General features: G+C 35.1%; 6 protein-coding genes across 11 annotated transcripts; 3 read left to right on the top strand and 3 right to left on the bottom strand.

Moving 5' to 3' along the window:
* Nucleotides 1–2,341: 2,341 nt before the first annotated feature.
* Nucleotides 2,342–6,184, bottom strand: LOC143459491 (exonuclease mut-7 homolog). The gene is made up of 3 exons (XM_076956676.1): nt 6,051–6,184; nt 5,732–5,851; nt 2,342–5,632 (listed from the first exon to the last, which is right to left on the bottom strand). Exon 3 carries the CDS (start codon nt 5,535–5,537, stop codon nt 2,748–2,750), a length of 2,790 nt encoding a protein of 929 aa, XP_076812791.1. The 5' UTR covers nt 5,538–5,632; nt 5,732–5,851; nt 6,051–6,184; the 3' UTR covers nt 2,342–2,747.
* A 6,312-nt stretch (nt 6,185–12,496) lies between these two features.
* On the top strand, nt 12,497–21,852 carry LOC143461306 (histone deacetylase 11-like). 6 transcript variants are annotated; one of them, XM_076959183.1, is made up of 9 exons: nt 12,497–13,957; nt 14,288–14,429; nt 14,628–14,649; nt 16,847–16,947; nt 19,139–19,375; nt 19,576–19,612; nt 21,014–21,146; nt 21,243–21,408; nt 21,559–21,852. In XM_076959183.1, exons 2-9 carry the CDS (start codon nt 14,289–14,291, stop codon nt 21,712–21,714), a joined length of 993 nt encoding a protein of 330 aa, XP_076815298.1. In that variant the 5' UTR covers nt 12,497–13,957; nt 14,288; the 3' UTR covers nt 21,715–21,852. The 6 variants fall into 6 exon arrangements, with proteins under 6 accessions (XP_076815298.1, XP_076815296.1, XP_076815297.1 ...); XM_076959181.1 differs by having other exon boundaries at nt 12,497–14,429; XM_076959184.1 differs by lacking the exon at nt 14,628–14,649 and having other exon boundaries at nt 12,500–13,957.
* An 823-nt stretch (nt 21,853–22,675) lies between these two features.
* On the bottom strand, nt 22,676–30,583 carry LOC143461305 (RIB43A-like with coiled-coils protein 2). Its single transcript, XM_076959180.1, has 10 exons — nt 30,294–30,583; nt 26,920–27,001; nt 26,447–26,624; nt 26,224–26,296; nt 25,734–25,827; nt 25,320–25,438; nt 25,074–25,213; nt 23,211–23,298; nt 22,931–23,097; nt 22,676–22,853 (listed from the first exon to the last, which is right to left on the bottom strand). Exons 1-10 carry the CDS (start codon nt 30,408–30,410, stop codon nt 22,772–22,774), a joined length of 1,140 nt encoding a protein of 379 aa, XP_076815295.1. The 5' UTR covers nt 30,411–30,583; the 3' UTR covers nt 22,676–22,771.
* Nucleotides 30,584–32,613: 2,030 nt separating this feature from the next.
* Nucleotides 32,614–38,872, bottom strand: LOC143459331 (tyrosine-protein kinase JAK2-like). Its single transcript, XM_076956428.1, has one exon. It carries the CDS (start codon nt 37,470–37,472, stop codon nt 34,134–34,136), a length of 3,339 nt encoding a protein of 1,112 aa, XP_076812543.1. The 5' UTR covers nt 37,473–38,872; the 3' UTR covers nt 32,614–34,133.
* A 2,229-nt stretch (nt 38,873–41,101) lies between these two features.
* Nucleotides 41,102–47,847, top strand: LOC143458619 (b(0,+)-type amino acid transporter 1-like). Its single transcript, XM_076955431.1, has 7 exons — nt 41,102–42,561; nt 45,110–45,257; nt 45,391–45,557; nt 45,836–46,044; nt 46,149–46,336; nt 46,415–46,621; nt 46,715–47,847. Exons 1-7 carry the CDS (start codon nt 42,086–42,088, stop codon nt 46,961–46,963), a joined length of 1,644 nt encoding a protein of 547 aa, XP_076811546.1. The 5' UTR covers nt 41,102–42,085; the 3' UTR covers nt 46,964–47,847.
* A 2,569-nt stretch (nt 47,848–50,416) lies between these two features.
* On the top strand, nt 50,417–55,167 carry LOC143458624 (uncharacterized). Its single transcript, XM_076955438.1, has 4 exons — nt 50,417–50,457; nt 51,808–51,872; nt 52,965–53,029; nt 55,039–55,167. The coding sequence occupies exons 1-4, from the start codon at nt 50,432–50,434 to the stop codon at nt 55,114–55,116; spliced, it is 234 nt and encodes a 77-aa protein (XP_076811553.1). The 5' UTR covers nt 50,417–50,431; the 3' UTR covers nt 55,117–55,167.
* The last annotated feature ends 1,283 nt before the right edge of the window (nt 55,168–56,450 follow it).

A 56,450-nucleotide genomic window follows, 5' to 3' on the forward strand; every position in this document is an offset into this window, starting at 1 on the left:
TCTCAAGCGTATATGCGGAACATATTCGAGTTAAAAGACCTTGGCTTTGTCTCAAGCTCTAACTGTAATGAATATGACTGCGCAAACACACCATTACCGAATAAAACACAAACATACACCAGCAAGACTATGTCGTCATGTTGTCTGTTTGGTTTTTGATTCTAACCGTTTTGTGGATGGTTGAGACAGCTACCATATTAGCATTTTGAATAACGTGCAGCATCTAGAACGGAAGGTTCAGAACCGTTTACATCTTATTTATCCCTACAAAATGGACATAGCTTATATTTCTATTGTTTCAAAATTGCTTTTCTACAAGAATATAAATTCGATAAAAAATGTGCAAACCTTTACACAAAAACTAATTTAATTATTTTGTTGTTAATGGCAAAATATTAACGAAATAAACACTTCCAATTCATTCATTTATTGTTAGAGATGTTACATCCCTGAAATGTTATTAGTGATAAAACATAATACAAATTTGTAAATTTTTTCCTTGTACAAGTGAAATTTACCTTCAAGAGTGACTGATGTAAACTACTGATGTAAAATATTAACAGCAATTCTTTAACAAGTAAATGTACAGTATCTCATGAAAGAAATGTTTCAAGATACGGGAACGTGGTAGCTGAGATTAATAATAGTTCAATAGCATTGGTAAAAATATTGTTAAACGCGAAGTGTCATGACGCAACAAGGGAGACAAAATAGAATACCGGTACATGAACTGTTTCTATTTCCCAAGGGGTTTTCCCTGGTATTGGATCAAGGTAAAGTCCGTTCTGGATTCTCCATTATCACAGCCCATTTAAAATTAATGGGATAGTATTGTCAGTGCTGTAACCAAGTCATTTTGTTAAGACTCGAGTCAAGTCAAGTTATTTGGGAAGTTGACTTAAGTCAAGTCGAGTCAAATTACTAATTGGATCAAGTTAAGTTAAAATATAATGCAAGTCAAATCAAGTGATGCCATTGGCTATACCTTTTAACCGATCGTTCGCAACGAAATCAAATTTCTATAATTCAGTTGATCAATAAATTAACAACTAGGATTTTTTGACTTGCGTCAAATTACTTTCCGAGACTCGAGTCAAGTCAAGTAAATTAAAAACGTGACTCGAGTCATTACAACACTGAATACTGTAGTCATATCAGCTTATACGTCTTGATTTGAAATAACGCAAAGCTTTAAAAATTTGTAGGCGATGCCAAACAAACAAAATTCCTCTGACTATTGACGAATTTGTTGCCTGGTTTTCTAGTAATTCATTAACAGTGCTTGATGGATTCTTTTCAATTGACACTTGAAGATAATTGCCTGCATCGACCTATAACGTTGTCCAAAGATTTAATTAAACAAATTAAGCCAGTCTTACAACATATTTATACAACGTCCTGCAAACATAGCCTGAAGCAACCTATGGGACAGCGTTCTTCAGCAATGCTAAGCCCATTTTGCTGTTTTTAACGTCATGTCGCTAAATCGGAAGATGACTTGTTTATTTCAGTCTGCACACAAATTCTCTGATGTCAGGCTGTTTATCCCCTGACTGCGAACCCTTTGCACGATTTAGTATCAGCAATGGTTTTTTACGGAGAAAAACTGCGACCTTCATAAAATCCATAGACTGCATATTTTATGGTGGTATTGATTACTGTAACGCAGTGTTTCTCAAACTTTTTGCGATCGCGTACCACTCGTTCGTTTTTTTTGCTACACTGCGTACCACCTGGCTCCTGAATGACTTATTTTACTCAAATGTACCGGTATTTATTAGTTATTACCGTTATTACTATACCATAACACCAATGAATAGCAAGAAAACACAATTTAATTTGATAGAAGCAACTGTTTCTTCTGCACAAGCTTGTCTATCCGGGGCAACACATTACTCAAAGCACATCGAAAATCATGTTCAGCGGTACCACTTAAAAAGCTCTCGCGCCACTAGTGGTACGCGTACCACAGTTTGAGAACCACTGCTGTAACGTGTTCAGGCATCTACGCTCACTACTGCCACTTACCGACTAATGTTTTTCAGGAAAAAGTCGGAGCTAGGTATTTGATCCGGCGACCATGCTCCATATGCTTCTATACCAGTGATGTCCAACCTGCGGGCCACAGTTCGACCCGCTAGTCATTTTCACTCCGAATACTTTGATGACTGATATTGTTAAAGTAGTTAATTTCATCAACTTTTCTTGAAATTGAATAGTTTCTGCGGCCCATTGAATTATATCCAAGTGACAATGCGGCCAACTATAATAAAAGGTTGGACATCCCTGTTCTATACAGTGCACAACATTTTAATTAAAAAAATATGTACAATTTAAGGTGTTACAGAATTTTTGAAATTTATTGGCGGCATCCAAAATCATAATCGACATGCTGATGAAATTGTTTATTAATGTGTCTTTAACATGTGATGCTTGCACATTTGTACCTTGGATTTAACTACAACTTGGTTTTACAGCCATATTTCACCAGGAATAATCATGACAAACAAGAATACCAACACAAAAAGATCATAAAAAGTTTTAATTTCAAATTCATGTGTTCTTTACTTTTTCTCAGATGAATAAATTAAAAACAGTTTGGTAGATATTTTACATTCACGAGTAACGTCATGACAAAATTCAAGAACATATTAGTGTAAGTGATCATAATAATCAAACAGAAACTTAGCAGTAACCCCATCACATATAATACCCGGACGTCATCAAGGATTTATCACATAGAGCTTCTACCTTATAATATGCTGATATTTTTCCATTACATTTCCAAAGTGATTTCCTTCCCAATAAACCTTGCCACATTGTATGCAGCAAAAGAACTCGGCAACTTGTTTGCAGACAGGTTTTGGAACTTGCTGCCACAATATTGGTGTTACTATATCCTGTTTACCATTAACAGGTGTAAGAATTGTACCATTCTCCACATCAAGGGCTGAGTTATTAGATAGAGAAAGCGGGTTAATAAGGTACTGGGCCTTACTCTTTACTGCCATGCGAGGTTTTTCAGATGCAGTGGATGTCAACATATGTTTGGTAGTTGATTCTGTGCTATTATTGCTGTTATTCATTTGCTTAACAAGGGGCTGAGGTTGATCGTCACGTGTATGTGCAAACCAATGTTTTTCATACTTCTTATCACTATCGGGATCGTCCATAAACAGTATATCACCATCTTCTTCATCACTTTCATATATTTCTGGTGGAATTACTGTTGCAGTTTGCTCACGCAAAGACTCCCAAGGAACACACACAAATGGTCTACGAAGACCAACTCCTTGGATGGAGATTACTTTTAGCATTTCCTGACTGTGTACCAACAAGTATTGACCGCTGTTGCACATCTGGCATCTGCTGAAAATGTCCAACTGGGAAACTTTTACATTGAAATTATTAGTGACAAATGCAACCTGTTCTTTTGCTTTTAATGTGTTAGGAATATTTAAACATCTACTTTCTCCGACTTGGCCAACAAGATAGTCATAGGCAGACCCTGAAGAGAGAATCACTCGATTTTCTCTAGTGGCCACTTTCGCTGCAACATCATGAGCATCATGGTTGCTGAGTATGTAAGAGTCAATGCCACAACATCTCAATTGCCGACCCAATCCTTGCAACATGTTATCGCAAACAACACGAAAATCACTGGCTCTTATTTCAGGTTTAGTGACTCTTAAAAAGTTAGCAGCACAAGTCGTTGTTTTCATTTCTCTACCTCTTCCTCTTCCTCGAGGAGTTTCTTTGGTTGCTGGTTTTTGATAAATGATATTCTCCAAGTCTTTACTTGCTCCAAGCTTCTGAAGGTTTTCAGACAACTTTTCATATAACTCAAGCAAGCAATATGCATCCAAGGCAGCATACTTAATTTGTGAGGGACGGAGTGGTCGTCGTTCCCAATCAGATATCTGCTCACTTTTGTCCAGAGGATGTCCTAGAACCTGCTGCACAAGTTTACTCAATCCAGTTTGTTTCTTAAGATTCAATGAAGTTGTTGCTGAATGTACAGGGTCAACTAAAATGGAAGGGTATAACCGCACAGCATGGCGTGTAGCAACATGAAGGTCAACAATTCGGACACATGATTTTACCGCTTGTTCAATAAGAGGTAATGTCTCTGCTAGCTTGTTCAAATCTTCTCGTAGTCCAAATCCCACTTTAACGTGATTCCTAGAAATAAGTAAGTCTACAATAAAAGAGCAAAGTAAGTCTATATCTTTTTGTTCAATGAAATACTTCACGTCAACAAGATACACTGCATTTGTGACAGCCAACTGTAGTACGGCAACTCTTTGGGAAGAAATACTTCCACAAGAAAATGTCCATTCAGCATCAATGCCAACCAAAAAACTGTTTTTAATTGCTTTTTGACATGCATGCAAAGACGCACCGTCTTCTACAAGATGTATACAATTGGCTGATAATTTGAGTTTGTGAAACTGCTGCACGGGAGCTGCTTCAACTGAACTAAAATTAAGTTTGTTGGACAAACTACTTGATAAATTTATCAAAGTGGAAGCATTGGGTTGGGGTTCTGCACACCAGTCCTCATCATCATCAACAGCAACTAAAGTGGGAGCTTGATAAAGGTTGTAGAATTTCTCCCATTCTTCTGCCATGGAAAAGTCACTGTAACTATCCCTAATTAAATCAACAAGTTGCTGCTGCAGCCAGGTATCTTCTCCAATAGCTTTTTTAATCAATTCCTCAGTGTTTTCTAAAGAGGCTGCTTCCTCTACATAGTAACGATAAAGCACGTAGCGCAAAGAGTTCATTGAATGTCTCCTGCATAAATTTGGACAGAGTTCTTTAACATTAAGCTTGTTAAATTTCTTTATCCAGCGTGTGAGCACCTTATCTTGAAATGATGCTTGCAGTGCTTCACTCTTAGCGCTCATAATCTTGTGCTCAGAACAAAATAATACAATGTTGAATTCTGGGTTCATCCATTTATCTAAAAGAGCAATCATTTCATCTAGATCCTGAGAATTTCCTTCCAAATAAGGATCGAGCAAATTTAATTTGTTTTGCAAAAATGCAGGCACTGCCATCTCCAAAATACTAAATTCACTCTGAATATTCAATGCGGTTGTTATTGCCATGGCTGAATTTAGATTTCCTTTTGCACAACTTGCTCTTATGTGGTTTGTTACCAAATCCAGGTTGGGTTGGTCCACTGAAAATGATTTAATTAACTTCACTGCAAGATTGTTATGAGATACTGCTGCTAATTCCAGGACTTGCTCTTTGACATTAGAAGAAACCAAATATGGCTGACTTGAATGTGTGTTTCGATATGTCAAAAAACAATCCAGTATGTGGTTTGCAACCGATTTCGGTTTCTTTTTGTTTTTGGCAGCTTCTATAAGTTGCAGGCAAGCATCAGAGCATGATTCAGATTTTTCAAATATTCTACTAAGAATCTGGTTTAGGGTGCTTATACTTTGCTTTTCCCAAAGTTTATTTAAATTGGATGCAACAGACAGTATATCAAGCAGTGAGCCATTATCATCCCACATTGTCATAATTTTTAAGCACTCCTGGTGTAACTTTAATTACTTTTTTCCTTGTGCTTTTCAAATTCTCTAAAAATGTCCAAATTTGCTTTGATTTCTTGTTTCTAAATATTAAAATAAAACAAATTTAGTGTTTAGTAACAGTATGCAGTGACATGCAACAAGCGCTTTGAAAAATGTTTGACAAATTTCATGGTTTTAACCAGAAGCTCTTGTCTTTTCTTGTCCTCTTCCCTAGTAGCCTGTGAAATTGGTCGTCTGAAAAGTGATGGTGAATTTGCGAGATAAAACATAAGAATTGGAAATGAAACATATAATGCCATCTAGAAATTAATAAATAAATGTTATTATTTCATTTTAGAGCAATCGTGTTGACGTAGTATGTAATTATATTTAAGAAATCTTTTACTCCAAGATTCAACTTTATGTCATTGCTTGTTCGGCCCAACTTGTAGCTAAACCAATCACACATCTGGGATAATAAAATTAATAAATCAGTAGTTCTAACTACAGCTGACGTACCCGCACAGTTTCTAGACCAGGTCCACCCATTGTGAAATGTCGCTATTTGTGCAAAACAATACTATTGTATTGACAGTCCATCTATATGCATAAGTGCTCTTATTCATAAAACCCTAAAATAAAAGAAAAATTTACAGCCACCTACTACTGGTATGTTATCTTTATCCACTCATTCATCCATGATGTGTACCCTTTTTCCTTGGTTACTCTTGTCATAAAGACCAGTAACCTCAGACATTAAACATGGGCGATAGCAAACAGCAGGTATGGTATTGACTACCTAATGCCTAATTCCTCAGCAGATACTTATACACATGCATGGTTGAATTAGTTGATTATTTAAATTGCTAAGGGAAGGGTGATCACAAGTTTGAAATTGTTTTGGTAATCATTTTATCGCTAATCTTTGTATTCTTGACAGTTAGGCAACATTTAACGATACATACACTTCCCTGATCCATAGCTTTAATTTAAAATTTGTGCAAGAGACTTAAAACGCACTGGTTGCTTTTCTATGTTTTTAGGTTGTTGTGAACGAATGTTAAAAAACTCTTATGCAAAGCTGTAAAGCCACTGTAAAAAAGCATGGGCTCTGGCTCCAGAGCTATCAAGCATTTATCCACTAGCTCCAGCTTAGGAGCTATTAAGCATTTTGGCACTAGCTCCAGCTACAGCTCTAGAACTGTAAATCTTTTTCAATAGCTTTAGCTCCATTAATAATGATTCATAGCATTTGCCACAGTATGACTAGGGTTGGGACCCCGGGAAATCCCAATCCTGTTTCCCCAGGATTTTAACCATTTCTTCCAATCCCAATACCGAGATTTTCTGTTTTAAAATCCCGGGAATTCTGAGTTAACGTTTTATTAGTTCAATATTGCTTGATATGTGGATTAAATTGTTTAAATCAGTTTTACAGTAACTAGCAACTTGGGTTTGGCACAAAGTGTTGTGATAGTATTGCCATGCAACCTATTGGGTAACAATGGCTGAACAATCGCTTTTATTGCACGGGCTTGGGCCTTGTGCATCAGGTTTTAGCCAAACTGTATTCATATGCTTGCTACTGGTTCTGACTGAGTCCTAGCAAATGTTAATTAAATTGTCTAATTTTGAAGATGTATGTTCACAGAGAAAGTCCTAAGTCTGGTGAAACTTTTCATACTGCAGAACTAACGTAATGTAACTAAAAACTGTATGGAGCCCTGAAAATAATCAAACCTATGTCAGTTGAGGCCGAACATGCGTTCTCTGCCCTTGGTTATTTTAGCAATAAAATTAGAAATCGTCTTAATGATGACACTCTTAATGCACTGCTGTTTTTGCGTCAGTATTAAAATAAATAAACATGCTTTGTTTTGAGTATATGTGTACACTTTTTACTTTGTTATTCCCGAAAAGACCCGGGATTGTAGGGTAAAAATACCGGGAAATCCCGATACCGGGATTTCAAATTTAGTCTCGAAATCCCAACCCTAAGTACAACACAATGGCTTAATCTGCACAGCAGAGTCTACAATTCTGTTAATAATATGAAGCAGTGCTTTTCAACCTTTGAGACTGTACACACTAGTGCATATAGAAAAAATCTAGTGCGAATGAAATTCGTCTCTTTGATATTCAGTTATTCTTAAGCAATGCTGATTAGTTGTGCAAAGTTTGGTGTTTTCACGCTTGCCCTCGGGTCGAGCCAAGCTCATCCGTAATGTTGCGCAGTTATTACAAAGCAAATCCAGTTTTTTGAAAACAGCTTCCACGAATGAGACTGCCATCAAAAAAAGCGTGACAGAATATTGAAGCGGCAAAGAAAAAACAACAGTAAAGTAATGGAGCATGTTGATATCACATCATTGCAAGGCGATGGCTTATATCATTGCTTTATATTTAGTTAGATAGTAGTCGGGTGCTATTATGGATATGCAGAATGTGCGCTTTTCTTGTATTGACATAGAAATGGAAATTATGAGTGAGTGAGTAATTAACATTGCATCGTCCTAAAAACGATTTGCTTTATTAACTTTGTATCGTGTTGAAAACGATATTTTAAAATGTATACATTTATTTATATTTAATTTGACTTTACTGCCAACTTCCAACTCTCGATGTTTCTCTTTTATTCACAAATCGCTAACGAAATCTTAGGGACCGATGTTACTGGTGCAAGAGATCGTTTGACTTGAAGTAAACTGTATAGGCTATATATACATTCATGTACTCGCACTGCTATGAGGTAGATAAGATTGAGAACAAGAATTTTTTTGTTAATATTTGCAACTCTATTCTCGAACTGAGGAAAGTCTTTCCACAACTTAAACTCATCAATGTTTCCTCATCGCTCGACCCTCGGCTAACCGATCTTGTCTTCGTGCAAGTTCTGATAGACACACACATTTGTTACTATTTATTTAACTTGTTTTCATACCTTTTTAAAGGAAATTACAATTGTAGCGCAAAAATCGAATCCGGTTGGCATTTAGTAGTTTAACCTTGACGTAACCTGCACTTAAAGCAAAGTAAAACTGATTGATTGTATCTTTATTCAATTTCCGCTTCAAAAAAGCATCAATGTTAGATGTTCTCATAGTTATAGCAACTTCACGAATTTTACAGATAAATCTAACCACATCTTTTTCGTTGAGTCCACCACGAATAGCTAACTGCAGTGTATGCAATGCACATCACATATGAGCTGTACTCAAGATTTCTGACAAAGCACTATCTAACCCTTCATCTAATTCTACACCACTGCTGTCTTCGTCGACTTCAACTGTAAAATATTCATTTTATTGAACTCTCTTTTTCAACTTGCCATATTTGAAGAATTATCAGCCACAATAGCCAAAATCTGTGGCTTTTTATATCATATTCTTTAAAAACAGCTTCAAATTCACGGCTGTGTTGTGCTTGGGTATCACGCATTGCTAGAGTTTAAATGTCTAGCATGTTTTTGGAAACTGCCTATTTATTATAAGATAGCTAACCCTGTGTTTTGTGCAGCCAACCATTTTGAGGAAGACAAATTTTTCACTTAAATCTTCTTTCAATGCATTTTTCTTATCTATTGCTTCTGTTATAACCATCTTTCTAACTTCCTGCCCCTACAAAGACACTCTCAATTTTCCTACCAGCTCTTCATTCAATCATTTTGAAGAAAAGAAGGTCAAAGGAATTGGAATCCCATTTTCTACTACCATTTCAATGATATGATGTTTAAATTTATCTTTCATCACCGAAACCAACTTTTTCATCCGAAAAAAAAACTTTACAGCCACGCTTTGTTTTCTTTTACAAATTTCTTTCTAGACCGTCTGCTATTAGTTAGACCTGCGGTGTTACACTCAAACCACATTTAGGGTCGCATTGGAAAGTTCAGGTAAGATCTGGGCCACACTGATAAATCAAAGACAGATTGAAACAAGCCATTTTAAATAGATTGTCCTTATTCTCTTGCGCATTCCCGAGCATGGCTATATTGCTTTTGCCTAACGTCGGCACTGTGCTAATGGCATTCTTTTCCGTCTTTCATCGACAATGAAGTAGAAATTAGAAAACAGTATAGCTGAAAAGTTTTCATAAGAAAATTGCAATCATTGAACACCAGCCAAGCTCATTTTACATTAGGATTATGAAATTAATTGCCGTACAATACACCACATCATACTTTTGCGATTTATCTATCAATTATAAATTCATATTGGTTCTTGTAACATAACAATTAATGTACCATTTGTACGCAAACATGGTGTAACAATTCTAGCCGAGTTTCTGTTGTAAGTCATGCTCGAAGTCTCAGAGAACCACATGCAGTTTGACACCTCTGTGAATTCTACACCATTGCATAACAGCCTTGGTTTGCCATATTTGGCATGCGGACCAGGAGTCTGACATATGCGACTTGGACAATCCTGGCTATCCACTTCATTGTAAACTTCTACATGATTTCTTTCTAAATGTCTTTTTAAGTATTCATCTATTCTCACTTGACATAGCCTATATGTATTTACAAAGTCTTCTATAACAGACTGTAACTCGAGAGCAACAAATTTATTTGTTTTTTTCATTTTGACTATAGCCTGTGTTAGTAAAATTTTTGAAAAAAGAATGAAATTAGCAAAGATAACTAATGTTACCGAAATATAAGTCAAAATATACTACCTATACCAAACGAGGTGGGGAAGTGATCTATTTATGACATGCAAGCCATGCAGGCTTCAAATTCAGAAGTCAGGGTCCAAATAGCCTATGCGAAGTCATGTCTAGTATAAAGCAAAGCCTAACTCGATATCACAGAAGTCATAGGTTCTGTAGATCGAAGCCTGGTCGATATCAGAAAGGCCACGTCTCGTACATACAGGAGTCGTGGTTTCTGTAGAGTGTAGATTGAAGCCTGGGTCAAGATTAGAAAGGACACGGCTCGTATAAGATGAAGCCTGGGTCGAGATTAGAAATGTCATGGCTCGTATATGCAGAAGTCATGGGTTCTGTAGATTGAAGCCTGGGTCGAGATTAGAAAGTTCATGACCTCTCCAAATAAAACTAGAGGACTAAGAGAACTGAGATAACTATGGGAACCTAAGATGTTTATGGTATACTGCTTGCAAAAAAGCGATTAATATAATAGAAACACGAATTTATAATATGCCTATAATCCTATATATTACGGTCTGACCAGTAAGACAATACACTTAAGACGATGAAGGACTGACAAAAAGTTTACAAGCCAGCTAAAGCGATAGACATGTTAGTTGTATAAATACTCTTAGTTCTCTTAGCCTTCTTAATCCTTTAGCGGTATTTATTGAGGTCCGCGAGCGAGGGGAGGCACATCCTTTCGATATCGTAAACCTGAGACTACTAAAATAACTTACAAATGGTTCTTAATATACACGATTGTCTAACTCAGATAGTTTCAACAAATTACTGCATCTTGGCATCGTGAAAAGTGTGGCACAGTTTCTTATTTATCAATATCAACGTCAATATGTTGAAAATTGCAACGATAACGCTTTTAGAAATCATCCGCATTGTCATGAAAGAGGGGCTAGGGCTGGGCAATAGGCATATATACGATTACAAGCAGTGGTGGGATTCAAATGTTTTAACATCTGGTTCTCTCACTAGCAACATGCCATATTGACCCGGGGCCGATATATATAGACTTGTAGGCTACATACGCTTCTTAACAACCGGTTCGCGAAAGTCATTAAAATTCCAAGAACCGGTTCGCATGAACCGGCTGAATCCCACCACTGATTACAGGTAAGTAGCGCAGTGAAATTCAAAGTAACGTGTTGATCAGAGACGATATTACCCGAAGATAAAGCGCAAACGGAAAGTAAGAAAGATAGTGACACTTCTTCTTACCTTGAGAACAGTCAAGAGAAAAAGGCATCGTGCAGAATAATAAAGAGATAAAAACCAAGAGAATGGAAGATATTACACCAAATAATGAAGAAATTACAGATCAGAGACAGAGGCGTAGCCAGGCGGGGGCGAAAGTGGCCATGCCCCCCTCCCAATTTTTTTGTCTAAAAGCTTGTACGTCAGGTGGCGGTGTTTTAAAACAAACAATTTGTAGTTCCCTTGAACTCATGAAATATTTGCCCCCCTCTCCATTTTTTTTCTGGCTACGCCACTGATCAGAGGTCAAAAAGCGCAACACGGAAAGGTAAACAGAAGTGAGATAGGAAAGTTGAAAGTGTGAAACGAGATAATAAAAAAGAAAACAGGAACGGGAAAAAAGCACGCAACACAGGCCAGCCTTGTGTAACGCTTAAAGTATGACATCATAATACAGTACATTTTTCTAATGTAATGTGGTTATCTATCCTGCCAGCAGGGCATGTGGAATGGAATAGAAATTTTCCATACCTAAATGTATTCCATTCCATACTTCATACGATATTAACATCTTCGAAAATGGAAGAATCAACAATGTTACAAATTTAAAAGTTTATAGTGCACGCACTTGATTTTGTGAATTAGCGTGTGCGTATAAGGTTTTGGGAATGCATGAAATTAGGTCAATTTTGTAAATGCGCATTCAAGTTCAGTATGGAAAGTATGGATGATTCCTTCCATTCCGTAAATGAAATCTTCCATTCCACTCGATACTTTAACAATTCCATATACCACACTGAATTTATCGTTCCATTCCATCTTCCATTCTATTGCATGCCCTGACTGCCAGCTATGAAAGTAAGTTTAAACTTCAGACACTAAAGAATTTGTGATAATATGATGACAAATTTAATATACGGAATTAAATGTCATTTGGAAATTTAAGTTTTTAAGTGACGTATCAGTAAAACTTAACACTGCGTCACGACAGCTTCCTGTTTGTCGCTGCAACTTATGCGATCATATTTCGTCATGCCTTTTTTCGTGTGCGTTTTGCCTGCTGTAAAAGCCGTTGAGTTGCGTTAACAATTACCAGCAACCAGTTACATAGGCCTAATACAGTTGATAATAGCTAAGTCTACTAGTCTCAATGCTATAATATTAACTGTTGAATGAAATGCTGTTGATGTGCCAATGTTCTGTCTATTTGTAATCGTTTAAAGAAGAATCAATATAATCAGTTTATACAATCAACATTCTTGTGCATACTACTGATGAGTACAATTTAAAGAAGTTCAGTGACGAGTTAGATAACTTTGCTTGTCAGCTTCACAAGACAATCAGCTTTTAGCTGAACAATCGAGTCTAGGGTTGATAAAGCAATTAACGACCTTGAGGCTCATGTATCATCGAGCGCAATAAACAATTCAGACAATCGAACATTGTATTGGAGTGACTGGAACAGTCAAAATCAACAACCAAAACTAATCATTCCATTACAAATAGATCCGACTCGCGAGTTGCGAGCAACTTCTAACCATTTAAATTAACTTGAAAATGTCCTGTCAAGCCAAATTTGTAACGAATGAGTACGCACTAATCATTCAATTCGTTCACGCTCCTAAAACTAAAGCGTCGCCACAAAAGGGTGGCAGTAAAAGGAACTTCCGACAAAAGTTTTGGCGATCTTCGAAAATTTGTTAACAACTTTTACACAACCTAAACAGAAAAAAAACTTTGAAAGTACCTACTTAGCTGAAGAAAGACCAACCTAACTGTCCTGTTGTACTTAGATCCGTTCCCGCAAATCGTTTTTAATGGCGCCTTTCAGGATCAAAGTTTACTTTAAATACTTAAAAAATCTGTTTTACGTTTATAGTTTAAATAAAAGCAGGCATAAACTGTTCGGGAACAAGCTGATAAGACAGGTTACCATAAAAAACGCATTGTGATAATGCTTTACATAACTACACAACAACGTTAACGTTGTCTTGTGCTTGTGCTACTTTTACGCTCTCACGACCGGGAAATCCCGTATTTAATTTGCCCCAGATTTTTAGTTTTCTTTAAAAAAATGGATGCCTTTGCTAACAAACAATCAACGAACGGAAAAACACAGCAAAGCCTTAATGGCTTAAAACGTGCCAGAAGTAAATTAGAGTGGTGCACATATCCACTTACACTGATATATGTACACAGAGAGTAAACAAAAAAATTTATGGAAAGAAACTCGGTCCTAGGAAACATAAACCTATTTCTGTTTCTTGAGAAAACAAGATATTTGGGCATTCAAATGCCCAATGATTTTATAGCAGCAATGCAAACTATTTATAACACCTGTCTGAAGAAATTAAGGATGTAGCCAAATATTCGGAGTGTTCTAAACTATTGAGGAGGTTGAGTCTATTGGACAGTCATATTAATAGCTTTTTAATTACATTTTTACTATAGTCAATTTACAAAAATACACGAAACGTTTTAGTCAGGAAAAGCGACGTTTTTCGAGGACGAGGGGCAGAAGATCTCCATAGGCCTATCTTGTTTTTATAAAAAGATAATTTAAAAAGGTCAGCAACTACAATCTGCAGATCTTAGACCTTATAGCAGAATTATTACGCCAAAAAGATTGAAATCCAAAACATACCATATGATACTGTATTTTGTGTGTATAAGCCTACTTTTTTGCTGCACAATATAGTTATGAAAAACTGGGATCGTGACTTGAATAATTATGATATATACTAGGTTATTATAATTTGATTGCAGGCGATTTCTAAACATTGACTGGAGCGCCAAACCTTGAGCCCTAGCTGTTGCTGATTGTTAGTTTACAGTTATAAACGCTGATACAGTGCGATGTTGATAAAAGAATATAACAAACTAAGTACTTTATGCAGGATGTCGAAATTATATGATGTGACAATTAAAGAATCATCATGGCCCATATTGTATCACAAAGATTACAATATTTCGTTTTTTGGAATGGAAAAGATGCATCCATTTGACTCTGGCAAATGGGGACGTGTTCATCAATTATTGGTTGGTCAGTATGTGGTGATCATTGTTTATGTCAAAATATATGTTCTATATTATTTTGTAATTATGATATATATATGTATTGTTTTATACTTAAATTGTGCTTATAGTCTTCAGACAGTTACTTCATGTAATACAAGCAAGAATTGAGCTGGAAATTTGTCATTTTTTTACTTTCTTTTGTTATGTTTTTCTGAACAGATGTTAGATGTTGCATTTAGTGGTAAGTATTTGCAACGGCAAGCGGATCGCTACACAAATGTGTTCAAGTTTTGCACAATTTTAAACTGCTTCAATTAAGAAAGAGGACTTTTTCACTTCAACTTTGTGTTGAACTTAATCAAGTGTAAACTAATAAGTTATTCAATATGCGGCACTCACTTAAAACTGACACCATTTTTGGCCCAGTATAGCTTGGGCATAGCTGCTTTAGATGCATCAATTTGTGTTATTTCACACTATAGCACTGGCAGTATCAATACAAACAAACTCAACATATTTACTATGGAAGAATTGTCCCTGTCTAGCATATCCTTAAGTGATATTGTCTGAAAAGTTGATGGAGAGTTACTGACATTGGCCTGGTACCAAGATTTGGCAAACTGGCACAATCAGAATTCAAATTTGTTACAGTTGCTTAATAAAGGCAGATATAACCTTATGATAATAAAAAAACATTGCAGTTATGTATGAGTTTAGTACATATTTGGAAAATTTGTGCTATTGGGATAAAAACTTTATACTGGCAGTTTGAACCTCTTTTGTTTCTTTCACTTCGTAACCGACTTTTTCCTATCTAGAAGGTTGTTGAGGCAGCAGCATTAGGAGCTTGTTTAAACAGTTTATAAGCTTTTGCCACGTCTGCAAGTTTGAGTAAAAGGAAACCCACTCATGGCCAACCAAGGTCAATAATGTAATTGTACCACCTGGTTTTGGTCGAAGCATTCAGCTTTTACCAATTGGCGATGCAACCATATTGATTTGCAAATCTTTCCTGAGGCATTCTATTATTGTGATCAAGCCACATGATGTATCCCTTGAAACTGTGGCACAAATATAGATAGATAAGTGGAGACATGCAACAACAGCACGAACATGGCATGAAATATGTTGTAGCCTATGTGATTACATACTCAAGGGATGGTTTTGATCTGTAATATGCATAAGTGGGCAATACCGCAGTACTATAGTACTGAATTATTGTACCTTGGTACTATAGTACCGAATTATTGTACTGCGGTACTTTTTCAGTACTGAGACCGGTACCGTCTGTACTTTCGAAAAAAAGTACCAAATCTTTTTACCGAATTACTGTTTTCAAGAAATTTCAGTCGGTGCCGGTACTCGGTACTTTTCACGTGATAATTTCAAAATTTTAAGGAATATGTATTCAAAAATACATGTTATTTAATCCTTAATACTAATTTTAGCATCAGTTGATCTTTTTAAATCTAGAAATGTCAAGTAAAATTGCAAGCGATCAACATCACATATGTTTTGACCTGGAGTAACTTTTACCAAGGGCATAATAGCGGCAAACATTGCTTTTGCAGCAGTATCTTTTATACCGGAACTGTCGGTACATTCTTTTCCAAGTACCGTTACCGATGGTACTTTCAAAGTAAAGACTGCCCAACTCTGGTAATATTTAACATGGTATATCAAATTTTCCTATAATAAATTTGTTGAACACGTTAACATAAAGGTAACTAATAAAGTAGTAAATGTATCTCTAATTCACCAAACAAACAAGCATAATTTATTTTCAGTCATTAACAACACACAGGTTGTGACAAAATAACGCTGCACATCATGCAATGCTATATGACTGTAATGAGCTACTTTTACATGTACACTGTGCAGGTTTACGCCCTCTGATTGCTTTTTCAGTGTGTGTTTATACATGATAGATTTAATTGAAATACAGGTTTTTAGTTAGACTGAGACAGGTTAAAGCCTGCTCTAAAAATCTTCCAATTAGAAGATTTTTGTAATTATGCAAGTTTAGAAATGAGATGCCAACAATGAAAGAAACTCTCTTGCATACCCTGAAATTGCTTTTTCGTACCTTGGTTTGAGAATCTCTGGATTTAACTATCATTCTTAGCAGTTAAAATAATTTATTCTATAAGATCTACGTAAAGTAAAACCAACTTTATATATTGGCACTGAGTTAAGAGATTGGCTAAGCTATCAACAACGTAAAGCTTTCTTAGGCAAGAAATTAATTTAAATTTAGAGTTTTTTTGCTGCAAATGCTATTAAATAATATGCTATGCAGCAACGGTTTTTGCTATTATTGATTAGACAAAAGTGGTGATAGTTACAAAAAGAGCGCTGAATTTATTTTTAGTTCCAGTAAGCATATCTGATGTTTCTTTTGTATTTTTACAATTTAATCAGTGTTTTGTTCATTGCAGAGAATGAATTATTTGAACCCTCTGATACAATAACTCCAAATGAAGCAAGTGAAGATGATCTATTACAAGTTCATAATAAAGAATATCTTGATAGCCTGAAGGTATGAATAAAAAAAGTATGGCGATATTGTATATATACAAGTTTTTTTTCAGGACTACTTTAAAATTTCACAGCAATCAACATATAATTAATTGATTTAAAGTATGTTGTTGCTGTATATTTTCATGTATAAGTCGCATTTTTGTATCGAATTTTCATTCAAAAAGTAAGATGTGTAGTTTATTTATTTATTTTGATCAAGAGTTCATTGTTGCAAATTAAACACGAAAAAAAAGGTATGATATATAAAATTTTCTGTTACTAGGGTTGTTCTTATCAGAATACTTTGGTTGAAATTGAAGAATTTGAAATTGTTTTTAATTGATTAATTTTGTACACAGAGTATTGAGTCAGTAGCCTATTTCACTTATGATACCCGTAACTACGAAGCAATCTTTAAAAAGCCAAACACTTTTGAAAATAATGTCCATTGCTATATATTCCTGTCACTAAACCAAAGTTTTCCTTCACATAATACATTAACAGCTTGTTGCTAACAGGAAAGAGGAAAGCTGTTTTTGCAGACTTATGAATAATATTAGGATTTAAACTACTTTGTAGCTTAACGATTTGCATTTGGCTTTAGAATAAACAAAAACTTTTAATTCTGAATATGTAACATATATGTAAAAGGTTTTTCTGAATAATTAGGTATTTGTATGTGATATTTTGAAATGTATCTTACGTGCCTCTTTGGCTATCAACTGTGCCTTAGTTAAAGATGATAAGATAAAAACTGTGTATATTTAGCGAAAATGCCAAAGTTTAAAAATGTGTATAATGTATAATATTGTAAGTGACTTTATGTTTATTTTGTTGTTTAATAAGCTTTGTTTTGAATCATGGAGCGTGTTGTACTATTTGATATTCATTACTGTTGCTGGTACATTTTAAGGTGAAATGTATGAAATGATGTATCTAAGCAGTGAAGCTACCTGTTTTAAAAGCATTTTTACTACTTTTACGTTAAATATAGACATATCTGTTTGCTAATCTGTGTTACCAGTAGTTTTATTTCTTGTTTGTTTACGTGGTTCCATTTTACTAGATGTTTGTCTTTCTGTAATTGAAACATAAAGGAGGTGTATGGCCGTATGGGTTTGAAAAAAGGGCCAATTACTTTGTTTGTTTCTTTAATTCAGTAAAATTAGTAAACATTCAATAATTTGAAAATCGCGATATTGGACTCGATAAAAGTTTACATGTAGACTATGCATGTCTAAAACTATCTTATACTTGAATATGAAATAATCCAAATATCAATTCACTACCTTTTGAATGGTTCAAGTAAGTTTTTAAAGGCATGCATAGGTAAGAGTCTGACAAAATCAGAGAAATCTGAATGTTTTACCCATGCACCTCCTTAAAGAGTCTAATATGTTGTGTAGATTGTGCATTTAGTTATCACAGGATGTTGTATAAACGCAGTTTATCTAAAAGATAAGCAAAGGTACTCAGGATACATGCTTTATGATTCCAAAACTTTTGGAACCTTGCATTAGCTTTGATATTTTTACAATTAGAATTTTGTTTGTAAAATTAATTGTTAAGGTATTGCAAGTCAACACCAAATTACATTATTTTGTCATGGCTGTGTTGAAGCAGATTATAATATTTATTTATAAGACCCAAAAGTGCACGCACAAACAGAGGTAAAAATCGTTACTTTGTTGTAATAGGGATGTTACCCATCTTTTGCCTATAGTTTAGCAAGCAGTAGATTTTAATAAATAGGCTTGAGTATCACTGCTTGATATCTGTATAGCATGTATACGCAAAATTTTTCTTCTATTCCAGTAAATAATTTTCAATGACATCCAGGCATTGTAAACCTTTTTAACTGGAGTATATTGCAAATTTTCAAGATTTAAAATTCTATTTTGTTTACCCTGTCCAATACATAAAAAGTAGTCTTGTATATGTGTATATTTTATTAATGGTTGGTGCTGTGTAAAATTGTGTTATCTATACTTTAATGTAATGATAATTGGTTCTGCTTTGAAATAATTTTTATCTTCTGAAACAAAAAATATGTTACACTTTTGCTTGGTTTATGTGTAGTAATTTGAGAAACTTTTTGTAGAAATGATGCCAAAAACTTTCCTTGTTAATATGTTTCCTAATAGTAAATGTAATAAATTTATACATTAGCCACAACTCAGCCTATATTCATGTTTTAAATATAATTTCAGTGGAGTTGGTCAGTGGCTAAAATTACAGAAGTTCCGCCTGTTGCTTTTCTGCCAAATTTTATTGTCCAGAGAAGAGTTTTGTATCCATTTCGCTTACAAACTGGTGGGAGTATTCTTGCAGGAGATTTAGCAATGAAATTTGGATGGGCAATAAATATTGGTGGAGGGTTTCATCACTGTTCAAAACACAATGGTGGTGGATTTTGTGCATATGCTGATATTACACTTCTAATAAAGGTAGGACAAAATTTTATCATTGACAGCTATAGTCGACTGTGGACTAGTTTACAGATATTAAATCCATCTCTGATGTTTAATTGTTCATTTCAACAAACTTGGCTTTAACACCGTTATTTTATCAATAATTTGAATGCATTCATAAATTTATTAACTTGAAGGCATTTGTCAGTTTCCTGTTCTCTTACTACCACTTTTAGTTTGCCATGGAAAACTCTGGTGTATCTAATGTAATGATAACACTGGACAACAATTTACAACTTATTTTTTATTCCTCGCTCATTTCAAGTTTACCTAGACTAATTTTGCAATGCTGAATCCAAATCTGGTCTTAGATTTTTTCTAACACGTCACGTTTTTGAGATATGATATATGCTCACGACAACCCATAACTGTGATTTTGGCTAATTTTGGCTGAGCGGAACAAAACATTACATGTAATCAACCCAGTAATTTCTATTGAAAATAACAGCATTATCATACTGCACAATTTAACACAACCCAGGATAATTAAATCAGACAAAAATAACATTATATTCCCTCAAAAGTGCTTTATACACTTGCTCTTTCGAGTATGTTCAGTGTCAGTTTCACGCTGAAGAAACCAGCAGTAGTCCCCCATCATGTTTGGGTTAAATCGACCTCTATACCGCGATTCCATCACAGAGATGTCTTGGTGAAATCTTTCCCCATGCTCGTCGCTCACATCACCCAGGTTTGGCGGGAAAAATTCCAAGTGTGAATGAAGAAAATGCAGTTTAACCGACATTCTGCAGCCCATTTCGCGGTATGATTCCAGCAAATTGTCCACTAGTTCCGAGTAATTTTCTGCCCTGTACTTCCCAAGAAAATTTTGTACAATCTGTACAAATGCATTCCAGGCTTTTAATTCAATTGAATTAAGCTTGGATGGAAATACTGGGTCACGGATCAAATCACGTATTTGGGGGCCAACAAATATTCCAGCTCTCAGTTTAGCATCACTTGGTATTGCACCAAATTTTTCTTTTATATGCAGGAATCCATCTCCATTGAAATCCATTGCCTTCACAAATTGTTTGATCAGGCCCATTTTAATGTGAAGTGGTGGCAAGTACACTTTGCTCGGATCAATTAGGGGTTGGCACTTAACATTATATCTTCCAACAATGTAGTCCGTTCTCATTGGCCATTCAGTTGTGTCATAGTGGTTTGCATCGTCTCGACTGTCCCACAAACAGAGAAAGCACATATGCTTGGTGTAACCCAACTGCAATCCGAGCAAAAGTGACACAACTTTAAGGTCTCCACATATGTTCCCCCCCCTCTATAGTCATGGCCAAGAACATTCAAGAATGCATTAATTGTGAAAAGATAGAACATTGCATTTACAAAATAATGTCAATATTAATCTTACATAACATGCATTGTGACATAATATGACCAACAATTCGCTGGGAAAGAAAATTGCACAATACCTTGTACTGTAGAACCTTATAATATAGTGCTAATCAATGCAAAATCCGAATTTCGTGAATTTTCATATCTTGAAAACCTGACGTGATAGACCAATTCTGATTTCAGATTTGGAATCAGCGTCCCAAAGTTAGTCTAGGCAGTTTATTTTCATTTGAGGAATAATTTTGCTGTTGTCCAGTGTAATCGATTTGGATGCACATCAAGGCAATGGTTATGCACGTGATTTTATGGATTATGAAAATGTCTACATTTTGGATGTTTTTAACAGAAATATATATCCTCATGATGGCTATGCAAAAACTGCCATTAAAAGGTAGTTGAAGTTTCTGGTTTCAGTAGAGTCTAAGATGCTTTGTGGTAATTAAGCATGACTATTTCGATGACAATACGTTCCTATATTTACACATAGGAAAGTTGAACTTCGTTCTTATGTAAGTGATGTGGAATATTTGCAACTGGTTGAGCAACATACCTCAGAAGCTCTTGCTGAGTTTAATCCAGATTTAATAGTGTATAATGCAGGTACCGATATCTTGGATGGTGATCCTCTAGGCTGCCTCAGCATTTCACCCACAGTAAGTTATAGATCAATTCAAAACTGCAAGTAAGTAAATTCTTGCAGGCAGTCTTGAATAATTAATCATGTTGTAATCATGAATGGCTATTTGAATATAAAAAGTTATATACATCTTTGGCATAAGCATTTCTACAATGTTTTACTGCAGGGAATTATTAAAAGAGACCATTTGGTGTTTTCATGTGCAAGAAAGAAAAATATTCCTATCGTCATGCTCACTTCAGGAGGTTACCAGCGAACCACGGCTCGTATTATTGCTGACTCCATTCTTTCTTTGCACAGTGATGGTTTAATACCCAGATAATCTGTTTACTGCATGTTTTCTTGTTGTTCTTCATTTTTCAATTCCTTTTTTCAAAAGAATTTAATATATTTGTGACTGGCCATTGCTTTAGTGTCATTGTAAATATACGTCTTGTAAATAATAAATTATTTTATCTGAGGTTATTATGCCGGTTTAATTAAAATAGCTTGAGATTTTATGTGTTTATGTTATTCTGTTTCTTAAAAGAAAACCAGCTGTGTCAGTGCTACTGAAAACTAGTAACTGCTTTGCTTGTTTATCACTTAACAAGGTATTTTTGATACAAATGCCTTTTAAATAATTATAGCTCTGAAATAGTGATTGTGGTGGGATTTGTTTCATGAATTTGTCAAATCTGTTTTGTATTCCACTGAATGTTTCTCTAATCCATTGGCATATGGGTTATAGCACCTCGCCTTACATTTCCTTATATGGTCTTATCACTTGGGTTAGTTGCCCTAGAGCAGGGGTGGCCAGACCTGCTTCATGCTCGAGCCGCATATAACAAATTCCAGTTTTAAAAGAGCCACAACACAAACACAATAAAAAACACGAATTTATTCACTCACAACGAAGTGTAGCTATTGATAAACATTAGTGCTGCGTGGTGATACTATGAGTCTCCACCTGGGCTTCACCAACTCTTTTTGCAATTATTAGTATAACCGTAACCAAGACTTAAAACTAGGTCAGCCCCGACGTACAGCTTCAATCTGACAGTTTACTTAACTACAGTGTACAAGTTAGCACACTTCTGTACAATAATGTACTTTTTGGAGTGTAATTTGATTATTACTAACAATGAGTCCATTGTTACTACGTGTGATAGAACGCATTGTTTCATAATCTGATCAAACAACTCGTCTAGACCGGGAAAATGCATGTCTAATTCAACAATGCTAATTCATTAAAGAACCGCAGTTTGGCCACCCCTGCCCTAGAGGAACAAATGCACTGGATAAGCGATTAAATGTGATATTTATTACAAATGCACTTTACAAAGTAGCTAGTTATAATTTGCAAGATTAAAGCAAAAAATAAGTTTAGACGAAATAATTTATCTGCTTGATGTATTGAACTGGGCGAAGTATTGAGCTGTGGGAGGGTTGATGTACACTTCTTTATCCAGGAAGTTTTTGCTGATAATAAGGCAAACATTGTTTTTAACTGTTTAAAGTTTTGTTTTCACTTTAAGCTCTCTGTGAACACTACTCACTGTGCTTTCTGTTCCGCATTCAAATGAACATTGGCGCTGTCTTGGTCTCGTCTAATTTCCTCCTGGAGCCTGCCATGGCGTTGCTCCATGATTGTGCCCGCCTTTGCAACGGCCACCCTCTGTCTGTCCCACTCCATTTCACGCTGCCACTCTTCTTCCTGCAACCTCTACAAAAAAACCAACTTATTAGAACCTTTCATAGCCTGGGATAAATCTTAATTGTGCTGATGATAGGTACCCATGCATGTCAACACTGAAGTACAATTTTGTTTGAAATTACCTTCTTTTCTTGCCTTTGCTGTTCTTGGATTCTTCGAATCTCTTCCAGTTGTGCTGGAGTCATTCCTTTCCAGCGATCTGGAATAACTCTGTAATGCAATGATCAACCCTTACATCCAACAAATATGATCGAAACTTGCATTTTTCATAAAGGTAAATCTACCAGAGGTACCAACCATGTTATAAATTAACCCACACACTCCCTTACAAGTTACAAGAATTACCCTATTTTCATACATACAGTCAATTCCTGACCGGTCAGGTTAACTAAATGTATGTTACGTTTGTTTAATAGTAATGAACAAAACCATAACTATATCTCTCTCAAATTTCCATTGCAAACAAAAGTTTGCCCACAGGCCAAAATGGGTTTATGAAGCCAGCACGATCTTCAATAAGTATGTAGGCAAAACTCTAAAAAATCTTTATTACCTTTGTTTCTTTTCTATGCACTTCATTAGTTTGTGTTGATTATACTAACAACTGTTTCTGTCAATATGACATGGTTTTGTGTGATTTTGGTTTTCAACATTTGCAGTTGTGTGACTACAAAAATGGAATAAAAAACAGTAGCTCCTACCGATATTTTTTTGAATTAAGGGCAGTAAAAGATAATATTTTGAATATGAAATGTTAGGTTGCAAATATTATAGCACAAATATTTCACTATGCAACAAGTGGCTGTTTAACTGTCAGCACTTCAACTCTAATTCGACGGCACTTGCGAAATTGGTTAAGAAGACAAATTTATCACAATTTATTTGCGTTAATGGAAATAAAAACCGCTTTCCATAAAAAAGTGCCTCACATGAACTTCGTTATGTTTTTTAATAATCATAGGTGGTTCTTCAAACATGGCTCAATTTTTCCATGTGAAATTCTCTTTTATGAAATGTGTTCTTTTTGTATGTCGCAAGCTGGGTGGTGATAAGTTGAGTAACTTTTTTTCATAAAATTTTTAATTGTTGCACTCTTTCGTAAAAAGCACCATATTTGTTCAGTTATGCAATACTTTTGATTAACTGCAAGTTTGCATTGATAATTTACTTTGTAATACTTAGCCAAGAGAAACATATGTATGGAGACAAGTTTACTTTTTGCCATGCATTAAACAAAGTTAAAGTACCGTAAAAGGAGTCATGCTTCTTGATATCAGATGATATTGGAATTCATTTTGAAACCATTTATCACAATCAAAAATATAAAATTATATAAAAATAAAAGGTTAGAGGAACATTCTGTAAATGCCAATTGTCACAAAAGCAATGTTTCATGCCTGTTGAGTAATTTTAAGTCCCGGTGGGCTCTTGGAAAAGTTAGAGCATATTATTGTAACTGAATAGTAAGCAGGTCTTATGCTTGCACTGTAAACAGTTTTTAAAAGTGTATTGTAGTTAGTGACACCAAGTTTTTTCTAACCAAATTCAAATAAATGTGCTAAATACCGCTCAAGGAACAATTTCTGAAATTGTATCTTTTTTTGTGCAATATGAAAATAGAAAGATCATCATCTTTGATATTTCTATGGTGCTATTATCAATTTAAATATTTTTGCTTGAAGTAAAAATCGACAATAATTTCAGAATGTTTGCGTATTGATATTCATTTCACAAAGGCATGGAAGACATTAAAATGCAAGCAACATATTTAGGAAAAGGATACTTCCCATTTCAGGAGTGGTGGGCATATATGTAATGCCATAGTAAACTACAAAAATTACATTTTTAACTACAGATGTAAATTTCCTTCAACACTATGTGTGAAAAATTAATTACTCAAATTACCCTCTCCCTTCCGTAGTCTATTTTATTTCTACCAGCTGAAGATCTTTTATAGTTTAACAAATTTGTGTCTTGTCACCAACCTGTGAGGACCAAATGCACTAGAGGCAACACCAGGGTTTTCAGTTAGCATGTCCCCAAAAACGTGATTGGAAATTTCTGTAAAATTGTCATCCTGTTCATGCTTTTTATTTAGTGCTTCACGTTCTTTTCTTTCATTTATCTAAAAGTGAAATGTTTCAAGAATGTAAAGTTTTGAGCTATTGCATTTTTCTTTTCAAAAAGTAATCATAACAATGTGATCACTTACAGTGGAAGTGTAACAATACCTGAGCCTGGTTAAAGCTTTTGGTTGTAATGGCGATTTGCCTTCTGCATTCTTCTTCAGATGCTTGCAATTCCATTGCTCTTTGGTCAAGTTGAATCCTTTTCTTATCATACAGACCATCTGGTAAAAATTACATAATTAGAAACAAATTTAATGAATTAAATCGACATTAAAAATTGGATATTAGCCACCGATTAAATTACATTGATAGCAGTGTTATGCTAAGAACTATTTATTTTCTTATACTCTATGTTTTTGCCTTTTGTTATTTTTAATATTATTATAATTACAATTTGCAATTTCTTGCAAAAATATTAAGTGTTGAAAACTATTCGACTGTCATCGTTTTTGAAACTAATGATTTAATAGCTTGTTTTTTTCACGAAAATGGAAATAAGTAATTCAGATAACTAACCAGCATATTTTTGTTGTGCAATTGCATCCTCCTTGTCTTGTTTCTGTCTTAAAGACCATTCTCTCAATTGCTCATTTTGCAATTTTTTGCGAGACTGGAAAAGTAAATTTATGATGTTTTCAACAAAAAAATTTGATATATTACTTATGCCTTGCATTCAACAATATTCTAATTACCTAACATCCATTGTACTTAACATAAAACAGCAACTTAATGGGGTGTTAAAGAACTATATAAAAGCTGAAAATTTAATCCTTGTACTAAGTATATATGTGAAACAGTTAGATATCTGCAAATTGCACTTATTACCACATATATCAAATATTATAACATACAGAATCTCAATGAAGTGAAATGATTACTTAAATGGCTGAGTCATGACCAACATTTTACGTTCAGCGTAATTCTGGTGCCAAACCCTTCCTAATTTTTACTTAAACTGTTACTTTTAACCAACAACATAAGATATGTCGCTTGAAATGTAACATACTTTTGAGTTCAAGTCTTCACCATCAAACTTTTGCAAGCTTGAAATTCCACATCTTGGATCATCATCACCTACCCTAAATGTTTTAATAACCTTTAAATTTCTTAGTTATGAATTTATTTAAACTTGAGTTAAGCTAATTCAGAAAAATGTCAAACAAACGTTTTAAGGCAAATAGTGTTTTACTTAGTATTGGGATCTTACTTTACTGATATTAGTTAATTACCTTGCAGGCTTATCCTTCTTTTTAGCATCAGGATCATAAAGATCAAATTCTTTTCTTGTCTCTGGTCTTTGATATCGATCTCTGAATTCGTTGAGCGCTTTTTCTAAATTATGTATGTCCTGCTCCTGGCGTTTTTGCAACATTGTAACAATCTTGTCATTGCGAACCATATCTGCCACTGGCCATTGATTAAAGAAAATTTAAACTCTTTTAGTAGTGAGTATGTATGTTTATAATCTTTTAAGCAAGATTTTAATTGTTTGAAAATGTTTTAGAGCATACAGGAACCAGTATATAAATAGAAAGAAATGTAAATATCTGACATAAAACTCAAACTTAAGGAACACTTCTATGAAGTGTTCATGACTAAAAGCATTAGTGGGATGAATTACGCAAAACTATAAAAAAATATTTCAGCCGTGTGCAGTTGCTATGCTTTTTACTAGTTTGCAAAAGGAAATACAAGTGCTTACTAAATGATTCATCTCTTGCTTTTTCTGTGTCTTCTTTAATTTTGCGATCTTTAGCTTGTTGGTTGAGGGCATCAAGATCAACCTACAATGCAATAACATGAATTTCAAGTTTTATACTGCAGGACTTGCCCAGGTCACCGCAAATTCCTTGGTCCCAGGTGAGAACCTATTGTTTTCTGTATTAGCAACTTCAGCTAAGTTTTCTTTACCTAATTCATCTATAGATCTTACCACCTTTTTTGCTAAATGTGATCGGAATAATTAAGGTAGTCGGACCACTAAAAACTTGGCCAGCATAATTACACTGCAAAAGTTTAATCTGGTACCACTACACTATCAATATTATACCTAAATCGCCTTGTTAATGTAATTCGATCCCATTGGCATTAAGCGTCATCAGTGTGCGTTTATAGACCCACCATTTTATAACGATGGTGTTCCTACATAATGGACCAGTACTTGGCAAAGACGAAACAATCAAAGATCCTGAATTTCTGAAAGTTCAATCTTGAAAATTTGAACACATACTACATTATCGTACAGCAACCAAAAAAATGCTTTATGTTTGTGTTCCCTATTTTTGAGTTGTCCAACTTTCACAGAAATAAAGGGTTTTCAAGTTTTTGTAGACATGTGCATATCTATATATTATTGTTCAAAATATTTTGTCGTCATTTTTTCTGTTTCCTGTGAGGTGGTAACTTAGGCAAACTCTAATGTATATATATATATATATATATATGTTTGCTTTTCAAGTTATTCATTTCATTCATTAAATAAGAGCAGTGAAGGACAAGAATATAAGCTAATAATACGAGCTAATAAGATCAGGTGAGAGGTGGCTACTAAGTTTTTTTCTTGTGTGTAGTATATATCTAATTACTATGTGTGACATATCACTGACACAAACTTCAATAACACTGGTCGACATGATTTTTATTTTCTAGCAAAAATGGTGACTTCTAAGATAATTTGCTCACGCTGATTACGAATATGAAGTCGCTTTTTTTCTATCACGTCAAGATTTTTTATAATTTGTGATTTAAAATTTTGCACTTCACTACTAATAACAGCCTGTTCTATGAAGTATTCCTCGTTGTTGGGTCATAGTTACTATTGTCATAGCCATTATACATCATTGTGACGTCATAATAATTTTATTGTGAGTAAACCAGGCTATATACAAGCACATGTACAGTACATTATGCCAGCTTGTGCGTATTAAAGTCAAGCATAAAAGCTGTATTGTTGCACAATACAAATCAATTTGCTTCTATCCCTGTAGCTCATTGAACTAGCATGAAGGAGTCTTACAAAAATATGAAACTTTTTCTTTCGAAGTTGCAATATAGCACTCATACATGGAAAGTTTGCGTTGATTTTAAAGTCCTAAATATGCTACTGGGTCAACAATCTGGATTTACAAAGTACCCTTGTTTTATGTGTGAATGGGACAGCCGAGACAGGAGAAATCATTGGATTAAACGTGAGTTGCCGTTGAGGGAGTATCTTACACCAGGCTTTAAAAATTTTTACAGCTTGCTCTCATCGACAGATCTAATGTTATACTTCCACCATTACATATTAAACTGGGTCTCATGAAACAGTTTGTAAAAGCTCTCAACAAAGAAGGTGCATGTTTTAAATACATTCGGGAAAAGTTTCCTCACCTGAGTGCCGAGAAAGTTAAAGAGGGTGTATTTGTTGGACCTCAAATCAGAACACTCACCAAAGACCCCCAATTTCTTATTACCATGACGGATGTGGAAAAAAAAGCATGGCTCTCTTTCACCGAAGTTGTATCTAAATTTCTTGGAAATACTAAAGATCCGGATTACCAAAATATTGTAGAAAACATGTTGGTTTCTTATCAAGCACTTGGATGTCTAATGAGTTTAAAGGTTCATTTTCTACGCGCACATTTGGACAATTTTCCTAAAATTTTGGGTGACATGAGTGAGGAGCATGGTGAACGTTTTCACCAGGACATCAAAGCCATGGAAACGCGGTATCAAGGGCGATGGGATGTAACGATGATGGCGGACTACTGTTGGTGCCTGAAACGCGACTGCGAGAATAGTGAGGCTGCAAGAAAAGCTAAAAGAAGAAAATTCATGCCAAACACCTATAAGAAATAAGAAAGAAAAGTTGTTTGAATCAAAAGTTTATTGAGCAAATGAACATAATTATCTACTACTGGGGTCTAGGGTTTGAGTTTAGAGGGTTAAAATTAGGTAAACTCAATTAATTGTTTGAAAAAAATAAAAAAAAAGTTGAAAAATGTCGCCTAGTGTAATTTAACATATATATTCAAAATTTTTATCAAATTTACTATTTCACCAGTGTCTGTTTACCGAAATTGCTGAATCATAATACGGTGATCGGCAGATTTTCACTGATCGGTTTTTCACTTTTTTTTTAGATTGGAGAAGAAAACAATGTAGTGGCATAGTGGTAGGGCTCGTATGGTGGAGACCTTGGGTTTGAATCTTCCCATTGTTTGACTACTGTTTTGCCCAAAATTCGTTTTGATCTAATTTAGTCATGAGAAGCGAGAGTTTGGGTCAGAGGGGATTAGCTTTAAATCAAGTTCAACTTTGGAAAAATAATGTGATTTTAAGTTGAAAAAAAAGGGTTTATTTCAATTCACAGCCTAGAGTAGTAAATTAATCCTGAGAAGTGAGAGTTTGGGTCAGAGTGGACTAGTTTAAGATTAACTTGCACTTTGAAAAAATTAGTACGTCGTTTTAAGTTGAAAATTAGCATACATTTCCAGTACACTGACTAGCGTAATTGCCATTTATTGTATTCAAATTTTCCTACCTCTTGTAAACCTAGTAAACAGCGGCTGGTAAAATAAGTGTCTACTTCACTGGCCGCTGTTTACCAAAGTAAGAAAACACCAATTGCGTAACTGGCTAGCCGTTTACCGAAGTAGCTTTTTTCAAATTTGGTAACCGGCAGCCGATGTAATTGACGCTGCCAGTTTTTTTTATCACATAACGAAATTCATATGCTAGGCTACTTATCTGAGCAAAATTTGTACAATCTAATGCCCAAAACGATTGTAATTTTAAAAAGAGTCAAAGTGGGTCAACAATTTCCATTGTTAACTACTGTATAGGCAACCGAAAGAACCGTGCCACGCCCAAAAATGGTGGCCGTAACTCAAAAGGGTCTTTCATGACAAGGCACCCACAGTGTATACGCACAGCACGCACGTGCATACCATTTTCTGACATTGATTTGACACCATATTAACGCGAAACGTTTTAATATTTTGACACAACATCGGACAATGCATTCTATTTTAAAGTATTCTGCGGTCGCCCTTGATTATGATGGGCAATAAGTTTGATTTACAGTTTTCTCACCCCGATTGTACGAATCTTTGCGTTAAATATCCGATTTTGTCGTTCTTTTTCCAGTTTTCGTCTTCGTTCTATTGCCGCAGCTTCCTTTAAATCGATCGGAATGTCAAGCTTATACATTTTGGAACCGTATTCTATCCCTTGGCTAGCAAATAAAGCAGATAAAATATCTTACACGTACGGTACGGAGAGATACAAAATTTGCTATGACAATAAAAATTCTACATTTATTGATTAATACACAAAACCAAAGTTATTACAATACACCAACTAAACCAAGAATTGTGAACCCTAGTCTTCATCAGGCTGTTCATTGGCCAATATCCAGTATGTAGCCTAGTGTGCTTTAAAAAGTTTCTACAGTCGCTATGACAATAAAAAATAGAAATCTAAAAAAGTTTAGCTTTCACACAGACATCTAACTTGGTGAATAATTCCTCACTTATTAATTTACCTCTTAAATTTTGTTGAAAGGCGTGGTTGCAATCTATTATTATCAAAACCTTATGTTTGCAATATAAAGAGTATTTTATTTGTACCATATCCAACTCATATTGTCAAACTTTTATTTTTAACCAACTTTTCTTTTGTGCTTGAAGTTGTGGAATACACTGTTTCCATTGTCTTCCAAGTTGTGTCGTTATAATTATAATTCTGATATTTACCGCGCAATTACATAACGTCATACTCGCCATAAGTTCAATCTTAGTTCACGGTATAATTGCAAACTTATCGAAGAATAGTTGATTGACAATCAGTTCCGTTAACATGCTATCTACATTGCACTTTTGAACTTATTACGCTATGATAACCCCATATTTGTCATCCTATTTTATACACATGTTATTTACATTGCATTATGAGTTTGCCGAATTCGAAATAACCCCTATGTGATTGACAACTTCATCGGTAAAATTGTTTAACTGCACGATTGACCTCGTATTAACAACATTGTTAACATAAAAATAGACAATGTTGATTGACATTTGTTTCCTTTTATTGAAAATTTCCAAATTGAAATTATCACCTGACCATAAAACTTCGAGTCTAAAAGTCCAAATCATTTCCTGTCATTGATAGACGCATTGCGCCTCAAGTTGGAATTCTGTTTCTTTATAATCTCCTTCAGTGTATAAATATATCGTTGCATGCTATGTTTTTATTCATTCAGAATTAGTATTAGTATTAGATTGGTTATAGTTTTGTCTTAGTATTAGTTCTTCAGTATACAGTTAGAGTTTTTAAAGTTCAATGAATGAGAAGATATAGCCTATGATGTTGGCCGAATGTTTTTCTAGCACCAACTCACCAGGAGCAAGTGTCAACGTAAATGCATTTTGGGTTTGGTGCCCGTTATTGACCTGTCTTCATTATACCATAGTAAAAGCAGTGGGCAGTTCGAACTTTGCAAGGACTGTCGGTAACGGTACCAGTACTGATACTTTGCAAAAACTATACCCACAGTTCCGGTATTCAGTACTATTTCTAAAAAGTAGTAAGGTACTTTAACGGTAGGCTACTCGGTACCAGTACTTTTTGTACAGTGGACCCTTTTGCAAGTGCAATTTTTACCGATACTATGACCCCACTAAAGGTTACTCCAGGGCAAAAAATATGCCAGTTTACTCTTTGCGACTTTATTAGACATTTGTAGATTAAAAAGAACAAAAAACGCTAAAATTGGACTCAGGAACCGGAACGGTTTCGGTACCGAAAAAATACCGCGATACAGTAATACGGAACTTTAGTACGGCGGTACTGCCCACCTTGGCTATAAGATCACTGTTGTCAACACCTTTTGAAGCCCTCTGGCTTTCCTGTTCTTTAATTGTTTTTTAGCATATTATTTTGATTTTGGTAACCATTAGAAGTGCGAGCTCATTTACATGAACGTGATGGGAGTTTGATTCGTTCGGTGAACTCTGTTTGTTTGTAGAAGTGCGAGCTCATTTACATGAACGTGATGGGAGTTTGATTCATTCTGTGAACTATGTTTGTTTGTAGAAGTGCGAGCTCATTTACATGAACTTGATGGGAGTTTGATTCATTCCATGAACTCTGTTTGCTGGTAGAAGTGCGAGCTCATTTACATGAACATGATGGGAGTTTGATTCATTCCATGAACTCTGTTTGCTGGTAGAAGTGCGAGCTCATATACATGAACGTGATGGAAGTTAAAATATTTGCCATGAATATTCGTTTGGGTTCGCCATCTCCTTAGACTCCTTCATTGTCACAAATGTAGGCTATAACGTGCCTAAGGTAACTTTCTCCTAGAAAATCTTCTGCGAATGCTAAATTGGCTGTCTTCAATATGTATATGTGACATTAACTTTACAGTACTTTTATTTCAAAGTATTTGAAAAATGTTTTACAATTTACATCCCAAATGGAATTTCTTAAAAGCATTTAAATACAACAATAATCTTAAATAATTTTAGCAAAAACACTGATCAAACAAGAAACAATTCTTTACCAAGAGTTGTGACTTTAACATGATTTTTCATACATAAAGCCGAACACTGTAAATTTGTATAGTCTAGATCACTGTACAGTGGATATATCATGCAAATAAAAGTGGGATGTGTACTAAAGTATGTGAGAAAGTATATAAAGCCCACGTAATTATTTGCATGTTCACCAGCAAAAACTGTTATGATTTCATTAAAAGTACACATCATAACAAATGGAACATGACTTTAGATTACACAAATCTAGGGCAAAGAAATACGAACCACTACTGTTACATTACAAAAACTACTTTCAATTCAGCGCCGCACGCTGCTTTGCATGATCTCTTGTCACTTTACTGAAGATATCACAAAGCAATGAGATCACAAAGAGAGCATACATTTAAAGGGCAAAAACAAAAGATGGACACAATAAAAACACACACAAAAGTTTAGTAAAATTGATTACATTATGTTTTATTTACGCTGTAAACATATGAGATGCTAAAAGCACTGGTGGGTTTCAGAAAATTCAGCAACCAGTTCTATGAAACTTTGTAAATATCAGTAACTGTAATGAAACAACTGACACTCTGCAACATTTTAACAATTGGTTTGTTCACTTCAGTAACCAACTTGTGTGAACTGGTAGAATTCCACGACTGTTTTAAAGAAATAAACAGAAAGTATCTTCGAGCAGTAATGCATACGATCATGTACAAAGTAACATACTCTGCAAGTTTTTTTTTGAAAATATAAACCGGTAATTTTACAATAGATGCATGCCATCAATAGTCTTATTCACATCTTTTTCTGCCAAAATAGTTGTTTGTCTTTTGTTTGCAGCAGCAAAATTCCAAGCCCTACTTAGGGTGTTGAACTAGCAACTTAAAATACTAAGAAAGAATGTACAGCAACTAAGAATTTAAAACATAGAATAGGCGAATTGCATTAGCTCCGATAAGTACTAATTAGCAGTTACATTTGCAGGGTAAAATAAGCACAGCAACATTATAATGAATGAAATATAAAATGAAAACAAAGAAACTATTAAACAAGGCATTAGGTACTGGCATGAAAAAGGAACTTTAAATTTAACTAGCTAGCTAAGACAATGCCTAGCACTATAAGTAACACATTATTCACTACTTCGTTATGTATTTTTCTCATTATAAAAACTCACAGATAGCTTCCGAGTTAAACTTGTCAATCATATTAATTTAAAAAACAATGTCTTCCATTAAATTGCAGCAAACTGTTTGTGTAGCATATAAACAATAATGTAGAACAATGCATTTTGGTGATGATCAGTAATGTAAAAATGCAAAAAAAAACATATTTAAAAGAACTATTTAACAAAACAATGGCCTGTATTTAGACAGGTGGTCAATATTTAAACTGGTGGCCTTCCATTACCTGTATCATGTTGCCTTTTCAATACATCAAACTGTCTTTGAAGGTCTTCAAAGTTAGTTCTTCTCTCAGGCTCATATTCCCAACATTTTTCCATCTCCCTGTAAACAGCATCAGGACATTGACTGGGTTTACGAAGCCGCTCACCACGCTGTAAAAGATCATGCAATACTGACAAATTGTGATGATTGAGAGACTGCAACTCGTATGACGGCCTTTGACCATAGGAGAACATTTCCCAAAGTGTGATGCCAAATGACCAAACATCAGACTGGAAGGAATGGCGTGAATTTGGTCCATCGTTCAGCAAACATTCTGGGGCATACCACTGAGCTGGAAATGCTTGTGGATTTCCGACATAACATTCACTATTGGCTTTCAGGATTCGTGATAAACCAAAATCTGATATTTTTACATAAGGTGGGGTATCATGAGAATCTTGAGCAAGCAAAATATTTCGTAAGGCAAGATCCCTATGAACCAAACGCTTTTCTTGCAATGCCAACATCCCTTGAGCAATTTGGCTGGCAAACTTTAAAAGCAATGGGTGCAGTGTACTCAAGCGAACACGTTTATTTTTCTGTTTTGACAAAAACTGAGCTAGAGATCCAAGGGGCAAGTACTCCATTACAATACGTAAAGATGGTTCAGCAATACCCTGCAACTTAACAACGTATTTGTTGTTGATTCTGCGCATTGTCTCAATTTCATTGTTGAACTCTTGTGTTGTTTTAGGATTACTTTTTTCTTTTAATGTTTTGACAGCAACCTGTTCTGTCCTACCATTATGATATCTGTCATAGTAGTAGAGCTCCACTAATCCAAAATTTCCAGCTCCTAGTTCCTTTATTTTGACTAACATCTCATCCTGGTAACTATTAAGATCAGGTACAGTTGTACCGGATTCAATTAAGCTTTTGGACTGTGAAGGTACTTGAGCAACAAAGTCATCAGGAAGCAATTCTCCAAATTCACGCAGAATTCTCTTGAATGATGGTCTTTTGGTTGGCTCGTTACACCAGCAGTCTCTGATCAAACTGGAAATTCTTCCTTCACAAAGAGCTTCAGGTATATCCATAACATGCTGTGTCAAATATCTCTGTTTAAGTTCATCCGTAAGGCAGTATGCATCTGCACTTTGCACTTCACGAGACCATTGACATATTTCACATATTGTTGTTGCAAAACTCCATTTATCTGCATTTACAGTTGGTTTCCATTCAAGTGGGCGAGTGCTTCCTATCTTGCAAAACTCAAAAGCAAGCCAAGGTGCTGGCAACACTGGTTGAGGAATATTATTTCTTATAGTTTCAGTGCGTACACCAGGATCACTTAACTTAATGTGGGGCCACGGTGAGTTATGCCATAATAATATGTTTTTACCACGAATACTGCCGTGTGGACATTCTTTATCCTCCATGAATGTGCAAGCATGGGCGAGCTGCCAAATGACATACCAAAACCACTTTTCACATTCTTGCCTAGAAGTTTGTTTGAAGTGCTCTATGATCGATCCTAGTGGAACATATTCCAAAACCATCATGTTCTTCATCATTCCAATCTGCTGAACAATGTAGTCATTCTTGAGAAAATTTAGCATAAACATTGCCTCCTGGAACGAATCATCAACATGGGCAGACTTTTCAACATCAAAAACCTTTTTGAGAACTACTTTATGACCTTTGTTTTCTTTGTTAGCATATAACATGACTTCTGTGAATTTACCGCATCCCAAATGTTGAAGAAATGTGTAATCTTTCTGTATAAGAAATACTGTGGGTTTTGAAATCCCATTTGACTGCTCTGTGTCAACTGTATGCTTGACATGATCATCTGATGACCTGCAGATTACCAGGTTAGACTTCTCCTTGCCATTAGGGTGTATGCATCTATTTATTCTAAATGGAACTTCATGAGCATGGTCTGCAGATCTGTAGGCATCCAACAAAGAGGAAAGATTTTGATATATGTGTGATGGGCCGTCTCCGTAAATACCTAAAAGACCATTTTCTCTATTTAACTTGTAATTTCTGATCTCAATGTTTGGCCGACACAGCACTACAGTATTCATAAAATATTCATCATACGATTCAACACTTTCCCTCAAAAAGCAGTCACCAAGTTGAATGGAAGATTGTTTTCTAATAATTTCCTCTGCATGCGCACTGGTTACTGGGCCATGACAAAAGCACTCTAATCTTTGGATCAATGATGGCGAGCAAATCTCTCTGCATAGAAAATGGTCTGCATCTGTCAGCAACTGATAGTAACCATCAATACATGATGCCAAATTTTCAGCTTCAACAGAAGATGCTAAACATAAGCTGAGCAATGTTCCATTCATCTTGCTTAAATTGACCAAGAAGATATGCTCATTGTTTTCATCAGAATGCTGTCGAATGCTGAGACTTGTAATATCCTGGAAGTCACACCAACGTTCCTTTTCTCCAGATTTGTCAACTTTCATTATCCCACAATTAGGACCCACAATGATCTTTGTGCAATCCTCACAAAAACCAGATTTGGAAACAATGTTGTACATTTCAAAGCAGTCAAAACCAACCACCATCTCAAGATTACGAAGGTATTTGCTGTGAAAGTATGCTGCACTCCTCTGAGTATTTGCTGAACCTGCCATGGTCTCAGATAAGTGATGAAGGTAATGTTTAAATTTCCTGCGTACTCTAAATCGATTACAGAAATGCATTGATCTTAACTCTGTTTGGCAATATTCAGGAAGTAATTTCTTGAAACGTTTGATTTGATTCTCCATAGCATGTAAGTCACGATCTTTTTCATGAGCCAGACGTAGTATATCTACCACAGCTACTCCAAGAGCAGCTGCCATCTTATCTGTGCATGAATCACTGATTGGAAATTTTCCTTGCAAAAAGTCGGATCGTCGTTGATGAAAAAGGTAGGTTATGACTTTGTCAGTCATCACAGGCTTGCAGGAGCCATTGTATGACGAATATCGATGTGCTTGTTCAGTTAAATTATTAGCTTCACTGTGAAATGAAAAACGAACTCGAAATTCTACATTTATGTTTTGTTTATTTGATGTTCGTAAGTATTCTTCAAGGGTCAAACAAGGTTTTAACCAAAACTCTGTTGCAGTATCACGCAAGGCGAACAAAGTAAAGTAAGTTGGAGCAATGTCACATTCTTTTGCACATTTTTTACAAACTGCATCAAATGACGTTGAAGAGGGTTCTTCAAATGTTAGCGATGAAAAGTCTGACAGCAGTTGTTGTAAACTGGCATCACTTTGGTGCTCATCGTTAACACGACAATATATTTTAATTATTATTTTTATCATGACTTACTTTTACTTAAAAACTTGAAAGTTACTTAGAGAAAAAATCTGAGAATGTTGAATTTTTAAAATTTGCTGCTGTTTTTAGAATTTTATGTAATTGTATTGTAATTATTGTAATTGTTAACGAAGCAAACAGTTTTTACACATTAATATTGTGCATGCAACACTCACTTAAATAGAAAAACATAAATGCAACATATAGCATTTGTGTTTTGTTGCAGTCGATATAAGCTGAACAGGTTTTTAAGTTTCTGAACCGCATTAATTTTACCACAATATTTAAAGGTTGGTCTGAAAATTTAAACAACACTTAAATAAACTTACTTCTAGTGTTGTAACCATCTAATAATTGAATCTGTAAGCTAAATAAATTCAAGAGACTATCAAGCTTACTTAATAAAAGTTCCATTCAACTTCTAACTTAACTGCTAAAAATCTTTAGTGTAGCTACCGTATTTTCTTGATTAAAAGCTGCCCTTAAATAGAAGCCACACAAAATGAGTGAAAATAAAAAAACAGTCGCCACCCTTGGTTAAAAGCAGCAATGAAGAATGCGATAATATTACTTTACTGAAAGTCACTTACACGCATGAACTTCTCCGATAGGTCCAATCTTCTGTTGATCTGATTAAAAAGTGGACTGATTGAAACCGCACAAAATGATCAATTGAAAATACAAAATTTTCAATTCGACTTCAATTTGAAAAAATACAGTCTTTCCAGCTCGTGGCTCATATTTTTTGTTTGGCGTACCCAAGATCTTCATGGAAACAGCCATGCTGGATACTCTGCAGTCTGGCTACTCAGGTGACAACTTGGAAAGGGTTTATTTATGGACATCCATGCCATGATGTTATAGTAATCATTTCAATGCAACGCACACCAGCATAACCTCAGAAACGTCTTTTAAAGTTAAAAACATTGACTTGATTCGAGTCACAGCTAAATTAACTTGAATCAAATTGATTTGATTCTCAAGAGTAAGAAAATGGCCTAATGACTTGGTTACACAAACCTGTTGACACATCGTTTACCCCAACATAATTTAGCGGTTACGGCAATTAATAGGCTTACTTATGGCATAGCCTGGAGCTGCACATATAACATTTTTTTTAAATAACCTAAGCCTAGCTATATGACGTCAATTCTTGAACCATTTTGTTTGCTAAGCCAATTAAGGCTTATCCTAGAGCCCTAGACCTATCGATACATAGCCTAGGCAATCTCAAGTTGCTGTCTTGCCCTTTCATATCTGAAACAGCTGGATATAGCCTATTAAAAAAGTACAAAACCACCTCAAATGGCCGAGTTTGACATCATCATGGGGCTCATCGTTCTAAGACGTCAACAAAAAACTGACCTCCCTACGGGATTGTCGGGGACGCGGAAAATGACGGCAAACATTGTCTCCTTTAAAAATTGTAAAGTATATGTGGGCCTATTAATTGTATTATGAATATAAATAAATAAAATGTAAAATATATCTACTATTTTAGACTACGAAGGATTAATTACCGATACTGCTTTTGATCACTAGTCAGTGAAACAATTATTATATTACCAAACATTACAGGTAGGCCTACTAAGTTTAATAGACTTGTGGCGGTCAGTGCCACAGAAATATCCCAGACCTAAATTTATTTGTTTTCAAAAGACGAAATTAGACTTGTACTTTAAATTTTTACTTCTGTGTGGTCTTCCGTGTTCTTAATTAACTTCGTTTTTGTCAGGTAGTTTCATATGTGCACTTGTTACAGAGAAGGTCGTTTTATATTTTTTGATTTGCCGAACGTTGAAGTTACACTTTTACTTAGTTCCGTGTGCTCTCTGGGAAGGACAGCCAGCCTTCTCGAAGAGTCATGGGGAGTCAGAAGTTTCAATTAATATACATTCAGTTCACGTTATACGCTACAGACTTAACTTAAATATGATAGGCTTGTGAGGGTTACGTCACGAGTCATGGGTTGTTTTCTAAATGCTGAAATTTTATTTTGGGATTTTACAATTGAGTTGTTGACCAAACTTAAATTCTCCTTAATGACATTCAGATAAATTACCTCGCTTGAACTGGTGTGCCATATAAATACTGTTGCTATGTTTGCAATCTTTCCTTTTACCCTTTACCGTTTTACGTTATCGATTTCACTGGTTACTACTGCGCAATGTAGGCCTAACATTCAGTAAGCTTTGCCCGAAGGTGAAAGCCTTTGTGTCTAATAATAAATAAAATGGGAACTTTATCATTTAGTAATATGCATAGACAGAATTTAAGAAACTAACAGCATTGTCACGCCGTTCGAGAAGTGAGAACTCATATCAGTGAGTCAGAAGAAAAACAAGATATTAACTCAACCATTCTCGCTTTTATTTGTCATAGGCTTACGCAACTTTTAGCCTGCAACTTCAGTTTAAAACTCAATTTTAATAACCGGTTGTCATTGCTTTTGTTTTAGCGTTACTTTTACTTCCGGTAAATTAATAATTTGAGCTAAACGATTGTGGTGGCAAGCGCCACACTTGGATATTTTCTTTTAAGTTCTCGTTTACCTCCTTTATTTACATTCCTTCGTTGATCTCTTTTCTTTGAATATACTTGTTTTCAACGTTGTTCAGTACCTTAATTTGCATTACGTTTATCAGTTTGCAAATAAAGTTTTATCAGTTTAATTCGTTGGCCAATATGCTTCTGTGAAAAAATTATTTAGTTTTGCTTTCCGAGAAGAGCATGCAACTTTATTATGAGTCAGATGAAGCCTCATCGTGCACTGACATCCTGCTTGTCCACACTGGTGACCCCGACAAAGCTCGGGAACTATCGAACGTGCGATTACGGCTAGTACTGTAGTTTATCTGGCGGGCGAAGTAGTGTGGCAAAAAAGTTACTATCGTCAGCACGACTACCAAATCCAAATCATAAAAAGCATAATTTAAACACATTAATATAAAAACAAAAGTTAAGGTGATATAGTTTGGCCAAACCTAAGCGTTGTGACACCGTTAAGATGGAAAAAACCTGTGTGTCTGGGTGGAAAAAGAAACAAAAAACATTAAAATGAACTGCTACCAAGGGACCGGAGTCCCCTTCAGGTGGCCAGTGGAGAGCACATCACGGTAAGAATCTTTTACACAGGTTGGTTGTAAAGGGAGTAGAAGTTCATTACGTCATGAAAATTGAACAGCAAAGAAGCGTTATACATTACCAACAGCAGCCTGTCAATTACTGAACAGTAAAGAATAACAAGATGCTATTTGAAAACAACATACTGGTATACAACAACTCATTTTTCTGATTACGACCCACCTCTCTAAATGACTTATCCACAACCACGTGACGCCACCAATTACTGGGTGCTACTCAAAACCAGCAGGCTGCAGAAGGTGAGGGCACGAGAAAATTTTAGCATGCGCTCGGTTAAAATTTTCAATACTACGCCAATGCCGATGGACATAAACCAACCAGAATCCTTCTTCAAACTGCTAGGTCTATACAGTGTCATCATGAAAGCAGAACAGTGAAAACAATATAGCCTATACAGGGAAGTAGAGGAGGGCAACATCGGCTCTCCGTTGTTAACTGATAACATTGCGATCAAGGTAATTGTAACCAAGTCATTTTTTCTGACTTGAGTAGAGTCAGTTTAAGCTGTGACTCGAGTCAAGTAGAGTTGGTTTAAACTGTGACTCGAGTCAAGTTAATGCCTTTAAATTAGAAGCTATTCAGAGATCACATTACTGTATGCGTTACATTAAACTGATTAGCATAATGTTATAGCTGTCTACAAATTAGTCTGGTTGATACTTATTACAGAAAGTTTTATTTGCTTAGAAATACGTTCAATTTTGTTACATGTAAAGTATAGCATAGTCAATATACATACCAGGGTCAATATTGACTATGCCTAAAGTTGTCTTCCCCTCCCTCATATTGTCATAACGGGACTCGAATCATTTTGGAATTTAACTCAAATCAAGTCATTTAGGACCTTTTTCTCGAGTCACCAAAAACGTGACTCGAGTTATTAAAATACAACACTAATTGCAATACCATGTGGCAAAGTATCACGCCTTCAAATTAAAGCAAACTTACTTACCTTGTTGAGCACTTGGTAGGCTATAGGTAGGCCTCGTGCTTAGTTTGTATATAATTGCACAACCATATGAAATCACAATTTGAGTAGCTGGGGTCTAGTATACAAAGGTATCCTGTGGTTGTGCACTTGCATATATACTAAACCCAATAGACGTCTGCGAAAGCAAGAGAGTTTCTTCTCAACTTTAGCGATATATCAAGATTGTTTCCATCGGTCAAGTGTGTGCATCGGAAACTGCAGTCGGCTCGGTTGTATTTAGGTTCTTTGTTTGTGGCTGCGCATGTTATTGTCCTCGGTCAAAAAGAGCAACGACCAAATACCCCATAAAAGAGCGCTTTATTTTGAGCGCACTTGTGCCTAGCTCTGCCAAGTACTTAGTTTAAGTGGTTATAGTTTTTCGTTACTACTTAGTATTAAGTGAACGTAATACTTAGTCTAAAAAACTGCTGTATGATTGAACATTGTTGTCTGTTAAGTAAATGCTTGGCAAATTTACTGTCTTTATAGCCTAGGTACAAAAGGATGCCGAATACAAAGTATAGTAAGCTTGAATACATGTCAGATGAAAATAAGTCTTCCTTGAAATATGGTTATGATGATGCCAACGAAAATGTGCAAACAATACCATTGTTGCAGACATCTGAAGATGAAAATTCTCAAAGCAACTTCAAACTCCAAAAGACAGTGGGATTTACAGCGGGTCTTAGCATTGTGGTTGGAACTATGATTGGTTCTGGTATATTTATTGTTCCAACTGGTGTGCTCAAAGAATGTCATGGCGATGTGTCACTAAGCATGCTTATATGGACAATTGGTGGCTTGATTGCCATTATAGTTGCATTATGTTACTGTGAACTGTCAACAACAATTCCTCAATCTGGAGGTACGGCAACCTTCCTGAAAAAGATATATGGAGACGGGTTGTGTTTTGTTTTCCTCTGGCTTTTCATGCTCACTGCCACACCCCAAGCAACTGCAGTGCAAATAATCGCATTGGGGTAAATAATAATACAGAAAACAAAATTGTGTTTTTACATTTCAGTATACATGCCAGTAATTTGTTGTAGGCCTAATTTAAGTGTGTAAGGAATTTTGGATAGAATAAGCAAGTGTGAAAGAGGAAAAATAACGAGTTTTTTTAAAAGAAAGCAATTTTGAAGTTTTTTGGTTGTGGCTAATTTCTGCAAAACTTTTCTTTGTTGTTGGACTTACCAAAGGTACATATATATGATATATATTTCCTAGCCTATACTAGGTATGATCAGGCTGCACAATATAATCCAGTAAAAAAGAATTTTAGAGCTTTTTTTGCATCAAACTTGGATAGAAGTCCAGCAATACTTCTTAACGTGATACACTTCTGGGGATGGGGCAAAAAGAAAGAACTCAGACGTATCGAACCCAGTTAATTATATCTATTACTCGTCAGAGTACTGGGTTATGATGTCACTTATTCATACGACAAATATAGTGGAGGTGCATTTTGTCAATTAATGTAACAGTGATGACAGCATTGTATAATGCTGGAAAACAGAACCTAGCAATACAGTTCATTTTACTATACATATACTCTTCAAACTGGCTTCTGGAGAAAGTTGGGTGCCCAGCTTCAACAACTTCAAACATGTGCGCAAAGTAAAAAGTTGAATACCAGAATACAGCAATTGTAAAATTATACTTATTGTAAGTGTATTGGTTTTAAAACATTATATATATAAATGCAATGTGGTCATGTCTAGTACTTGTTCTTTACATATCTCGTAATAATTTATTGACTGATTTCTTCTACTAAAATTATTATCAGTTAATTTCTAATTTTTTTGGAACACTTGGTATATACTTGTAATGATTACACCAACAATACTCACAATACCTGAACCATGAAATAAACAATGAAATATTTATTCTAATAAACTTTTTACTTTTTATTCTTACCCTTCAAATTTAAACTGGCTATGAGTATAGATATGTTAAATATTATACCACTTTCCATTATTTCAAGTATTAACTAGTTCTCAACCTAATTGAGGATTGAACTTGGTTTCGACTCACCCCATTTCTATACATGACTATGATGAAGGGAGGGATTAAATAATAACTGGGAATTAAATTTCAATGTACAACCAGGTATTTTTTCAATTTATCCTAATGAATTGGCGTATTATACACCTCCGTTTGAGGACCTACCCATTAATCGTGGTTAACAAAATATAGTTTAATAACTTACACAGCAATTTTGCAGCAGGAATTGATGTGAATTAATTTTTTTTCTACCAAAAAATAGGCGATGTAACAATAGCTGGCTGTGTGACAATGTTTTGGAATTGGATGACCCTAATGTTACATGCATAAAGACAAAGTACTGTAACTACGTCAAATTATCATAGTGTTGTGAAAACCAAAACAAATATAGTATATACAGACAGTGCAATTCAGTAGCAGAATGGTTAAAGCACTGGGCTTGCGATAATATGGCTAACTTAGGATACCCAGTGGTGCTACTGTTGTAATGCTTATGGGCCTGGTATTAATGACGATTCCTCCTGTTCAGGTGTCCTTGTCAACAGTTCTAAATTCGAGCAAAACGATGTAAAAGTGAAAAATGTGTATGTCAACCGTAACTTGCATGAAGACTAGCTTGGTAACCTGGGCTCGAGAAGAAAGAAATCATTACTGAGTTAAAGTTGTGCACAGACGCCTTAGTCCAAAGATAAAGATTATTATCATACCATTCATTTTGTCACTCGCTTATCATTGTAAATAGGATACCTCGTGCTTGCCAACGAAAGCTGAAAAAATTTATCCGGTTAATACCATCTTAGCGACTAAAAAGTTTATTAGAGGTTAGCCGAAAATGTATATGTAGTAACTAGGAAACCATGAAATCTTTGTTATAATTTATCAATACAAGGAAATTTGTTGTATTGGTTATTTAATTATAAATTTAATGCTTGAATATTCTTTGACGATAAACTTTGGAGTCTATATTGACAGACTTTGCTTAACCTATGTACTGAACGAATTTTATACTATTTTTTGTGTAATACAATATACAATTGAAATATGTTTTGATTTCAGTTATAATTTTTACTTGATAAATAATGGTAAAAAATGCTAATGATGAAAAAAAGTTGGTAAAATTCTCAGCCCGTGCTAGTGTACAGTAGACAGTAGTAGACTTGAACTTAGGCAAACTCTTGCTGGGCAATGAATGATAACATGCATGGCAACTTTAGAAGTGGCATTCTCCTTACAGCTATACTCTCTATTTGGCCACATGTTTTGTCCACTATAAAATGAGCTGTTGGTTGGTGATAAATTTCATTAAAAAAATTCTGACTTGCCTGGATGTACTGAACTCATTGTAATAAAAGTCAGATCTGTCTGAACAATGCTTTTACATAGCTGGTCTCCGATGACATATGTATATATCATAGATATGTCCATTATAAGTGTTACACATTTTTATTTCTATCTAGAAGTATACTTTATTTTTGAATTTACTTCTGCCATTTTTTATAGTTCTGGTGTTTCATTTTAATATAGGGATTATATATCTGGTGCAATTGAAGTTGGTTTGGGGTTATGTGAAGAAGCAAAGTCCCCATACCTTTCAAAGCTCATAGGCTGTCTCATCACATTATTAGTTTTAACCTGCAATATAACAAACATCAAGTTGGCAGTGAAGATACAGGTGTGTACAAATATTTAATATTTGAAAACAGTGGTGTAGTAATGGTGGTAATACATTTTGCTACAATACCTTTAATTAGTGTACCTAGTTTTTCCACCATTATTCAATGATTACTGATCAGTTATTATTTTAGGTTTGGTGTGCTATTGGAAAGGTTGTTGCATTGATTATTATTGCTGTTGCTGGAATTGTTAAAATTACAATTGACGATTCCATTCTTGTACAAAATTTTGAATATGGTTTACTGCATGGACCAGCAACCATCCTAAATGTGTCTGGACTCCCAATGGTGAAGGCTGCGTAAGTGTAATGTATATAAAGATGGTAATAATTTTGGACGTTTTGTTGGTTTTGAGCCCACTGTGAGCTTCACGTCGGCGGGTTAGATAAGCTAACCACATCTACTATTCAAGCAATCAAAATCAATTGAAGTGCAGTCACAAATTGTTGACAATATGGCACAACATGCAAAATTGAATGACAATGGTGGAAAAGAAACTGTGTGTGAAATCTTTCCTAAAATGCCAGCCTACAGAAAATGGGGTAACTAATATCAGATAATTATCTTGAAAACCTAGGTTATCGGAATCATTGCGTTCTACTCCTGGAATTTCGGGTGTTAGCCTTGCTGTTTTTCAAGCTCTTTGGGCATATGATGGGTTTGATAGCATCACTTGCATCACAGACGAAGTTAAAAATCCAAGACGGACACTTCCATTGATCATTATCACATCGGTCATTGCAGTCATGTCATTGTATCTGATTGTGAACCTGGCCTATTTTGGAGGTTGGTACTAACTTGGAGTTAAATGAGGTGCTTTTTCAACGAACAGTAATTGAAACATGTCTAGTTTATGTCATATTTTTGATACAAATAAATTTTTTATGCAGTGTTGACAAAAAAAGAAATGATTACCTCTAATGCTGTTGCCGTGCATTTTGCTGCAAAGGTTCACCCCTGGCTTAGTTATGTTGTAACAGCTGGTGTTTGTCTCTCTTTAATTGGTTCCATCAATGTTACGTTTCTAACTGCTGGTAGAATGCCATTTGTTGCTGGAAGGATGGGCTTAATGCCTGAGGTGAGATAACATGTCCTTGCGCTGCCACTGTCGATGTTTGGTAACATCTCTAGGAACACACTTGATTGTGTTTTTCAGATCTTGTCCATGGTACATGTCAAGTATATATCACCAGTTCCAGCTCTCTTATTTTTAACCAGTTTGGCAACCATTATGTTGTTTCCAAGCAGTATCGACATGCTGCTAAAAGCCAATGTGTTCACCTTGTGGGCTTTTCGTGGTGCTTGTTGTGCAGGAATTTTTATTTTAGATAAAAAGTTTAAACATTTAAAGAGACCATACAAGGTGAGACCAATAAACCACAAAATATATTGTAATGTACAGTACATATGAAAATGAAATCTGTTTTATTTATTATGCTATGCTCATGTTTTTCAGGTTTATCGCACTACAGCCTTCTTGGCAACTTTAGTTACTGGTTACATGGTACTTGTTCCCCTGGCTTTTAGGCCTCAGATACTCTATGTACTTGCACTTGTTTTAGCTTTGGTCTTTTCTGTAATTTATTGGTTTTTGAAACGAGAATATTTTGTAATTAGTGGTGTTGGGAAAGTTTCAGTTATTATTCAGAAACTGCTATTAGTGGCACCACCTGATGATAATGAAACTTGTAACAAGTTTGATTAAAATGCTTCAACTAATTGGTACATTTTTTTGCAACCTTGTGCAATCCTGTTGTCTATAAAGCTATCTTTGTGCATTAGCATTGTGAGCTGAATGTATTGTAGCTGGTATCCTCTATGTAGGAGTTATTTGTGTGCACTTTAAATCTTATAGAACAACTGTTTTTCTGCCTATCTACTGCACTACGCCGGTACGAGCTACCAATAATACTTTTTATGCTTACCATTCCTTGAACAGAAACTTGTTTTGTACAAATTATGTTACCTGAAGAATAATACTGATTTGTACTTCTAAAACATGTGTGTAGTGCAATTTTTGTGCAATATTGTATTTACTATGCATCTTGATAGAATGGTTTAAATTTTTTTAACACGATTTGATTTTTGTTTGCAGTATTTTGTTCAACCACTTGCTAAAAGTTGCCATTTACCACTTCGTTACCAGTTAATAGGCCTATCAAAGAAACTTTAATTTAAAAATAAATTTTTGTCAGAACAAGCTGATTAGGTTACCTATCTATAGTCTTATTTCATCCTAGATGAAACTGTCATACCTGTAATTGTGACATTTGTCATTACCTAGGTGTGGTAGTTCAGTGTGAATATTGAATGTATTACATTGCTTGAAGAATGTGCTGTTCGTTACACTGTATATAGTATATGCGTATGGGATTGAGCTTTTCCTTATACAGAGTTTAACTGTGCAATTCCCATTTTGGCCAAATATGTTTTTAACTGATATGGAAGTTGGAGCTTGTTGCTGGAAGTTGAAGATTAAGTTACCGATTAGATTACTTTGATTTATCAGAAGCTAGTGAAATTGAAGACAGGTTGGATTAACCATGAAAACACGATTTGAAAATAATAAACTCATGTTTCGCAATCTAATTGCAACCCGTCTTTCTTGTAGATCTTCTTTGATGAAGTCTTGGGTGATGATAACAGTGGCTATAAACGCAACACAGTGTTGTCCAACTGCTATGCCCTTTCAGATCTGGTACCCTGAGTTAGTCTACCAGGTTGTTGTGCAGTATCAAAATCCAATCTGACATTGATAATTGAAGTGGCTGAAGCCAGACAGCTAAATTTATCGAGAATGTCGAATATAGACGTAACATAATAAACGTGACTAAATATTTAACAACTGAACATGCCTTTATTGAAAAACTAATCAATTTTGTTACCATATTTATTAATATTGTAGTGGGTGTTTTTGCATAGGTACTAAAGTGATGGTGAACCCCACTTTCGCTCGAATTAAATATCCAAATGGAAGGGAGAGTACGGTATCAACTTCCAACCTTGCCCTTTCCCGCAAGTAACCCCAGCTGACCATCAAATTCAGAGAGCCAAAACTTTGGACGTCACTTATCCGTTATGTCAATTGTCAACTAGGAATAAGCTTGTCTACAGGCATTAGTGACAATACTAGTGAGTAGTGACAACACACAGAGGGACTGACATTCAAAGGGATGAACACCAGCAAGCGCTTTCAGGTAGAGGCTGATTCACAAACCCCGAGTATTAGGCGCTCAACGAGAGAGAGAAGTCCTCCAAAAAGATATGGCGACTGGACTTTGTAGTTTTCTATTTTGAAGTTACGGGACAGCATTATAACGTCTAACTTTAGTTTTATGTCATTGCGACCGATTATTTTGTTTCGGTATTAATGAGCCTTGTAATTATTGTATAGGTATATAGGCTTCTGTATAAGTTAGCCTATAGGCTAGTCAGTGTATTTATTTGTGAATGAATTCGTGGCGAAGGATGGATATAATCGTTGAAAAAAATCCTCTAGATAAGCTCCTAAAGGCGAAATAGGATGCTTACTGAGAAGCGCCTTGGAAGACACTTAACGGGCTTGACTATGGCCGCAGGAGAGGGAGAGATAGCCCCGTCATGAGATAATCTAACTCTAGTAAAAGTTCAATGCTCTTCTCGGCTAACACTGCATGCCCGCCCATACCGACGTTGTCAACAAAATGAGAAACGTTGATTAACTTATACTGAAGCGAACTGAATGAAACTCTGTACAAAACGCACGCGTTTATAACCGTTTAAGCCGCGGTCTAAACCCCAAATTCACGGGAACATTGGAGTACGTGATTTTAAAATGTTACATTCATTGTCATGCTTTTTGTGCACCTGAGGGCCCTTATATAGTACCCTCACCATGACCACAGAAACAGGAGTCGGAACCTTGGGATGTTGTTTCTTTTGGTGGGGCTTTGTTTTAACCATCCATATGCACATAAGCGACTCCTCGCAAGCATGTCCTCTTGGTTACCCTTGTTTGTATCGAACTAATTATTGATATTCTTTGATTTTGTTTTTGATTATGTGTGTTTTTTGTTTTATTTTATAATTTTCTGTTAACCGTAAACATTTATTGGGTTTGGTGGCCGTGTTAAGCTTCCATCATTTAGCAACACTGTATAATATAGGCCTATATACAGGGTTGCCATACCGTCCTTATTTCTAAGATTTGTCCTTATTTTGAAGGTCCTTGTCTTAGAAAATGTTTTTTTCCTTTTTTCTATGAAATGTCCTTATTTTCACTTGCGTCCTTATTTTCGTCTTATTTTTAGGGCAGAGGTTCGTATTTTGGGCATTTTGACACCTTTAGTATACCATTTTGTACCAAAGAGATACAAAATTTAAAAACATGCAGATAGTGTCTCGTTTTTGTTTTTGTTTTTTTGTTAGGAACATTGGTTGCTTTCTCCTGTTGTGCATTTTTTAAGGTGATATTCGTCTTTCGTTTCCTAGTCGTGCTTATTTTTGAGTTGAGACCGATGGCAACCCTGCCTATATAGTTAACACTATTCACGTATTAAGTTTCCGGGCTTTGCCGCTTTTTTCCGTTCGTTGATTGTTTGTGAGCGTATATCTTTTTATGTTTTCCTATGGCAAGGGAAGTACCAATCTATTCGTTCTCCACAGTCAATTGCAACACATAAATTAAATAAATAAAATCAATAATATTGTCACTTACCTAAACAATGGCCAAAAAACACTTTTTAAATCTTTAATCGTTGTGAAGTTGAGATCGTCTACTCAAATTCGCGTGCAAGGATTCTTTTCAGGTTGTAAGAAAACATTTAGGTTAGTATATTAGTCTAGAGTTGAAATAAAATAAATTTGCGTATATATATATGAATATATATACAGATATGTTTCTTCATAGTAATAATCACTGGTGTTTGACCTTGAAAATTTGATCTTATGGATCTAAAATAGAAAATTTATATCACTCTTTAACCAAAAATCTTGGGCTGAGCCAGTGGGCAATCAATCATTTTATTTTTCGTCAAAAGGAGAGTGGTGAAAAAGCCGAAAAGGCTTAAAACGTGATCAAAAATAATTAAGGTAATAATTACAAGTAACAACTAACATGGCCACTAAACCCATAAATTAATTAAACGACTAGCAAGTGGTGTGTTTAAGCAACAGATGGTTGGAAGTTACATCAATGCTGTACATCGCAACATATTCAAAGTTAGAAACAAATTACTTATTGCAGTATTGTGCTATATGTGTCTTATTAGCCGGACTGTAGATGCAAGTTACAAAGCAGTATATATTAGTATTTTTACAAAATCGGGGAATTCCTAAACTTTGCCGAATTGCTACCAGAACTTGTCGGCTCCGTTTGACCGCTGGCCTCGCAATAAATTTAGTTCATGTTCCGTGTTTAATACCCAGTAGCTCTATACCATTGTAATGCTCCTGTTTAGTGTACCAGGTGGAAAGTCCTAAATTCGGGCAATATATACTATAAAGGGTTAAAACGAAATTAAAATTAGGACTTGTATGTGATCTTGCATGTTAAAGGTAAAAGTGGCACTTTAGAATGGATTTACAAGCAACAAAACTTAATTCATTTTTGCATTATAAATCAACCAGACTGCAGAGTATGGCAAGTGCACACCTGAAATTTTTTTCGTAAACAGCATTGCACACCAGGGTAAACCGGTGTCACCAAAAAAAAGAGACACTAACGTTAGCTTCAATTTGTACTGTAAAATTAGTGTTTAAAAGCCATGTCTCTAAACAACAAATACAAAAAAACTGATTTTTTCCCCCGATTGCTATCTTATTGGGCCAGACCTTGCCTGCACAAACTACAGCTGACTTGAACTACAACCTATGTTGAGCTTTTACCACTTTGTTGTTAAGATACTACTTCTGAATGAAAGTTAGCAAAATCCAAAAAAGTATTTGCAATTTTTTTCTATAACTTTTATTGAAAGATAACTTCTACGTTACAAGATAATTTCAAAATGCGTTTTTTGCTAAGCTATAATATGCCAAAATCTGTTACCTCAGTCATCATTATTCTTAATGGTTTTATCGTAATTAGAGTTATTTTGTTGAAAGGGCTTGTTCCACGTTGCTCATTGCATAATATATCTTTGTCATATCAATGCTTTTTGTAAAATCTTGAGTGTAAGTTACATTAGTTTTTGCATACAAAAATGGTACAAAATTGATTCCTTTCATACTGAAATGTGACCATCAAATTATCTGTTTGCTGAGACGTGTTACAATAAGTAAATCTGTATTCAATGAAATCTGATTATGTTGTATTGATTGTCCGTTGTACCCGTCATGATACTGATGATTCGGTTTTGTGTGGTTAATTTGTTTGAAATGTGGCTTAAGATGCAACTAATGTGTATGAACGAAATCACCTGTATTTTGTGAAATTTGCACTAATGTTAGACTATGATTTGTACGCAAGTTCCACCCAGAATTTGATACCTAACGTTTTTTCTAGAGGATGTTGTTTATTCTCAAAATTTTATAGTAACTATATATATTTCAATAATAATTTGTGTTTTTTAGTGTCGGATCTCTCATTAGTCTTGAAGTCATGGCAAAGTCTAAGAATCACACTAATCACAACCAAAGTTAGTATCTTTTGGTAATTAAAACTGTCTTCTAAAAGTACAATTGTATAGGACGGGTGTCCAACCTTCTGACACTGTGGGAGCAAACTTCATTTGACATCAACTGTTTTATTACTAACTAACCTAACTAAAACAATTCGGTTTTCATGCAAATTAAAGAAATTGTAGAGTTAAACAGTTTACTGGCACAGTAACTTTTCAAATTGATTTTGTGAGGAATTGGAAACTATTTCAATTTCCCAAACACTCTATCCAGCTTCACTTAAATTGAAGTACTGGCAACCTAGGATCCATTCCTCAAGTGTTCATTTGTTAGAACTTACTGTTATAGATATTTTACGGAATTACCAGATATTTATGAGTTATTTTGAGTTAACCCAGAGTTATTAACAACTGCTGGTGATTAAATTTTTGCCCACAAATAAGATTTACAACTTTGGTGCCTAGACCAATTACAGATTTCAAGGATTTCGTGCACAATTCTGTTATTGAATGATGTTATGGAAAATTAGAATTAAATCACTCTCTTGTAACTCAGAGTTTAAGATACACACATCCAATACAAGTTTCAGATATGGATTAAATAATTAATTGCAGTTTTTTTATTAGGTAGGAAAGTCTTTACCATACTTTTCAAAGCATTTCAGCAAAGATATCAGCACCAGTTGTAGACACAAAAATTTCTCTTATTTATTCAGCTCTTTGTTCACTTTTTTACATTTTTCAGTCAACTGTGTTGCATTTTGTGTGTGTCATCAACAAGTTCGCGATGCTACACCATTGTTCTTAGAGCTTTACATATTTTTCTAAACTCTGTCACTATTTTGGGCACTTTTCTTTTGTGATATCAAACATCTGTCACAATTGTTTATGTACCTTGGTGAAAATAAAAATTTGGAATTAAATTCATATAAATGTCATCGGGGCTGTGGCACTGAAATTTTGTTGCAGTTTTCAAATAGTCATCACTTTAAAGCAGGCTGAAGGTTGCACTCCTCTGGTGTAGGATATAAATGTTACAATGTCAAGTTTATTTAAATAATTTGATATAAATACCGTGCATGCAATGTTTAATCCACCTTCCACTTTCAGATAGAAAATACCACAGAAATGGTATCAAAAAGCCAAGAACCAATCGATATCCGTCTCTGAAGGGAGTAAGTCAAATTTGTTTCTTTCATTTATGACAATATTAAATAGTATAACCTTTGAGTCATAGTAGGCAGCATTGGACATTGGGCCATATAATTCTGCAACTACGTACTGTTCCAGGAACTGAATTTTTGTATAAGTACACTTACAAGGATGCAACAAACGTGCAAACCTTTTAGTCACAAACCACATTAACCAACAACGGCTTTAGAAAAAAGTGCATTTCGCTGTTTTGTCCCACTCATGCCGAATTTTAGTCGATGGTCATGTCTGTTTTATTAAAGTTTTAAATGTACATATATTTTTTTTGCTGTAAGAAAAAGGGAACGTTTTTTACGTACGTTTAATTTAAGGTATAATGTCATGCTATCATTATCAGTTGAAATTTGGTCAACATGTGTATCAGTTATTATTTTTACGACTGTGTCACAGTATATTTGCTGCTGTGGCGCTGACATCATTCCATTTTGCGCCTAGCCTAGTTGCTTTGGCAAAAACTACACGTAGAGCATACAATGCTAAGTGAATACCTGTAAGCAGAATTAACCAAACAAATTATTTTTATAAAAACAGTAAGTTTATGGTTTATGGTTGGCAAAAATCAAAAACTTCACTGTTTTTGAAAGCGAATTATTAAATTATGATAGCCAGTGATGAGATTATTGTTTAGTACAGAGGTTTCGAAATATCATGTTTCTTTTGAGAATGGAAATCAAAACGTGTTTTACAAGATTTATGTTTAGGTACTCAAAACAATTTTTTGTTTCCATAAAAGCGGAGATATGCAGACCGACTTAGTGTGTTAAGGTCTCAGTCAAATACAGGAAAGCATTTTTCAGCAAACCAACACATTTTTAGTTATCCCATGTTTAAATTGGTTGGATGCTCAGATAAAAATTGCACAATGAATAAAATGCAGCTGTCTTCTCAGGCTTTTACTTGCAACGAATCAATATTGACCTCAGTATTTTTATGTTAGCGTAGAAACAAGCCCAGCAAAAGACTTTATCAGCAAACACACTAACAGTCAAGTTTAGTTTATGTGATACACAGCCATAAATAGCATGAATTGCCTTCTGCAATAAAATTGTTGGTGTAGAGAAGGTTATTGTTGACAAATAAAAATTATAATATTTTGAAACAGCTTAGTAACATTTTTAAATCAACATACAATGACATAAAGAAGATTGGATTGATTGATTGTTTGCTCACAACAGGCAATAATTTCTTCAGTCTTCACATTCAATTTTGGTTTCTAATTAAGATTGTAAATATATGTTAAAGCGGACTTACAATTTGTCTACCTTCATATGCTTGATGTAAAAATTGAAATTTTTTCATCTGTGATTGGGAAGCGGCTGGATTTATTTTTATTTGTTTATTAAGCATATTTTACCCTAAAAAGCATGGAAAGAAATGCATAAATATACCTTCACAAAAATATTTTACAACCTAAGAACATAGTGCAAAAACTTGTTAATTTTGAGAACTTGGGTAAGTTTCAGCCTTGGTAAGGCATAAAAAAATGTGTAATTAGACTTCTTGTAACTTAGTTTGGGTTACTTTGTTGTTCGGATAAAGATGGCAACCCTACTGGAATTGTCTCATCACAATGGCCAGATCAGCTTGCTATAGAATTTTGGGGATGAAGTCTAAATAGAAAAATTAGTTAACAAAAAGTACTTTTCACCCCATATTTGATTTTCCACTTGTAAAATGAGTCAAATTTGCCATCACGTTGACATATTCACAGTGTGTCCAAATGCAGTTTTTCCTTAAGCACTCTGATTCTTGGTTGTTTTTCATTGTGTTACAGTATAACTTTTGAAGGTTGAAATGCAAAATATGTTTAGGGACTAAGTGTTCCAAAAAGAGTGCGCAATTCATTTTCTGCCTGATTAGATGTGTTCTTATGTGATTCTAAGACTATAGTGTTTTGATTACACACTAACTTATGTTGTTTTCCACATAATTTAAACATTACCAGATGTAGACGAGTGTTTTACATTTTTAGGTGGACCCCAAATTTTTGCGAAACATGAGATTTGCAAAGAAACACAACAAGCGACACCCCAAGCCAAACGCAGAATAAACGTAGACTGCCGTTTAGCAGCATGACGAAAAATAAAAATATTCTGCTTGAGCCTAACGTTTGTTTATGTCTTTGCACCAGATTTCAATGAAAGGTTTGGTTAGATTTTAATGTGAGGCGTTGACTTCGTATTTATGCAACCCAAGTTTCATTTTAGGAGTGGCGTTCCTTAGGAATTGCAGCCACTCGTCATTTTAACTAAACAAAATTTATAGAGTCATAATCAGCCTTTAAGTATGTTAATTGTTAATAGTTAACAGAAAAGAGTGACGTCACAACAAATGACGCCCGTCCATGCCCAGTGCCCACAGCACCTTGGTTACCCTGACGTGCTACATAAGGCTTGTAGTGACCTTTGGATGTTGTTTCCAGCGCAATGGTCCTAGTCAACAGTTCCGGATAGGGCAGCAGCAGTTATGACCAATGTTCCCTCTAAGCTGCACAAATGGGCACTGCTGACACGGTCTCCGCGCACAGAAAATCTGTGCTGCGCATAAGAAATAAATCCAATCTGAATTGAAAACAAAATAAACGCATAATAATGGCCACAGTGGTCCAAGGGACCGCTGAGGGAGTTAGTGTGCTTGCTCAGACTCGTGAAAAATTAGAGGGAGCATTGGTTACGACCACGCATCACATACTGTGCTTAAGCGTCAGGGGTGCGTGTGACATCATAAAAAATGGCGCTTTACATCATGAAGTTATGCTTGTAACTAAACATGCTCAAACCAACTGTACAGTTGGCCTGTAAAGAAAGTGTAATGAAAAGTGGTATATGGTACCTTAACCTGTAAGGTTTACCCACCTCACTACAATGGTTACACAACAATGACAACTGATTGATTACGTAACGTAATGCTTTGCTTTGCCGATTTCCGTAAACAAAACAGTATTCTATGCGGCATTCTATTTGCAGGTAATCTTATCATATCATCACTACCAGCTTTGTAGTGAAAATGTCTTCTTTTATCGTCCTCACTCGGGGCACCAGTTTGTAATGAAAAGTGGTATATGGTACCTTAACCTGTAAGGTTTACCCACCTCACTACAATGGTTACACAACAATGACAACTGTATATTCTGATTATATTTGAAGCTTCATTGAACGATTACATCTAAATTAGGGTTACCATATTTTCGTGGCCTAAAATCCGGACACTCTTTAGTGCCCACTAGCGGTTTTTAAAAATGAGGTACGAACACATTGTCTGTCAATATGACGTCACACTAGCAATGCTTTACCTATCCATTGTATACCGGAGTGGATTTTTGAACATAGTGTCGTGAATTCACTAGGCTATTGGGCTATTTCTGATTTGACCTCTGGTGATCTC

The sequence above is a fragment of the Clavelina lepadiformis genome, chromosome 5, assembly GCF_947623445.1.
Source record: "Clavelina lepadiformis chromosome 5, kaClaLepa1.1, whole genome shotgun sequence".
Classification (NCBI taxonomy): domain Eukaryota; kingdom Metazoa; phylum Chordata; class Ascidiacea; order Aplousobranchia; family Clavelinidae; genus Clavelina; species Clavelina lepadiformis.

Excerpts from the sequence above, each read along its gene's own strand:
- LOC143461305 (XM_076959180.1), bottom strand. The coding sequence starts at position 30,410 with ATGTATAAGCTTGACATTCCGATCGATTTAAAGGAAGCTGCGGCAATA. Across the intron at positions 26,625-26,919 it reads AGCAAGAGATGAATCATTTA|TGGCAGATATGGTTCGCAAT; the intron begins GTAAGCACTTGT and ends ATCAATGGCCAG. Across the intron at positions 23,299-25,073 it reads AGTGCATTTGGTCCTCACAG|AGTTATTCCAGATCGCTGGA; the intron begins GTTGGTGACAAG and ends ATTGCATTACAG.
- LOC143461306 (XM_076959181.1), top strand. The coding sequence starts at position 14,247 with ATGTTGATAAAAGAATATAACAAACTAAGTACTTTATGCAGGATGTCG. Across the intron at positions 16,948-19,138 it reads AATATCTTGATAGCCTGAAG|TGGAGTTGGTCAGTGGCTAA; the intron begins GTATGAATAAAA and ends ATATAATTTCAG. Across the intron at positions 21,147-21,242 it reads GCAAAAACTGCCATTAAAAG|GAAAGTTGAACTTCGTTCTT; the intron begins GTAGTTGAAGTT and ends ATTTACACATAG.
- LOC143458619 (XM_076955431.1), top strand. The coding sequence starts at position 42,086 with ATGCCGAATACAAAGTATAGTAAGCTTGAATACATGTCAGATGAAAAT. Across the intron at positions 45,558-45,835 it reads CTCCCAATGGTGAAGGCTGC|GTTATCGGAATCATTGCGTT; the intron begins GTAAGTGTAATG and ends TTGAAAACCTAG. Across the intron at positions 46,622-46,714 it reads ATTTAAAGAGACCATACAAG|GTTTATCGCACTACAGCCTT; the intron begins GTGAGACCAATA and ends CATGTTTTTCAG.
- LOC143459491 (XM_076956676.1), bottom strand. The coding sequence starts at position 5,537 with ATGACAATGTGGGATGATAATGGCTCACTGCTTGATATACTGTCTGTT.
- LOC143458624 (XM_076955438.1), top strand. The coding sequence starts at position 50,432 with ATGCTGTACATCGCAACATATTCAAA. Across the intron at positions 51,873-52,964 it reads TCACACTAATCACAACCAAA|ATAGAAAATACCACAGAAAT; the intron begins GTTAGTATCTTT and ends TTCCACTTTCAG. Across the intron at positions 53,030-55,038 it reads GATATCCGTCTCTGAAGGGA|GTGGACCCCAAATTTTTGCG; the intron begins GTAAGTCAAATT and ends TTACATTTTTAG.
- LOC143459331 (XM_076956428.1), bottom strand. The coding sequence starts at position 37,472 with ATGATAAAAATAATAATTAAAATATATTGTCGTGTTAACGATGAGCAC.